General features: G+C 37.2%; 1 protein-coding gene across 1 annotated transcript; it reads right to left on the reverse strand.

The window, feature by feature from the left end:
• Positions 1-23117: 23117 nt before the first annotated feature.
• Positions 23118-31019, reverse strand: LOC127128332 (sphingosine-1-phosphate lyase). The gene is made up of 15 exons (XM_051057588.1): positions 30586-31019; positions 30416-30461; positions 28992-29143; positions 28792-28851; positions 27095-27319; positions 26873-27014; positions 26659-26709; positions 26466-26557; positions 25906-26032; positions 24444-24459; positions 24187-24294; positions 24021-24075; positions 23779-23925; positions 23599-23677; positions 23118-23515 (listed from the first exon to the last, which is right to left on the reverse strand). The coding sequence occupies exons 1-15, from the start codon at positions 30786-30788 to the stop codon at positions 23393-23395; spliced, it is 1626 nt and encodes a 541-aa protein (XP_050913545.1). The 5' UTR covers positions 30789-31019; the 3' UTR covers positions 23118-23392.
• Between the last annotated feature and the right edge of the window lie 41070 nt (positions 31020-72089).

The following is a 72089-nucleotide window of genomic DNA, read 5'->3' on the forward strand; positions in this document are numbered from 1 at the left end:
ATGTCTCACGCAGAACTGTACCCATCATTGGTCCTCAAAAATCTGATTCAACCAAGAAATCCTCCACAAATTCCTAAGCCACTTCCATGGTGGTTCAAACCTGATTTACACTGTGTTTTCACCAGGGAGCCCCTGGCCATCACATAGAGAACTGTTATCCATTGAAATATGAAGTTAAAAAGCATCTGAAGAGTGGAATGGTGTCCTTTGAGGACAGAGTGCCAAATGTGAAAGCCAATCCTCTGTCTACTCATGGTAATGCTACTGTCAACATGGTGGACGACTGTCTAGGGAATTTCCGAGTTTTTGATGTACGACGTATCCGTAGGTCGTTGGTGAAAATGCATAGAACCTTGTGTTTAATCAGTGACTATGAACATGACCATGACGGTTGTGTGATTTGCAGTGTGAACCCCCGTGGGTGTATGGTTGTCAAAAGAGATATCCAGAAGTTGATGGATGAGAATGTAATCCATATTCAACATTCGAGGGATATAGATGATGTGAATATTATTTTGTCTATATTCAAGACCCCTGAGCGGGTAGTTATCCAGTGTGATAGCAGCAGCAGTAATAATGTCAATAGATTGGTATCGTCGTTGGTTATACGGTTGGAGAGCTTTGTTCCATATGCATCCGATAAAGTTGTGTCATATCAATACAATGCCACTATGATTGAGAATGGTTAAGAGGTTCCTCTACCCGTTGCAGATTCAGTGGTGAATATTGCAGGTATAACAAAGGTGACCTATAGCGGTCGTATGTTTGGTCCAATTTTTCCAAAAGAAATAGAAGATGTTCTCGCAAGTAAGAAGGCAGAGATTCCAGTAGTGAATCTGGTTAGTGCTTCAATGTGTCAGTCTGGTGAATCCAGCAAACTGGAGGCTAACGATGATGATGAAGTTTTAAAGCTGATTAAAAGAAGTGAGTTCAATGTTGTGGAGCATCTGCTCGAAACTCCGTCAAAGATCTTTGTACTATCATTGTTGATGAATTCTGAAGCGCACAGAAAAGCATTGTAGAAAGTGCTAGACCAGGCTTATGTTGAGCATGATGTGACCGTGGATCAGTTTGACCCTATAGTTGCCAACATTACTTCTTGCAATAATCTAAGTTTTTATAATGAAGAGCTTCCCGGGGAAGGCAGGAATTACAATTTGGCATTACATATTTCAATGAACTGTAAGGAGGACATTGTGTCCAATGTGTTGGTTGACACTAGGTCATCTCTGAATGTGCTGCCAAAATCAACTTTATCAAGACTCTCTTACCAAGGCGTCTTAATGAGGTACATCAAAGTGATTGTCAAAGCATTCGATGATTCTCGTAAAATTATCATTGGTGAAGTAGAGCTTCCGGTGAAGATAGGTCCGAGTGATTTCCAAATTACTTTCCAGGTAATGGATATCCACCCGGCCTACAGTTGTCTATTGGGAAGGCCATGGATTCATGAAGCAGAAGTTGTGACGTCTACTCTACACCAAAAGCTGAAATTTGTGAAGAACGGCAAGCTTGTCGTTGTTGGTGGAAAGAAGGAATTGTTGGTGAGCCATCTGTCATCTTTTACATATGTTGATGTTGAGGAGGAGGTTGGGATGTTGTTCCAATCCTTGTCCATTTCTGATGAAATAAAGAAAACTGGGGCACCCATGTCTTCTTTAAAAGATGTACAAGAAGCCATTCAGACTAGCAGCACTGACAAATGGGGTCGTATGGTAGAGATTGTTGAGAACAAGAATAGGGCCGGATTGGGTTTTCAACCAGGGCAGTTTAACATCAGAACTGAAGTTATGCAACCAAGTTTTTGTAGTGGAGGGTTCATTCATGGGAATGATCAACACTCAGCTCCCGTGATTGAAGACGATGGTGATAAAGACGAAGCTTGCGCCAACTTTGTGACGCATGGCCAGACTTGCAACAATTGGGTTGTTATTGATGTTCCTACTGTTATTCATCACTCTAAGTAATTTTTTTTCATGTTTTTCTTAAGAAAATCCTTCTCCGATGCCTAAGGGAGAAATGAACATTGTTGGGCCTTTTTATTATTATCACCAATAAAAGACAATTTTATTCATCTACATCTATGATGTTTTATTTTTACTTTCTGCTTTTCTAAAAATGGTAATCACAAAAAAACATGAATAAATAATAATCTTCCATTTGCATAATATTTGGTCGTACTCCACTTCTCTAAAATCAAAATATCAAATCATTATGCAGGTTGTTTCTCAAACCCATTGAATACAATGATCATACTCCCTCTCCAAACTTTGATTTCCCTGTGTTTGAAGCTGAGGAAGAGAATGATAATGAATACGTATCTGATGAATTACATCGTTTACTTGAGCACGAGGAAAAAACCATTCAGCCATTTGAAGAGCAGATTGAACTAGTCAACTTGGGTTCCGAGGATGATGTGAAGGAAGTCAAGATTGGGTCTCAACTATGTCCAGAGGCTAAGAAGGGGTTGATTGGTCTTCTTCGAGAGTATTCTGATGTGTTTGCTTCGTCCTATCAAGACATGCTTGGTTTGGATTCTGAGATTGTGGAGCATAGATTTTCGTTGAAGCTAGAGTGCCCGCCAGTCAAGCAGAAGTTGAGGAGAACTCTTCCTGATATGGCAGTTAAGATCAAAGAGGAAGTGCATAAGCAGATTGATGTTGGTTTTCTTGTTACCTCTGAGTATCCGCAGTGGGTGGCCAATATTGTGTCTGTTCCTAAGAAAGGTGGAAAAGTCTGCATGTGTGTTGATTATAAAGATTTGAATAAAGCTAGTCCAAAAGATGATTTTCCTCTGCCACACATTTACATGTTGGTAGGCAATACATCCAAATTAAAAGTCTTTTCATTTATGGATGGATTTTCCGGTTACAATCAGATCTAGCTGGCACCTGAAGATATGGATAAGACCACATTCATTACACCCTGAGGAACATTCTGTTAAAGAGTTATGCATTTCGATTTAAAGAATGTTGGTGCAACGTACTAGAGAGCTATGACTAGTTTTTTTCATGATATGATGCATAAAGAGATTAAAGTCTATGTTGAAGATATGATTGCCAAATCAAGTGATGAAGAAGAACATGTTGAGTGTCTATGGAAGTTATTCCAATGTTTGAGGAAGTATAAACTCATCTTGAATCCCAATAAGTGTACTTTTGGTGTTCGTTCTGGTAAGTTGTTGGGCTCTATTTTCAGTGAGAAGGGTATTGAAGTTGATCCTGTCAAGGTCAAAGCAATACAAGAGATGCTTGCGCCTAAAACTGAGAAGCAAGTCAGAGGTTTTCTCGACCGCTTGAACTATATCTCGAGGTTTATATCGCATATGATTGCCACATGTACGCCTATATTCAAGCTTCTTCGGAAAGATCGGTCTTGTGATTGGACCAAAGATTTCCAGAAAGCTTTTGATAGTATCAAAGAATATCTGCTTGAGCCCCCAATTCTGTCTCCACCTATTAAAGGAAGACCCTTGATCATGTATTTGGTTGTGCTTGATGAGAGTATGGGTTGTGTTATGGGTCAGCAAGATGAATTTGGAAAGAAAGAGTATGCAATTTACTACCTTAGTAATAAGTTCACCGACTGTGAGACTCGGTATTTTGTGCTTGAAAAGACATGTTGTGCATTGGCTTAGGTTGCTAAGCGCCTGTGCCAGTATATGTTGAATCATACTACTTGGTTGATATCCAAAATGGATCCAATCAAGTAAGAAGCCTGTTTTAACTAGGAGAATTGGCTGTTGGCAGATGTTGTTATCTTAGTATGATATTGAATACCGGTCTTAAAAAGTTATTAAAGTTAGTATCTTGGCTGACCATTTGGCTCACCAACTAATTGAAGACTATCAGTCAGTGCAGTATGATTTTCCTGACGAAGAGATTTTGTACTTGAAGATGAAATATTGTGATGAACCATTGCTTGAAGAAGGGCCAGAACCTGGTTCCCGTTGGGGAATGTTATTTGATGGAGCTATTAATTCATATGGTAATGGCATTGGGGGAAGTGATTATTACTCCTCAAGGCACTCATTTTCCGTTTATAACTAGATTGACCTTCGAGTGTACAAACAGTATGGCTGAGTATGAAGCTTTCATTATGGGTCTTGAAGAGGTCGTTGATCTCAGAATCAAATATCTTGACGTCTATGGAGATTCGGCTTTGGTTGTGAATCAGATTAAATGTGAATGGGAGACGAATCAACCCGGTTTGATACCATATAGAGACTATGCGAGGAGGATTTCAACTTTCTTTATAAAGGTTGAGTTTCATCATATCCCTCGAGATGAAAATTGGATGGCAGATGCTCTTGCAACGTTGGCATCAATGATTATGGTGAAACTTTGGAATGAAGTTCCCAATTTGATGGTGATGTGTCTTGATAGGCCAGCTCATGTGTTTCTTGTTGAAGAAATCAAAGATGAAAAGCCATGGTATTTTGATATCAAGTGTTTCCTCCAAAGTCGGATTTACCCGCTTGGGGCATCTTTGAAAGATAAGAAGACTTTGAGAAGACTAGCTGGCAACTTCTACCTAAATGGTTATATGCTTTATAAAAGAAACTTCGATATGGTTTTGATCAGATGCGTGGATAGACACGAAACAGGCCTATTGATGACTGAAGTTCATGAAGTACTCATTCCAATGGACATGTTATGGCAAAGAAGATGTTGAGAGCAGGTTACTATTGGCTGACAATGGAATCTGACTGTTGCAAGTTTGTGAAGAAATGCCACAAGTGTCAAATTTATGCAGATAAGATTCATGTTCCTCCAACGCTGTTGAATGACATTTCCTCTCCATGACCCTTCTCCATGTGGGGAATTGATATGATTGGTATGGTTGAGCCCAAAGCTTCGAACGAACATCATTTCATTCTGGTGGCTATTGATTACTTCACAAAGTGGGTTAAAGTGGCATCGTATGCAAATGTAACCAAGCAAGTTGTTGTGAGGTTTATCAAGAAACAGATTATATGTTGTTATGGTATGCTAAGTAAGATCATTACTGATAATGGATCAAACTTGAATAATAATATGGTGGAAGCTTTTTACAAAGACTTTAAGATTGCACATCATAATTCTTCTCCCTACAGACCCAAGATGAATGGGGTTGTTGAAGTTGCGAACAAGAATATCAAGAAGATCATTCAGAAGATGGTTGTGACATTAAAGATTGGCATGAGATGATATCATTTGCTTTGCATGGGTACCGTGCATCCGTTCGCACTTCAACAGGGGCAACCCGTTTCTCTCTTGTTTATGGCATGGAAGTTGTGCTCCCAATAGAGGTTGAGATCCCGTCACTGCGTGTGCTAATGGAAGCCAAATTGACTGAAGTTGAATGGTGTCATACCAGATATGATCAGTTGAATTTAATTGAAGAGAAGAGATTGACTGCCATGTGTCATGGTCAGTTATATCAGCAAAGGATGAAGAAAGCTTTCGATAAGAAGGTCGGACCTCGTGTGTTTAGAGAAGGTGATCCCATGCTCAAGAAAACTCTATCTTTCAAACCTAATGCTAGGGGAAAATGGACTCCTAATTATGAGGTTCCGTGAATGCCGATGCAGTCATGAAATATTTCGCCTAAAAAGAAAAAGAACAACTCGCTAAGTTGAAAACCTGAAAGGGCGACTTAGGAAAAAATGAGCGTCTTGATGGATTAAAAATCCGAAAGGGCGGTCCAGGCAAAAATTAGAGACATAAAACAAAAATTATCTCGGTAGATTGGGTACCCCACCTTGGGGAAATCTAGGTAAAAATTAGGGATTATGGAAAGTAACTGCATTCGGTTGGTCCTAATCATGGGAGTAGTTTTGAGCAAGTCATTTGGTTCTAATTCATTACTTTCAACCAAAGCCAATAGCACAATGGATATCGAAGTTTGTAGAGAGTGTAATGATCATTGTATTCAATGTAGCCCTTTTCCATGTAAATTATCATTTTCAATTTTGTAGAGATCCATGGAGTCCTGTCATTTACAGACTACCATTCTATTAAATAAAGTTGAACTTTTATCCAATTGTTTCTACTCTTATTTACTTCTGCTAAATAAAATTGAATTTTTGTGATGATAATATTGAAATAAATTAATGAATAAAAAAGTTATTTTTCTTAAAAATAATAAAAACAATCACTTTAAGAATAATCTATTTTAGCAAGGAATGTCAACAGCAATCTGAGAATAGTTAAGTCTTGAAGTGCGAAGCCTTGTTGGTCTTCCCCAAGCAGTTGGTTTGGTAACTATTTTCCTCCCCAACAGTTCGTCAGTTATCCCCAGCCAAGTTGGAGGGTTACATCCCCAGTGGAATCAAGTTGATCATTGATCTTTTTGCAAATCCATATTCCACAACTGCGGTACTCCTGTTGATATCCTCCAGTTTATGACTCTGGAAATCTGGAACCTTTATTCGATTTCCATTAGTATATTTATGTTGCATAACTTCAGCAGTTTACCAGATCCGGTTATCCTTTCCATGGAATTGGTTTATTTTGCAATTTCCAAGAAGAATTTGTTGATTATTGAGGAATGTGATGATCTTGGTTTAAGCATCCTCATCAGTTGGCTCAGATCCCCATGCAGAGTGTTACCTCTTGTATTCCTTAGCATAGTTCATCTTCAGATACGAAGAGCCCTTGTTCCCGGCAGTATTGGATTCTGGGCAGTATTTGGTTTTGTCCCTTGCAGGGTTATCTCCCATTTGATATGGCGTTGACCTAAAATTCCCCTCAAAGTTGACAATTGAGATCCTCAACAGATCCTGTCTCTATCCCAGGCACGTCCGATTGAGATTCTTTCAGCAATGATCTCTTCTCCCCACAAAGTTTTCCATTATTGGTTGGAAACATGTTCTCCATGATTCCCCAGCCATGATGGGTTTGTTCAGAGCCAGATGATTTATTTTCATCCCTAACATTTTCTCCAGTTGGTGTTCCCATCTTGTTGAGATTAGCCGAGTGTTGCAGCAGTGATTCAAATCTTTGTTATTTATATCATTCGTGTTATTTTGTCAACATAATCATAAATCATATACATGCATATTCATGCATAAAACACAGCATCATATATTTCATTATGCATTTGATTTCGTTATTCTGATCCCCTGTTTTGGTGATATTATTACCTATACAGATTTGGTGTGTTTGTCCTCCTTCAATTGTAGAGTGTCAGCCCCTTTAGCAGAAAGTGTTTAACCTTTCTAGTTTGTCCACTGAGTTATCTCCTCGTGGATGATTATTATTTCAGTTTCCTCCCCAGTTAATTATCTGGATGGAACCACTCCCCTTGAGTTATATCATCATTGGGTCGAGTCTTTGTTTGACCGTTTCTTTCTAGTTATTACCTAGATAGATATTTTGGTCCCTTTAGAGTCTATTATCCATTAACTGGTAATATTCTTCTCTTTTTTTTAGTACTTTACTTTTGCCCAATACCCGGTAAATGTAATTTACTTCCTTAGTTTTCCCCAGTGGATTCGTTTTCACGTTTCCCTAGGCAGTATATCCTTGATATGTTCATCTTAACTGGTGACGGATACTCTTCCTTTGTGGTTTTCTACCTAGTAAAAAGATAGTTGTAATCCCTACTTTTATTCCCCAGAGAGTTAATCCTTGATATGTTCACTTTAACCAGTGACGGATTTTCTCTCCCTTTTCGGTATTCTACCCAGTAACCGGTAGTTGTAAATCATGCTTTCCCCTATGAGTTTATCCTTGATATGTTCATCCTAACTGATGACGGATATTCTTCCTTTAATTTTATCCTTGTTATGTTCATCCTAACCGGTGACGGATATTCTCTCTTTGGTATTATATCCAGTAACTAATAGATATAATTCATATTTTCTTCCCGGCAGTATATCCTTGATATGTTTATCCTAACTGATGACGGATATTCTTCCTTTGAGTTTATCTTTGATATGTTCACTTTAATCAGTGACGGATATTCTCTCCTCTTGGTCTTCTACCCAGTAACCGGTAGTTGTAAATCCTATTTGGGATTTTCCCCAGCATGCTATTCTTACCCAGTAACCGGTAATGAATACACCTCTTTTTCCTCAGCAAATCATCCTTGATATGTTTACCTTAACTGGTAACGGATGTCCCTCAGTCAGAGTATATTATCTTCCTACCTAGTAACCGGTAATAGATAATCTTTGGTACTCTTGTGTTGAAGATCATTTTCCCCAGTAGAGTTTGAGTGTGTATTTCCTCAGTGGAATCGTCTTTTTCTTGTTTGGTCAGAGTATTTCAGCTTCGCTCTGATTTACCGATTTCCCCTGCAGAGTTTCCCTTATCCCTAACCGGGTTCTTCCATTGAATCATTTCCATGGAAATTCCCCTTGTGTCTCCAGCAGCTTTAAGGTGTAGCCTGGCCTACGCACAACTTCTTATCCCCTCAGAGTCTTTATCTCCCCAATGAGTTTTCCTTATAAAATGCATTATTCTCCTGTGGACTTTCAGTCTCTCTAGATCCTTTTCTTTTGTGGCAACATATTCCCCACAAATATTATTTTAACATTTATATCATATGCATCATGAGGTCTCTTAGGGACCAAAATTTGTTTATATGTGTTGTTATTTAAGTCCATTCTACTGAGTTGATACAAATATTTTAACCTTCATATCCTCAGTTAGAATGTCCTTAAATAGGGGCAGTTGTAAGACCCCAATATTGACCATAAGATCGCTCATGATATCTTATCATATGCATTAGTTTTGGGATCACACCTTGGCATCCTCCTTACCCCTCATTCATTAGGTTTGCATTGGAAGAGATCACCAAGCACATTTGATTGTATCATACTTTATTTTTCATTATTTACTAACCAAAATACCAAAATATGTCTATGTACAGCTTTACTTCTTTTGTAGGTAGTGTATGCATCCACCCATGCTCCACCAAGCTCATATCTAGGGTTTGAGACCCTCAATGCAAGGAGACTAATCAATAGGTGTTTCACATTGACTCTATACATCATATATGGATCCCCATGATCTCCAATTATCATTTTGATCAAGAATTCATCAAGAGTTTGAAGCTTGTTTGCCTTGGAAACCCTAATTCATTTGGGTATCTTATGTGACTTCCTCAACAAGTTTCCTCATAATCTGATCAAATATTTTAAGGGGTACTTCATATTACATATATATGATCCTCCATGAGTCCATGAGTTCAAGAGAACTTCAAGTTTGCAGGTTGGTTCATGGTGGTTGACCAGAGAAAGTCAACTGGTCAAAACTGGGGTTCACTAGACCCTATCTCCTACAATATTTGTCATATGAAAATAATTCTAAATTCAAATTTACTCCTTATGACATTCCAAACAACTTTCATGTTGAACTCAAGATCTAGTTTTGCTTGGAAAGTCATATTTTATGGTGAAAGATTCTAGGTCATTTTGTATGAACCCTAGTTAGGAGGTCAACTTCCAAAGATCATAACTTGCTCACTTTTTATGAGATGAAGCCCGTCCAAGTTTCATGATCAAATTCAAGATGTCCTCTCAAACTTTTATTATTGTAATAAATTCAAATTCAACTTGCAAGGGCATGTGCCAAGAGGAAACATTATATGTCACTTTAGGCCATTACCATTGAACAAGAGATTTTCCTCAACTTCTAAAATGCACAACTCCTTCATGACAAATCTAAATGAGGTCAAATATGTGACCAAATTGGATATGTTTGAAATATCTACAACTTTGATGAAGTAACTTTTTCCACTTGAAGCCCATAGAAAAAGCTATTCAAGGTGGAAGAAGTGAACATTTGGCTTGGTACTTAGAAAATTTTCATTTATGTTTGATTTTCCAAAATTCCACCTCAAAGTTCATCATGATCCAAGCTTCAAATGTAAAGGTGTTCAACATGAAAGTTGTTCCCCTTGATCTCACCTTTCTAAAAAGTCTAAGATCATCTTATTTGGCCAAGAATTGGATAACTTGCACATGGTTTCTCTTCAAGGCTCCATTGGGATGAATCTCATATTCACTTTCCAATTTGCATTGCATTATCACATGACACACTTTCAGCATTGCACATGATGAAATTTGGACCTGATTACATCATTTCATGGGCCTATCACACACCCATGCAACCATGCAAGTGGAGTTTGCTATTTTTGGCATTTTGATGGAAGGGTGTGAAAACCAATTGCATTTCCTATAAATAAGACCTTTCATGCTCAGAATTATAGAGATCTTGCCCAAGCTTTGAACCTGCAATCCAAACCCTCACCATTAGAGGATAAACTTGAAGGTTTTCATTTGAAAATCGAGTTTCAATTTCACTTCAGTTTTGAAGTTGAAATTCAAAAAATCCAAGCCTTTCCTTGATCCAATTCAACTTCTGCAAGCTTCTGAAGTCAAGCCAAGGCCAATTGGAAGCAAGATCAAGCAAGATTGAAGCTCCCTCGAAGGTGAATTTTCAGAAACTTCATCTCTTCGATTCTCTCTCAATTCTTCACTATTCTCTTTGATTTTTGGTTGACTGAAGTCCTACCAATGTAGGTAACAAGATTGAGTTGCTTTGAGGTCAAATCGAAGCAACTCAGTTCATGATCCTCAAAATTCAAATCCCTCTGTCTTTTTATATACTTGGAATTGGAGAAAATTGAGGTCAGATTCGAGATCCTGAGCATTTTCTCTTTTAAATAGTGTCTTTGTTTTTCATTTTCCATTGAGATGAAGTTGGACCAGTCCGGTGGAGGTCATCGGAGAAGATGACCGAAGCCCTAGCTCCGGTGGTGTGTTTGCGCACTTCCTGGCCATCTGATCATGTTTTGATGTTATAATCTGAGTCGTTGCTTTTGAATACCACGCGTATATTGTATTGACTGAAGACTATCATTGAAAGCGTGTGTGTGGCCATCAGATCTGCCACCTCAGTTAATGAGGGAGGTCTGATGGCCCTTGTTTTTTCTATAAAAAAATTCTGAATCTTCATATAATCCTTTTATTTTGTTTAATTCATATCAATTTCATTTTTAATCCAAAATATATGGAACTTTCACCAAAAATCTTTAAATATTTTTCTTTTTCATATTCTGAATTAAAAAGAAATTTGGATTAATTTTGATATTTTTCCTGAATTAAATGTTTTTGTGTATATTTTTAATTATTTAAAAATACTTCTGACTTTCAAAAAATAGTTAATTTTTTTGTCTAAGGTCCTTTGACCTTGTTTGACCTAAGATAAATCTTGTGGCCGTTTATTTGGTGTTTTGAAGGGATTTTAGGTTTTGACCAAATTAAAATACACTTTTATTCTTTAATGTGATTTTTAATTGATTAAATATTTAAAAACTATGTTGAGTCATTTTTATGGATTTGAGATGTTTGACTTTCTGGTTGGGCCTTGGTCAAGGTTGATTTTACTTTTGTTGGATCAAAACCATTGGATTTAGGGGATTGATGAAATGTACATTTCATCTCCCAAAATGAATGAATGGTTTTGATTTGATTAAATTCTCCCCTGGTCAATTTGTGTTTCTATCTTCCCCTCCCTCTTCATCCCCTCCCACTTCTTAAATTTCAAAATCTCTCCCTCTTTTCAAAAACTTTCTTTGCTTGTGATTTTAAACCTAGACTTTGTTTTTTTAATGATTAGAAACTTTGGCCGTATGCCATTGAATTTTCAAACTCTTTTTTCTTAAACAAAGTTGTAAATAAACTTAACCATATTCATTTAAAATTTCAAAAGACAAAAAGAACTAACAACTCCATTCATGTCTTTGGCCTTTTGTGCCCTTTTCATTTAAACTTTTGCTAAAAGCAATTCACCAACTTATTTGAAATTTTTACCACGAACTACGAGATTTTGATCCCTCATTTTTATGTTGGTACGTAGGCACAAGTTTGTAGGTCTTGTCAAACACAAAAATATAATTAATGAATTTTTTTCTCATCCCCACACTCTATTTTTCTCAAACATCTTTTATACGAAAAACATATGCGCACAAAAAAGGCTCCCTAGGAGTACCTAGGACACTTTGGGCGCTAACAACTTCCCTTTGTGTAACCAACCCCCTTACCTATAATCTCTGGCATTGTATTAGTTTTGATTTGAAAACTTCTTATCTTTGGGTTTTGTTCGTACTTTTCCCTTTTCCTTTGGAAATGATCGCTCGACTGTGTGAGTCGAGAATGGGATACAAACTGCAAGTGCACAGTTCTATCGCGTAGTTTTAAAAGATATCGATCCCACAGGGACTTATGAATCGATATACCGTTATCTAAGGTTACTGCGTAAATCTAAGGTGAAAATGTTTGATTGTTTGGGGAAAAACTAAGAGCTAAACTAAGATCTAGATTAAATATTAATAAAACGGATATCGGTATGTAGTTCGTCAAAACTAGGGAATCAAGTCTTTGTCGGTTTCTTGGTTTTAAAATGAATCGTTTCGGTTAACTTTATTGGTTAAAGGTTTTATCTCAAACTCTCGCTCTGTTGAATAAACCATGATTTTATATTAATGTAGCTGTCACTTATAATTAAGTCAAAAATCATATTTTGAAAACAATAAAGTTGCAGAAACTCCTTTTAAGAAAATACTGACCGTTTTAAACACCCTTATCTCAAACTCTCGCTCTGTTGACTTAGGTTATATAATCAAATCCAAATGCTTAACTCTCGTCCTCACATTCAATCTTTAAAAATACTTTTTGGAAAAGGTCAGAATTTAATTAACTCTAAAACTTGCTCTCGCCCTGATCTAGAATTAATGCCTAACTTACACTGTCCAGTTAAAATCTCAAACTCTCGCTCTATTGGTTTTAACTTCTTTATGTCTTTTACTTTTGTAAAAAATCTTGTTATTAAACCTGTAAGTTGAGACCGTAAAAAGATTGATTTTGATTTTAAGTTTAGATAGACCGACTCAGTCTTGATCCCTTATTCTGCTTACTTTACATACCGATACCTGGGCAAATTAGCCAGACATGCTAAATAAATAAGAATTTATATCATGCATAAACAGACTCATTCCAGGCAGATAATATAGATAAATAATAAAACAAAATATTAAATAATGATTAAAGAACCTGAATGCGTAATACAATAGTCTTGAACACTCCACCACAAGCCGGTAGGATTTGTTCTTGGATTCTTCAATTAAACAGTAAATTAAATCAAGGAAATAAAACTGGAATATAACGTAAGGTTAAATCCGGTATAAAGTTGCACAATAGTTTCCGGTGTAGAAACTATTATGCGAAAAATATCTAAAAGCTAAAATGGGAAAGGTAAATTTGCAAGGGAAGAAGAATGTAAAGCTTGCAAAAGAAATAAATAAAATAAACAATGCTGGAAAAGAAAAATAAGCAAAAGCGTGAAAAGAAATTTGGCAGAGCTTCCGCAATATGAGCGTGGAAAAACCGAGCCAGCTTTAGGTTTTTGAGATGGCTATTTATAATAGTGTTGGCAACTGCTTTCCGTTTCTCCCATTCTTCAACGTGGCTACATGCACGGCGTGGATATAGGAGACCAACTTCTCAACGTTCTTCTTCCAGTCTTTTTGAGGGCGTTACTTGCGCCAAAAAGGTAGTGGAATTGTGTGACGCCCGTCACACTATGTGTGACGTCCGTCACAAGGCTGTTTTGCGTGACGCTCGTCACGCACCCTGTGACGTCCGTCACAGGCACAGCGTTGGTGACTTGTGCGCTTTGGGCTGGGCTTTGGCATTTGGTCCCTTTTCTCTCCTTTTTGCACCTCCTTTTCTTCCCTTTTTCACTTTTGCTTCAAAATGGATACCTGACATAAATAGCAAGGAAATACTGCATAATATCCGATAAAATGAGATAAACTAAAGTGAATGATAATATAATCTAATTGAATTAAGTCTTAAAATGTGATATAATTTCGTGTTATCAGGAAACAACAAAAGCGCGGTGGCAACTCTAGTTTTATTGACGTTAAGCTTACCCGTAGCTTGATGGTCATGAATTTACCGCTACACAGCTCCCATATATGTCATCATCATCTTTAGTGCCTCATCTTTGATAATTTTTTTGTGGTCTAATAATATTCCCATTATCGGAAGATTGAGCATGCATGAGACATCATCCAGTGTGATAGACATCTCATCATGTGGAAGATGAAAATATGACCTCTTAGAATGTCATCTCTCAACGAACGCGGAGAGCATACTGTGGTTAATTATAATATACTCAGTCTTGCATAGGTCTCGCATCCCAGATAGCTACATCGCATCCTGAAACCATTAATCTTGAGGTTGTGGCAGACTCACAATCTCTGACCATGGTTGATCAATTTTAAAGTATCACAGTCCTGTAGAAAAATAAATCATCGTCAAAAACATTGAATATTATAACAAATGTGTTTCAAAAATTAATACAATTGAACTTTACCTTTTCATCTCATACATGTCTCACAACATGGTCCGGAATAGAGGCAGTGGCGATAAGTCGAACAGGCCTCCTCCAAACCCCTAGGGTGCCTGGGGTGCCTCCTCTGGGAAGACAGATGCATGATTACTATAAGTTGACGTCTCTGCATCAACCGAACTAAAATCGATTGGTGCTTGTGATGCTTGGACTATTTCCTTTTGAACCGATGCCATATGCTCTCAATGTGTATAGTCTATGTTGCATAACCTTTCCATCATCACTAGTGGCCTACCTTGGTACTATTAGCTGTTATGCATACAACCTCTCTAGAAATCGAAACCTAACATGACACCATCGGTGTCTTCCATCTCCTTCAGGGAAATCCCTGGGTTAGCTCCCATATATGTCATCATCATCTCTAGTGCCTCATCTTGGAAAAAAAATTGTGGTCTAATAATATTCCCCTTATCGGAAGATCGAGCATGCATGAGACATCATTCAGTGTAATAGACATCTCACCATGTGAAAGATGAAAATATGACCTCTTAGAATGTCATCTGTCAACGAACGCGGAGAGCATACCATGGTTAATTATAATATACTCAGTCTTGCATAGGTCTCGCATCCCAGATAGCTACAACGCATCTTAAAACCATTAATCTTAAGGTTGCGGCAGACTCGCAATCTCCGACCATGGTTGATCAATTTTAAAGCATCACGGTCCTGTAGAAAAATAAATCATCTTCAAAAACATTGAATATTATAACAGATGTGTTTCAAAGATTAATACAATTGAACTTTACCTCTTCATCTCATACATGTCTCACAACGTGGTCCGGATAGAGGCAGTGGTGATAAGTCGAACATGCCTCCTCTAAACCCCTAGGGTTCCTGGGGTGCCTTCTCTAGGAAGACAGATGCATGATCGCTAGAAGTTGATGTCTCTGCATCAACCAAACTAAAATCGATTGGTGCATGTGACGCTTGGACTCTTTCCTTCTGAACTGATGTCATATGCTCTCAATGTGTATACTCTATGTTGCATAACCTTCTCATCATCGCTAGTGGCCTACTCTGCTACTATCAGATGTTGTGCATACAACCTCTCTAGAAATTGAAACCTAACATGACACCATCGAGTGTCTTCCATCTCCTTCAGGGAAATCCCTAGGTCAGCTCCCATATATGGCATCATCATCTCTAGTGACTCATCTTTGATGATTTTGTTGTGGTCTAATAGTCTTCCCCTTATCGGAAGGTCGAGCATGCATGAGACATCATTTAGTGTAATAGACATCTCACCATATGGAAGATGAAAATATGACCTCTTAGAATGTCATCTCTCAACGAAAACGGAGAGCATACCATAGTTAATTGTAATATACTCAGTCTTGCATAGTTCTCGCATCTCAGATAGCTACAGCGCATCCTGAAACCATTAATCTTAAGGTTGCAGAAGACTCGCAATCTCTGACCATGGTTGATCAATTTTAAAGCATCACAGTCCTGTAGAAAAATAAATCATCGTCAAAAACATTGAATATTATAACAAACGTGTTTCAAAGATTAATACAATTGAACTTTAACTCTTCATCTCATACATGTCTCACAACATGGTCCGGAATAGAGGCAGTGGCGATAAGTCGAACAGGCCTCCTTCAGACCCCTAGGGTGCCTGGGGTGCCTCCTCTGGGAAGACAGATGCATGATCGCTAGAATTGACGTCTTCGCATTGACCGAACTAAAATCGATTGGTGCTTGTGAAGCTTGGACTCTTTCCCTATGAACTGATGCATGATGTGTAACTCTATTGTGCCTCAATGTAGCTTGGTTATTAGTCATAATGCATATAATTAAACCACACAATTAATATGCATATGAAACACAGTGAAAATAAAGTCAAACAATGCAGACAGGCTAAATACAGAAATGCATTTCTGGATTATAAAAATCAAAACGTTGAACAAATTTGGAAGTGTATTTCCATAATATTTTGCAACTCAGAGAAGAACGTAAATGGCATAAATGCATTTGACTACAACATCCAAAAACATGCATTGATCATTTAAACTACTTATCAAACACATTGCTCAGTTAAATACCATATCTAAACTATCTATTACATAACCTAATGCTCAACTTTTACAAGTGTATAGAGAAATAAAAAATTTATAGGCAAATCAAAAACTTACCAAATGTGAGTTTGATTGTGAGCTCTTTGATCGATTGAATGTTGATGGCAGAAACTTGGACATGCGTTGAGAGAGTTTGAGAGTTCGTGAGTTGAGAACTTGTGAGTTAAGAGAATTTGTGAGTTGAGAGATTAAAAGAGAAATGAGAAAAGAGAAGAGTCTGATGTATTTTTGATTAAAAACGTGTCCGAAGATACATCCGTAAAGTATACAAAAATGTATTTCCGTATTATTTTTTGACATAACCTTAGGGTCTGACTCAAAAATGAATGAGTTCTGTGTGACTAGAATGCGTTTAGAGATGCATATCTGAATTCTAAAAGTAACTTTAGTTTTTCATAGAATGAAGGAGCAATGCTTATAATGAAAAAAGCAAACCTCTTATACGGCGTAGTTTAGATAACAAGACACTCATTCATAATAGATCAAACTTTCTATATGATATATATCAAGGCTTAGCCCAATAAATCAGAATATCTACATAGAAGTTGCATAACAAGTAGACTTTATTTTTGAGATCTTTTCCCATCCTTATGTATTACTTATACCTACCAGAATGAAATTTTAATAACGTCTCTAAAATCCATTTTATTCTCCGGGCACATCCAAAATGCAAAAAAAAAATACTTTAAATAGATATAGGCTAAAAATATCTGGAGATTGAAATTCAAATCTGCCCCTCACCACACCTATTATAGGTGTGCCGCAAGGGCCCAAAGTCCAAGAGAAACTAAATGTGACAAATATGCATTAAACGACTCTTCACGACTTCTAGAGGGAGGCCAAAACAATCAGAGCGAACAAACTCATCCTAGGGTCATCTGCATATTTTGAAGTCCCTTCACATTTCGATTACAAACAAACCCATCTATATAAGAAAGAAAAACATGCAATTTTGAGGTAATGTCACTCTCATTTGAAATTCTCCTTTTCACTTAGACACTAACTTGTGCGTTAAAATGTCAACCTTACAGGTTAGCTCCACGAATCACATATCCGCCGCAACATCAAACTCAAATTAGATTTTCTAATCATCGTGTTCTCGTACAGAACATTGATACCAAATGTGGGAACCGACACCGGAATCCTACGATCACCATGATTTTCTAATCTCATATCTATATCCATTTCAATCTGGAAGCGAACCTACGCTCTTGATCAATTCTCCTAAATTTACAACCAAATTCGGTGTACCAAAGCTATCTAATAGAGTAGTTTACTAATATGCCCTTCATTTTATTTTTCTATTCTGTTTTGCTGAGCTGTCAGCTTTGTTAGTGGTGTGCTGTTAGCTTGTTATGCGCCTCACACCTTTTCTGTTTTGGATTACATGGCTATATATAGTAGCCTCTTGTATTACTGTTCATCATATAATACAATGAGAGTTTCTTTTCATTCTCTCTCTTTACCTAATTCTATCATGGTATACAGAGCTTAAATTTTTTTTTTTTCCGATCCATGGAATCTTTATTCCCTTCCTCTCAGGTGAAACTTTCTCACCTAATTTCTGTTAAGCTTGACGACAAGAACTTCAAACAGTGGAAGCAGCAGATTGATGGCGTCGTCCGTGGTCATCGTCTTCAACGCTTTGTCACTGTTCCGGTGATTCCGTCACCGTCTCCCTCAGATCCTGCATCTCACAGTGCGTTTCTTGAGTGGGAACAGCAGGATGCTCTCATCTGCACCTGGCTTCTCTCTACTATCTCCGATGCTCTCCTTCCTAAGCTCGTTGACTGCAAGCATGCGTGGCAGGTGTGGACAGAAGTTCATCGCTACTTTGATGTTCTTCTCTCCACCAAGGCTCGTCAACTTCGTTCAGAACTCCGGCGTCTTACGGAGGGTTCACTAACGATTACTGAGCTTATGACGCGTTCTCGTGACATCAGTGAGTCGCTAACCTCCATCGGTGATCCCGTTCCTCTTCGTAACCTAATTGAGATTGTTCTCGATTCGTTACCTGAGGATTATGATTCTATTGTCGCCGCCGTCAACAGCAAAGATGACGTTAGCTCCTTGGAAGAGTTGGAGTCTTCCTTGCTTGCTCATGAGTCGCGATTGGAGAAGCATCGCAAAGCTGCGATTACAGAACCTGCGACGGCGACGGTCAATCTCACTCAAGCAACACCTTCTCCTACTCCAGGCGCTTCTGATCAAGTCGTCTCCGAGGCGTTTCCTCAAGGAACGAGTCACGTCACCGCTAATGCTGAAAACCATTCCTATGGTGCACGTGGTGGTCGTTCTGGTCGCGGTGGTGGTCGTTTTGGTCATGGAGGAGGTCGTTTTGGGAAATCACCGTGTCAGATTTGTCACAAACCTGGTCATGATGCTTCTGTATGCTACTATCGTTATGCCAATTCCAGTGGTGCTAGTTATCCACATCATCGAGCTCCCTTCAATCCTTTTCACGTGGCTCCTCGTGCTGTTTATCCTGTGCCGCTTGCTTATGCTTCTCCCAGAGCTGCACCTCCCAGATCTTCTGCACCACAAGCCTTTTATGCAGGTACTGAAGCTAGCAGTGCAAACCAGTGGTGGTATCCTGACTCAGGAGCTTCTCATCATGTTACTCCTGATGCCTCTAATGTGTCTGACTCTGCCTCCGTGCCTGGAACTGAACAAGTTTTCATAGGTAACGGCCAAGGTTTGTCCATCAACTCTGTAGGTTCTATGTCTTTTCCCTTACCTCACAAACCTCATCTATCTCTCACTCTTAACAATCTCTTACATGTCCCTCACATCACCAAAAACCTTATGAGTGTGAGCAAATTTGCTCAAGATAATTCTGTATTTTTTGAATTTCATCCTAAGTTTTGTGTTGTCAAATCTCAGGCTACTTCTGAAGTCTTACTCAGTGGTCTTGTTGGTGCTGATGGCCTCTATAAATTCTCCAATCCAGCTGCTCCTCCGTTGTCCAAGTCTTCTTCCTCTTATAGTTCTAGTCATAGTTATCCTGCAGCATACAATTGTAATGGTTCCTATAGGACAGATGTTACAGATTCTATATCTCAGTGTACTGAATCGGTTGCAAATCATACTATAAATCCTTTGTCTTCTTGTAATGAATCTTGCAATTATAATGTTACAAGTACCTTTTTCAATCCTTCTCTAAACTCTGTCAGTACTGTTTTACCTTCCTCACACTTTAATGCTGCAAATTCTATTGCATCCAATAAATATGTGCTTTGGCATACTAGGCTGGGACACCCCAATCATCATGCCCTCACTGAAATCTTCAAACTGTATAATCAGTCCTTTCCATCTAAACCCCCTGCTGAGTTATGTCATGCTTGCTGCATTGGCAAGTCTCATAGACTTCCTTCTTCTTTATCTACCACAGTTTACTCTCATCCTTTTGAGCTGGTTGTATGTGATCTCTGGGGTCCTACCCCTATGCAATCTTCCAGTGGTTATACCTATTTCCTAACCTGTATTGATGCCTTCTCTAGGTTTGTTTGGGTTTTTCCTCTCAAACTTAAGTCTGACACCATGGTTCAGTTTCTTCAGTTTAAAAAAATGGTTGAACTTCAGTTCAATTGTCCCATTAAATGTGTCCAAACTGATGGGGGAGGTGAGTTTAGGCCTCTTACCAAATATCTCACAGATTTAGGGATTGTTCACAGATTCACTTGTCCCCATACACATCACCAAAATGGCCTTGTTGAACGTAAGCACAGGCACATTGTTGAGACTGGCCTCACACTCCTTGCTCAGTCCACCCTTCCCTTAAAATTCTGGGATCATGCATTTGTCACAGCTGCATATCTCATTAACAGACTTCCTACACCTATACTTGACAATGTCTCACCTTATTTTAAATTACTTCACAAAAACCCTGACTATACTACCCTTAAAGTCTTTGGCTGTGCTTGTTATCCTTTCCTTCGTCCCTATAATTCTCATAAACTTGATTTTAGATCTCAACTGTGCATTTTCCTTGGATACTCTACCTCTCACAAAGGCTATAAATGCCTTGCTTCAGATGGTCGCATTTTTATTTCCAAGGATGTTGTTTTTAATGAAGCAAATTTTCTTTATTCCACCTTGGTTTCTTCTTCAAAATCTGTCTCTCTTCCTAACACTCCATCCTCTTCCTCTCCCTCTCTCAGTTTTCCTCCTGTTCCCTCTACTCCCTCTACTTCTAATCTGTCTTCTATGCCTTCTTCTTCCTCAAATTCTGCTTTTCCTCAACTTAGCAGTCCCACTATTCCTAATATTTCTCCAATCTCTTCTTCCTCTTCCTTTGCTGCTCCTCTAACTACTCTTATTCTTCTGGTCAGCAACCTATCCCTCAACCTCTCACTGCCATTCCCATTACCTCTTCTCCTTCTTCCTCTCCTGCCCTCATTCTCTCTGATCCAGCTGAAGCTAGCACTCTTTCTCCCTCCTCTTCATATTCCTCTCCTTCAGTTGGTCCCTCCCCTGGCCCTAATCCTATTTCCCACCCTGCTGCCACAGCTTTACCTTCCATTCACCCTCAAAACATTCACCCTATGCAAACTAGAGCCAAAAGAGGAATCACCCTTCCTAGACTTCACCCTACTCTATTAACAGCCCACCTTGAACCTACATCTGTTGAACAAGCCTTGGCTGCTCCTAACTGGTTTCAGGCCATGAAGGAAGAACATCAGGCACTGCTGAGAAATCAGACCTGGACTTTGGTGAAAGCTCCTGCTGGAAGGAAGCCTATTGGATGTAAGTGGGTGTTCAGGACTAAGGAGAATCCTGATGGTTCCATAAACAGGTATAAAGCCAGATTAGTGGCTAAAGGGTTCCATCAAAAGGCTGGTAATGATTTTCAAGAGACTTTCTCTCTTGTCATTAAACCTGTCACTGTGAGAATTGTTCTTTCTATTGCTGTTACAAACAGGTGGCCATTGCAGCAGATTGATGTTAACAATGCCTTCCTCAATGGCACTCTTGAAGAAGAAGTCTTTATGCAACAGCCCCCTGGCTTTGAAGTTGCTGACAGCACTCTTGTTTGCAAGTTAAATAAGGCTATTTATGGTTTAAAACAGGCTCCTAGGGCCTGGTTTGATAAGCTAAAGTGTGCCTTGGTTCAACTCGGGTTTAAGGCTAGTAGATGTGATCCTAGCTTGTTTTTGTTGCATCAAGGTAAACTTCAGATTCTAATTCTGGTCTATGTAGATGATATAATCATCACGGGTAGTTCTGCTCCTTTTATAGCTTCCTTGATCAAGCATCTCAATAATTCTTTCTCTCTCAAACAGCTGGGACACCTTGATTATTTTCTAGGGATTCAAGTGACTCATCTCCCTAATGGTTCTCTTCTCTTATCTCAGACTAAGTACATCACAGATTTGCTTTCAAGGCTTAATATGTTGAATGCCAATGGCATGCCTACTCCCATGATCTCTAGCAGCAAATTGTCCAAGGTTGGGTCTGCTGCGGTTGATGACCCTACTCAGTTTCGGTCTGTGGTTGGTGCCCTTCAATATGCTACCTTAACTAGGCCAGAGATCTCTTTTTCAGTCAACAAAGTCTGTCAGTTTTTGTCCAATCCTTTAGAGGATCATTGGAAGGCTGTTAAAAGAATCTTAAGGTACCTAAGTGGTACTCTGCACCATGGTCTTCTCCTTCAGCCTGCTCCTATTCAGCAACCAATGCAGTTGCTAGGGTTCTGTGATGCAGACTGGGCATCAGACCCTGATGACCGGAGATCTACTTCAGGGGCCTGCATATATCTTGGGCCTAATGTTGTTTCCTGGTGGTCCAAAAAGCAACAGCTTGTTGCAAGGTCCAGTGCTGAGGCGGAATATCGCAGTATGGCTCAGCTAGCTGCTGAACTCATTTGGATTCAGTCCTTGCTTAAGGAACTCCATTATTCCTCTCAAGTTCCCAAGATCTTGTGTGATAACTTGAGCACTGTTACTTTGGCTCACAATCCTATTCTTCACAACAGGACTAAGCATATGGAGCTTGATATTTTCTTTCTGCGAGAGAAAGTACTCAGCAAAAGTCTGACTGTTGTTCATGTACCAGCTCAAGATCAATGGGCTGACATTCTCACTAAGCCCCTCTCTGCTGCCAAGTTTGTTCCTCTTCGTTCCAAGTTGCGTGTGTATGATAAGGCTACTTTGACCAGTCTGCCATCAGCTTCTAAGGGGGACTAATAGAGTAGTTTACTAATATGCCCTTCATTTTATTTTTCTATTCTGTTTTGCTGAGCTGTCAGCTTTGTTAGTGGTGTGCTGTTAGCTTGTTATGCGCCTCACACCTTTTCTGTTTTGGATTACATGGCTATATATAGTAGCCTCTTGTATTACTGTTCATCATATAATACAATGAGAGTTTCTTTTCATTCTCTCTCTTTACCTAATTCTATCACTATCAAGCAATGGCACCGCCAAATATTACTCGACCCACCACTCAACTTTTGACTAAGAAATTCGTCCTCCGCATACTCTCTTCTTTCACGACCAAATTTGGCTCAGCCAAAAACGATCCAAGGAGCTCCTAAGCCTCCTCAACTCGTAGTTAATATTCAAGAATTCCTCGTAAAATTTATATTATTAAATTATCATTTATTATGTAAAAGAAAATCAAACCCATTTTATACTGTAGTTTACAATGAATATGTTAATATTCAAGAAACAGTGTCTTATTTTTCTCCCCAATACAGTACTAGTATTTAAATAATACATTTTCTTATAAGATAAAGACCCCTGCCAATGGTCTAATTCCTTCTCTTATCATATGAATGAAAGAATGTAAGGTGAAATCAAATATTATTAATTGGTAGGGGTCTGATGCAAACGTATTCCCCCAGAAATATTATTAATTGGTAGGGGTCTGGTGCAAACGTATTCCCCCAGAAATATTAGATGAACGCAGCTAGCATGTACCGTCCATATAATCTACCAGCAATTCCTGAACCGTTCCTCTATCGGGCATCTTCCCGGCCGCCCCATATATAGGCGCAAGTCCTCCACTTATTGGACCCGGATTTTGTTTCACCTGAAATTCAACACACAGAAAAGCTAAAAAAAGAAAGTACAAATCAAATTATAATTAGTAATCTATAAAGATGAGCAACTTACGGTTTCCACAGATTCTTTTAAATCCCTTATAAAGTCATCAACAATTGGTACATGTTGCAGTGTCACACAGATATGGATGCTGATTCATGCACAAAGAAGAAAATTCAGTTTATAAAGTAAGCCATAATCCTGAAATGATCAGAATCCTAAATTAGAAAGTGTGCTACTCCCGAGTCCAACCTGTTGGGTCTCTGCAATGCATTCAAATGCCAACCTTTGGATGACATGATATCGTTGACCTCAAATATATCTAGAACTTTGGATCCAAAAGCTATGATTGTCATATCGGGTCTTCCAATGATAAACAACTCAGATATCTCCTCTATGCTACATATAACATAATCGTAACCCTTACATTCAAAAAACATATACAACGGACAGCACGAGAAATAGATACAGAAAGAGACACACAGTATCTGTACCCTTTTTGTAGTCTCTTTGATCCTTCCATAATTGCTTTGGTATGTTTCAAGTAACCTGTATAATGAATTGGACCATCAATGAGTCTTACATCACACATTAGAAACGGCATTAGGGTTAACAGAAATGGAAAGAAAATTATTTAGTTTGAAATCCGTGGAGAGGTACCTTCTTTCCCTAGAGACATCATTGCTGCCCATGCACCAGCAATAAGGCTTCCAGGTCTACTTCCAGCTATGGTTGGAGATACATACAACCCACCAGACCACTCAGTAACTGACAAATGAATCACAAAGAAAACAACAACCGAATTAATCCCATAACAGACAAGTATAGAGATATACTACTAGAAATTGGATATGTCCCTCTCAACATATAAGTGCAATATAAATTTATCCAAGACATTGCATAAATTGCAGGCTTACCGGCAACAAATTGATTCTGTAGAGTCCAGAAGCCACAAATAAAACACATTAGTAATCAGCTGCAAGTAAGTCAACAACTAATTTCCAATAACAGTGGAAGATGGATGCAGAGAAGTTAATCCATAAAATAGAGTTGAAAATGGAGGGGAGGAATACATATAAAAGAGAACCTATATTTATAGTATTCGTCGTTTTTAACGGAAAAATATATTTTATTGGATAGAAAAGATGAAAAATGGAACTAGTGAAAGAATAAGTTCCAGATACAACAAAGAAGTAGAAAATGAAAGTCTAGATTCTCCACTTGTTAGAAATATCACCTACAGCAGAAAACAATTTAAATCAATACATCATGGAGAAGGCATAAGCACAATCTTATCCCACAAGTCAAAGATAGATATTACAACTGCATTATTTTGCATTTGAAACATACAATTCCCTGTCATGAATATGAATTGCAATACATGCGGATATTGGTGCAATTCCATATCAACGATGTGAAATGTATGATGAAACAGTATGCTATTTTTTCTCCTTTTTCTTTCCTTTCAGACTTCTGTCAAATGAATTGAAAACTCAAGTAAACTTAAATTGTTAAGTGAAAAAGAACTCAAGGACTAAATGCGCCCTATTTGACTATAAGCACAGGAGCTTCACAGTCCCTCGCCCACTCAATGCATCCTATTTTGACTGCTCTGTTTTTATTCTTCCAATGCACCTCTTGTTTGGATATGTAATTCCTAAGTTTTTGTTCTTACAAACATAGGATTCATACATCATTTTATTTGGCTGTAATACAGTTTTCTAGTGGTACTATCGGTCTATATATCTGAGAATTACCAATATGATTTTGTTTACTTAATAAGTTTCCTAACACAATATACTATTTAAATTGTGATTTGGCAGCCATTTACTTGCCACGTTATATAGTTCCTCTTCTATCTCCTGTCTCTATAATTGTATTCAGAAAATAAAAGCTCTCATCTTCAATGATGATGTCCTAATGCAATGTAATTTCTTTTAACAACTCTCTCGTGATTTCCTATATTAGAGTAAGAGACAGAGAGCTTTTGAACTATGTCCATTTGTTTATGTGGCTTAGGACTTTTATCTTGCTCTGTCCAAAAAGCCTAGAGAAATGACAATTCATATTCAAGGAATGAAGCACATATCTGTCCAAAAACACAATTGCTTCGGAAAACATCAACTTCAAGTTATGAAATAAAAAGTAGATATAATGGTAATGGAATATAAGAAGTTTCAATCGTTATTTTTAAAAGCACTGATGCACATGAACCAAAGGAAAGGGGATAATGGATATGAAAGAAAGGAAGTATACTTTTTGAAGAATAAGTGCATCATATTCAGTTAGAGGTTAAAAAATGTAGCTAAAAGAACTATATAACCAAATGTGAATTTCAGATATAAGTTAAAAGACTTTTTGGACAAACCAATTATTTACCTTTCTGATTTCATGGTTCCTATATAGAACGGTACTTGTTCCTTTGGGAGCTAACCCATATTTATGCACATCTACTGATATTGAAGTAACACCTTTAACAGAAAAATCATAAGGTGGAATATGGTACCTAGGAAGAAAAGGTAACGATGAGTTATTTAAACTGGAAACCACATTCATTGAAAAGTTAAAAGACTAAAGATATAGAGAACTATTTTATTTGATAAAGGGTATGTATTTGTGAAATATTTGTAGTTCCTCTAATGGTTGGAAAGATGTTCAGTCTAGATAGTTGAAAAATAAGTTGGAATATGTTGTCAGATGGAGAAGGAAAATCCACACATTGACAGATTTAACTACACAGGTTAAAATGAAAAATCCACACATTGACAGATTTAACTCCACGGGTTAAATGAAAAATCCACACATTCACAAATTTAACTCCATGGGTTAAATTTTAGTATGAAAGTATAGAACCTAAAATGATGACAGGGAAAAAATAGAAGGTAAAAGTATAACAAAACTGACAACAATATAACAGTCCGCTAATATAAAATAAATACCCAAGCTCGCGAGCAAAAGGTAATACGAAGCCACCGAGGCAAAGGTCCACATGGAAACAAATGCCAAAGCTTGATGCTAGTTGACCAAGTTCCTACAGGAGAAATTGTCAAATTATCTATGTTATAGTAGTCCAGCAAGCCAGTTGAATTCGGATAATTTTTTTAACAGTAGATATGGGGGGAAGAAACTTACTTCAATGGGGTCTATTATCCCATGAGGAAACCCGGGAGAAGATCCAACAATCTGAATATTCACATGATAGTCAATTTCACTTGATAATAAGAATTAGAGCTATTAGGAGTTTGCATACCTTATAAAATCCAATACAAAGAACTTTTGATCTTTAAAAATACAATTTATTAAGCAGAAAAAATCAGAGTAAAATCACGATTGAGTAACTTCGTACCAAAATGGTATTTTTGTTAATATAACGACGAATTGCTTTCACGTCTGCTTGAAAATCTTTGTTAACTGGAACACGCCATAGTTTTATGTTAAAATACTGTGCAGCTTTGTCATATGCTGAGTGACCAGACTCAGGAATTATCCTATAATCAAAAAATTAATTTTGAAATAAATCAAAAAGATGATATATCAACGATATAAAACTGAATTATTAGTGCCATACATTTCTGGTCTTGTAATTCCTTTTTTGGATTTCATATAGTCGCGAGATGATTTAACAGCTAATAATATACTTTCAGTCCCTCCCGATGTCATGTTTCCACATATTTGTCCTCCGGATGCCTTTTCTTTACTACCAAGAAGTGCCGCTGTCATTGCAACCACTTCTGCCTCAAAGCGTACAACACTCTGGAATACATCCAAATGCAAGGGGTTGGTATGTGCAAACCTGAAATTTTATTGACATTAATTGCTGGATGCAAATGCATAAACATGGAATGACCTTAGGCTATGTTTGGGCATCATGAAATGAACGGAGCAGAATGGAGCGGACCGGAACAAAGATACATTCCATTGTTTGGAAATTTTATGACGGAACAAGGCAAATTGTTCCGTCATAATGGAGTGGAGCGGAGTAGAATGGAGCAGAGTGGAACGAAGATACCATTCCATTGTTTGGAAAGTTTATGACAGAATAAGGCAAATTGTTCATTCCGCCCAACGGAATCCATACCACTCTATTCCGCTCCGCTCCATCCGATTTTAAATGATCCAAACAAATGAATATCATCCCATTACGCTCCGCTCCGCTCCATCCGATTCCATCAATCCAAATAAAGCCTTAAGAGATCAAATTCACTAAACTGTTGATCATTCGGATGCTTCGACATTATTAACAAATTTGATGTCAAAGCCTACTTTTGAAATAGTTCCAAAAGGCAGACATTAGAACTAACCAGGTTATGATTATTAACAGTTATCAATTCCTGTACTGTTTGATAAACAAGTTAGTACAAGACAGAAACATAACATGAGTTTTATTCTATGATTGGTGCATATTGTACGCAGAACAATATGGAATAAGGTGGAAAAAATTGCATCTTTTGGTTTCACTGAAAAGGCAAACTAAAAGAGTACAATATAGAACAGATTGTCTTGTTTCGTTTTGTTCATGTTCCGAACACTATCTCAGTAGCAACAAGATGCTGACTTAATTTCTAATTAGATAGAAGTCATAACCACAGGTTTGCATTAAACATTTTCAAATTCAAACAATAAGGAAGGACTTCCCAAGTTCCTCTAACTCCTGGGGCAGACTATGTCAGAACCCAGATTAGTGTTGAGACAAAATGCATAATCTAATGATTCTACTTTACAGTGAAATAACTCCAGCGCCAAAAGCAAACAAGCTTGAGTAGGTACTATGAATTAGGTATAATGAAAATAAATCCAGTTTCAAAACCACTGAGCTAATAAAATTCAATTATGTGTATATTACAAACTTACAGAACATAATCTGTTAGGAACATAGGATATGAGGTTGGGCCAAAGTCTAATAAAGAGACTGAGCAGGGAAGTTTGCAGTGTATTACTTATGTCGCAGGTAGTGGGAGACCTAACAGAATATAGTGGAGAGAAAACAGAAAGGAAGGATCATTGAATATTATTCAGTTAAAAACCTTGGGGATTGGGCAGAGAGAGATTTGCCTCTTCTCTGCGATGATGTTGCTCTGGGGTTACAGGGGTTCATCTTTTGTAATAGTTGCTTTTTTCAATTAATAATACAAAAAAAAAATATTTATGCCAAGAAAAAAACACAATTTCTTCTCTTAAATTTGAGTTCTATCATAATGGTATGTAAAAGAAAACTAATGAAAGAAACATAAAAATTCAACTGAAAACTCTTAAGGTCTTACTAACATTGAGCAGGCCTCATTTATGACAGAAAAATGTTCACTAGACTCACTTCCTCCAATGTAGCTGCAAGAAATAAATAATTCAAAAGAAAAAAAAGTATCAGTCCTACGTACAACCAAATGGACCCCTCCAAATAAATAAAAGCATCCCAAACAGAAATGATCAGAATTTAGCATTTAATGCTATGCAAATTACTAACATACACTGTACCAGAGCATTTGCCTTGCCAAACTGCATCATTTTTTTTCTCTTCTTTCATCTTCTCAAGGACAGATGTGCCCAACCCCGCGCTTGGTAACTCTGTCTTCCAACCATCTCTTTTAGATTTACCATCAGACTGCAACTTATCCACAACCTATATTCACAATGACCAGATTAAAAACAAAATTAATCACCATCCACAATCTATGGCCTAAAGAAACCAATAAACTGTTAAAGCAACAAGCCCGCCCAGCTATTAACAAATAATAGTGTAACTGTAACCCTGTTAAAAAAAATTGACATTTCTAATATCCAAGTATCCACCTGCCACGTAAGGAACAGCAACAATACCACAAAATGAGCCCTACAATCTTAACAGGACAAACCCAACTCTTCTTCACCTCCTGGACCCTAAGTTTAGCACTCATTAATCACTTACATCACATTTTAACCCCATACTAAAATGATCAACCAACGGTTTTAAAGGTACAAGTGCAATTTAAACATATAGACTAAAGAAAAAGTACAAAAACTAAGATTGAAATGTCTAAAAGGTGATATTGACCTAGAGGAACTGCCATTAATTACACGTAGCGTTCAAAAGCTCCAAGTCCACAATATGCAGTTCAAAACTACCTCGTCTTCCATCTAAACATTTTAATACTCAATAATTTCAGATAGGATAATACGATCTCGTTGTCAAACACTTGTAGCGTATGTTTGGTTCTGCGGTGAAAAGAAATTGATTTTGAATGATTTGATTCTGGTTAAAAGTGAGTTGAATGTAAAGTGATTTATGTTTGAATAACTTTATGCAAAGTTGAGTTGAAGAGTAAATTTTAATGTAAATCTCACATTTAAACTCAAAAGAAACAAATTATAGCTTCAAGTAAAAGAGGCAGAATCAATTCTACTTTAGAATAACCAAACACCTCAATATCATTTCAAAATCAATTTTACACCTAGACCTCTAGAATTGCTTTTGCCTTTTGCCTATTCCAAAAGCCGGTACATACACTAACCAAGAGTTGCATGCACCATACACTAACCAAAAGTTGCATACACCATATACTAACCAAATGTTGCATACACAGTTATAAAAGTAAATTTAAAAATTTATACTATCTCTGACCCTATTTATAAAAGAAAGTTGATTTTTTATATTCATTTTGCATATTCAATGTATCTGATCTATTACAATAAGACCAGAAGAGTATTAATTATACACAACTTCAAAAACACAAAAAACTGAACTAGCCACTAGTTTGCTAAATAAACATATGCATATTAGTATATCTTCAAGAATCAAATTCAATTCCAATAATCAAAACACAAGTTTAAAAATTCAACCATAACAACAAAGTCACGTGAAGTTAAATCAATCCAATCCAATCCAATACAACAGAATTTCTACACTATCCCTAACCTTCTGTTTTTCAGCATCTATATAACTCTTCACACCAGGTATCAATCTGTGAATCAAACAAAACAGATCTCAAATCAAATCATAACACTAAAATTTCTCATCATCATCATCAATTAATCACTTATAATCGTTAATATAAACTATATAATGCATGCGATGATATTAAGTACTTGATGAAGTTCATGAAGAACCCTAGGAGAGTAGCTTTGACTCCTTTATCACGAAAAATTTCGAAAAACGAACGAACTACGTTAGCGATAAAGAGAGTGAAAAGCGGCACGATAATCAGAACGAGAGGTTCGTATTGAGATAGAAACGAATTCGCGGTGGTTCGAAAGTGATTAAAGTGAGAGGTCAACACAGAAGAATCCATAACGCGAAAAGAACAATGAAGAAGAAGGAAGGAAATGAATTGATAGATAAAGGAAAAAGTGATTTATAAGAAAAGTTGTTTTAAAGGAGTAGTAATAATAATCGCTTTTTGGTAGCGTTTGCGTGCAAGTTTTTTTGTTAGTGGCTGCGTCGCGTGTCGTTGTCACGTGGGCTTTTTGGATTTTGCTTCTCTGTTTATGTGCAGACGTGACTTGTTTGATAAATCGGATTGTATCTAAATAAGGTGATTCGGTGTATCTCTATAAGTTCGTTTTTTCAGAAAATATAGTGAGGTAATCAAAATTGGACATATTAGGTTGGATTAGTTGAGCTTGAAAATGTAGCTTTCTTTGGTAAAAATGACTCTTAAAACTGGTCTCTCCTATATAAATAATGATGAGTTTTCATTTTTAAGGTAAATTTTTAAGCATGTTTCGAGGATATTGAAGAAAGAATTACTCAGTGTAACAAAGAAGGAATAAATCTCAAATTGAAATAGCAAGTATCTCTAATGGAATGTTTTGGGTAGAGATTAATTAACAAGGTGTAATATTTCAATCAACTTGTCATATACAATTTATTTTTTAATTTATCTAATAATCAATATAGTTGGTCTATTATTAAATCAGATATATTAATTATTTAATTAATTTAAAATATATATAGTTAATTTAAAGATTTTGAGTGTCTAGAATATTTAATAGTGATCGATCCAAATTTTATCAAAATCAAAGAAGTATATCTTATGGAGATTTGGACATAGGCCCAAAAGATTATAAATATCTCAATATAGAAAGACTAACTAACAACAATAAAAATACACAAATACAATAGTTTTTTATCACATCTCATGTGAGCTAACTCTCAATACCAAAGCAATTTTAAAAGTCTCAAACGGCCTTTATCTTCTAGGGTTGTTATGCTTTTTGTACTTTTAACGAGTACAAATGTATTCTTCATCTTCAATAATTCCTCATTTTTCTTTGTGTCACTCATTATCTTCATAAACTTGTCATTTATGTCTTTCAACAATCTAATCACTTATTTTGCGTGATTGTTCACTTCTTCATCAAATCACTCAAAATAGTTGTAGCCATAAAACAACCACAATTGTTTTGGTCCAACCATATCTCCCTTATCCAACCACCCTGAGACGGAACGTTCCGGATCCAGATCTATCTAAAGCTGGAAAAACAGACTACCTGACCCGCTTCAGGCCGGACCGTGACGGATTCGGACCTTTAGCGGGTCAGACCTAAAAGCCCATAATTTAAACAAACTATAATTTAATTGTCCAAATCCGATCTTTTACGGACTACGATTATTCGGATCGACCCGGATTATATTTAATATTAATTTTTTAATTAAAAAACTGATATTTTTTAATTAATTAATTAAGTAATAGATTATAAACTAAAAACGAAAATATATATGAATATTGAGCATTAAAAAACATAACTTAATTACATTCATAACATCTAAAATAAAATATCATAAAAATAAATTATTTTAATCAAATAACTAAGACTCATGTTGAGACAATTACTAGATTATTTTATTTGAAAATTAAATTTCAATAAACTTTATATATATATATATATATATATATATATATATATATATATATATATATATATATATATATATATATATATATATATACTAATTTATTAATTATACAACTCAACAAAGAATATTAATATTCACTTTAATGATGAAGGTGACAAAAATCACCGTTTGAATTGAGTTTTTAAAAACATTTTTTTAAAAACAAACTCATCAAAGCAACAAAACGAACAAGAAAAATAACAAGTTATTTTTATACTGGTTCGTTGATGATGAAGTTACCTTCAGTCCACCATATCAAGGTGATTTCGCATTCCCAAGAAGGACTTAATCCAGTATAATTAAAATCTGATTACAAACACCACAAAGACAAATCGCCTTTCTCTTCTTAAGTATATCTGACTAAAACATAATCACTCAAGGAAACCACTCAAACAGATTTGAGATTTACAAGTTGTGTTTACAAAGAATGCTCCTAAAAAGAAGATTGACACAAGTTAATATAATGAATATTTCTCACACGGTAATGAACAAAAACTCTTGTGTGTTTATAAAACTATACACAAAAATAATATGTTTTCAGCAAGAGTGTGTGTAGTAGCGTTATCAAAGCACTAGCAACTTCTTACAATCTTCAAGTCTCCTTAATATAGGTATATAAAAGAATTGTTGGAGGGTAAAATTTGAATACTGAACTGCAGTTGTATCTTTCATAACAGTTTGCGTATGGGAGGCAAAATGGTATAATATTACTGTCCTTAGTCCATAAAATCAGGGTAGTGGAGGAAAGGGTAATCTTGTAGTATGTACTAACATTTTGATCTTATCTTCTAATCTTGAGAGGCTTCTGATGAAATGATGTTGAAGCATGCTTAGAAGGATCAAGAGACAAGTTGTCAAAATCTTCAGAATCTTGGTCTTCAAAGTCTTGACACAGTTCCTCAGAACCTGGTCTTCAGAGTCTTCAAATCTTGTTCTTCAGAATCTTCAGAACTTGAGTACAAAATCTTAAAGGCAGACAAACCTTTAAAGGCTCTTCAATCAGATTCACAGTCAGAAGCTTTAACACGAACATTTTTTAGATTTGTTATTTAAGAGCTTTCTAGAACTTGACAGCATCTTGTAAAGCACTTGTATCTCCTCAGTGTCAAAGTATGTTGATTCCGGAATTTGATGACGTCACACGTCATTGCTTCAGAGTTAGAACCTGTTAGCAAAAGTTACACACTAGACAAAAACCATTAGTTTACAAAATTATTCTCTAAGAAACAATGCATTGTTATCATCAAAACTAAAGGACAAATGCATAACCAAATTTTGTTCTAACAATCTCCCCTTTTAATGATGACAAAATCATGTACTTTGATGAATAATATTTACTTAGTTTAATCACATAAAAATATCAGAGTGATGTTTGTAAGCTCCCCTTGAAATTTATACTGTTAAAAATTATTTTCAACTTAGAATGTCAGAGTTAGGTTTGCAAGCTCCTCCTGAATTCAAGACTTAAGATAATCTTAGCACATATAAAAGTTTCAATTGGCATGAAAGAAATAACTTCCCATAAGGCAAAAGCCTGGTTGTTACTCTCTTTCAGAAAGGTAGATGTCTGGTTACTATTTGATTGTTATCTTCCCATAAGGCAGAAGTCTGGTTGTAATGGATAAAGTATCTTCCCATAAAGCATCGGCTTGAGTTCAGAAATATCTCATTCAGAGTCGTGCTTGAGTGTCAAAAGTTATCAGCATCATCATAGAGCATGATTTGTTAGAACTTTCACAGTCTGGTTATATATCAGAATTTCCATAGCCTTGATGAATTATTCATGAGAACTGATGTCAGGATCTGAACTTGTATACATCTGGTTCAACTTAAGCACTTGGTTCAATAAGCACCTAAAACACTTGGTTAACATGATGAACTTATTCAAAGTTCTCAAAAGAGTTACCAAAGTCAAAAACATTTAAAACATGTTTGGGTTTCAGAATTGGAAATTAGATATATCAAAATCAGTTATTTTTTATTCACCTTTGTCATCATTCAAAAAAAATATAAAGACAAAGTATACACAATCATTCCAGCAAAAAAACATTCATTTCATTCAAAGAGAATTCAGAGTACATAAGTAAAAAAAAACCAAAGACAGCAACAAAGTTTTTAAAACTAAGGTTTATGAAGGGTGGTGGTCTTGATAAGATCTCTTCAAGCATCCCTTATAGCTTTGATATCTTTTCCTTCACTTCAGAATTCTCAATAGAAAGGCGCTCAAGAGCCTTCAGAATGAATTCCTCATAATTCGAAGTCTTTTTCTCACTGGAGACACTTCCAACTTCTATAGTAGGCTCAGAAATGACTAGAGGAGCCTGAACTGGAGAAGGAGATAGATTCACAACAAGAGCAGGAAGCAGAAGCGTTGGAGGGACCTTCTGAAGTAAGGGTTCAACAATACCAGAGAGTCTGGTATGGAAGTTCCTTTTTGCTTCCTCCGGGCAAGCAATCTCCAGTACTTCAGAACTGCCTTCAATTCAGCTTCTAAAGTCGTTAGTTAGAGCACACACCTCATAAAGGTTTGTGTTAGAAGCACAAGCCTTCGAGAGAGTGTGGAGTCTTCCAGCAAATTCGTGTTCAAACTGAGTCAACAAATCATCTAAGGGAATAGGACGAATGTTGGTTTGAATTGAAGTTAGATCATAGTAGAAACAAGAATTCCTATTAGGAACTACTATGAATTTAACTTCTGATTCATTTTGTCTTACTGAATCATTATATTCCTCAAGGTTCGGATTAGGTTTAGATTCAATTTATTTGTTAGAGGAAATGTTAATGGTCAGGTCAAAAGAATCAGGGGTAGAGGGTTCATTATTTCTAAGTCTTCCAATGAATGTATCAAAGACACGTACATCAATGGGTTGGTGAGGTGGAGTTGGTGATGTGGATGTGTTTTTTGGAAATGCACGGGCTTCGGGAATGGTTAAGGGGAAAGAAGTGGGTTTCGAAAAATCAGAACTAGAGGGGTGGATATATGTATCATAAGGTTTGGTAATAGGAATGGTTATAGAGGTGGTATGGGAATTTAAGATTATTTTTGCAATGGTGGTTATGGTGGTTGATTCAACAACGGTTGGAATGGGTATAGGAATTGTGACAAAAATATATGGCATGAAGGTGGTGATTGTTTCAGATGCACTAGTGTATTTTGGAGGAGGGTGGTTGTGGTTCCAAAAGGAATGTATGATGGTGGAGAAGGTTGAGGAGGAACAAATGAAATAGTCATAACAGAACTTACAGAATGAAACAGAGTCTCAGTCATAGGTGTCTTTACATGATTCCCAGAAGGAGTCACTTCAAAAAACCTAGCAGTCTCAGAACAGACAGGTTCTACTTCTAGTCTCATTGTGTCCTACAAAATGTTGAGTCCATAAGTCCTAGCCACTTTGGTAAGAGTTCTGATAGATTTGGGAGGTCCTTCTCTAGAAGGTATAATCTTCCTTTTCCTTTTAAGAGAGTGTACATATTCATGGGTTTCTGGAAGTTCCTTATAGACTAACACCTCCTGAGGACGACCATTCGCCAAACATTCAGAATTGTAATGTTCCAGAACCTCCTTAGTTTATTTTTTAGAGAAAATAGGATAATCATCCACTGACATACTTCTAGAACCAACGAATGTCATGTCTAGAAGTGTAGAGGGATTAACAACATGTTTAAGTAGGGACATATTCTTTATAGTGTGTCCACTAAAATGCTTCCCAATAACAAATCAACTTCATTTGTCATTCCAGCATCAATAAGTCTCTTTACCAGCTTACTCTCGAATAAGATGTCAGAGATTAACCTATCCATAGATATCCAATCTCTCATCTTGGAACCTCCACTTCTAGGTTCCTTGATTATTTCTCTCGGATACTTAAAAAGAATTGAGGACAAATTCATCATGTCACCAATTGTCAGATAGTATGGCAAGTACTTCTGATCAGTGTTGACGTAATCTTGTGAATTTGAATAAGGTTGGGGATGAATACATCCAAGAATGATTCTCAATCATATTCTAATCTCATCATGAAGATCCTTAACATTAGAATAGGGCTTTCCATTCTTAAAGATGACTTTTGCAACTACTAAAATCTTATCCTTCTTCGTGATCATACCAAAACATCTCCTCTTAGAACCATCATGTTTCAGAAGAGTAGCTAATGACTTTTCAGAAATATATATCTTGTGACCCAAGACATATGACGTCACTTGAAGATTTGAAGCTTAAGCAAAAACCCAGAATTGCTTGACTAACTGTTCATATATTGGTCCTTTGAGATGTTCAAAGAAACCTTCCCATCCTTAAAATCTCAGAGTTCCAAAAAGATCAAATCCATTTGCTTTTAGATTGTCGAAATCCACCATTAATTCACACAGAACTCTTAAATCTTCAACTGGAGTATACAGGGTGAGTTCTTGAATTCCTTCGAGAACTTGCTCTTGTTGTTGTTCTTGAGTTTGTCAAACAGATTGTTGAGTAGAAGCCATTGTTGAAGAAAATGGTTTTTAGGGTTTGGAGAGAAAAATGGCTCAAAGAGTAAAAGTGTAGGATGTGAGAGTGGCGAAAGTGTGTGAAGTGAGTGGAGTGAGTTTAAATATAAATTTTTGCAATCATGACAAATATAAAGAAAACAACAAAAATTATGACAAGGGGGTAAAGCGTGAGAGACTTTACATAATCCCAGTGTTTATTCACCAAACGTGTCACATCATCTGTTAAAAAACGGTTCAGTTTTCTAAGGCAGTTGTCTTAAAACTGTTCCATTTATCGAGATTGATTGATAGCTATTAATGAAATAAAATGTTCAGTATCCATAAAGCATATTTGTTTAACTAAACAAACTCTGACTGGATACATTTAAGCTTATGAATTCTTCTCACTTCAAAAGTCTCACACGTTCAGAACTACCAACAAATCTCAGAGTCTCGTTTTGTCATTCTGAGAGATAAACCTTATGAGAAAAACATCTTTTTCATTATGGACATAAGTCCATTTAAAAAAAATTCAGAATGAAAACAAACATATCTTCGGCAAGGGGTTTTATAAAGATATCAGCCCATTGATGGTATGTATCAATGAATTTAAGATTTAAAATACCCTTATGAACATAGTCGTGAATAAAGTGATGTTTTATCTTTATATTTTTTTCTCTAGAATGCAAAATGGGATTCTTAGATAAACCAATAACATAAGTATATCACAAAATTTATCTTGGTTAATCCAATGGAAGGTCATGCTTGACTAGTTTATTCAAACGCTCCATGTGAATATATACTATTTTTGTATGCCAAAGTCATGCATCATTATTGTTATTTACCAAAAGACACTTAAGTTTCAAGGATAAGTCATCCAATGATATCATGAATATATTGTTGATTATTTTTCCTACAAACTTAATTTCATGTGAAATTTCATGCTCTATAATGCATTCGTATTTATTGAAGTTGATCTTTAGTCCTTTGTCGTGTAGTTTGCTTATACTTATAAGATTATGCTTCAATCCTTCAACATATAGAACATCATTAATTGTAGTGAATTGATGAGTACCAACTTTTCCAATACCAAAGATTTTTTCCTTTGTTGTTGTCTCCATATGTCACAATTCCTTTATATTTTAGAGTAAGAGATGCAAATTTTGACTTGTTTATGGTCATATGCTTGGAGAAACTACTATATAGATACCACATGTTGGTAGTGATATTTAAGAATACCTACAAAACAAGTTAAACTTTGTTGGGTTCCTAATATGCTTTAAGTCCTTGTTGGTTAATTCCTTTATTGACCCGTACATACTCACCATTATGAACACCATAGTTTCTTACATAGCAAGTATTAGGGGTATGGCCTTTTATATTATAATAAAATTATGTAGGCTTAAGGACATGATTATTTTATAGACATAAGAATTATTTTTAACATGAGCCTTCTTAGGATGAGTTACAACATGCATTTTCTTTGGTTATATATTATTTAATTTATTGCTAGTAGCCGTAATAGAGATAGTTTTACTTGTACTTGGTTTATCAAATTTAGAGAAACCCAATCCACAATTATCATTTGAGTATCTTTGTCTACTTATCATATTTTCCAAACTAATTTGACTTTTCTCATATTTATTTATCACTTGGTTTAATTCAACAGTTTTAGACTCATGTGATTGACATGTATTGCATGCTCAATTTTTGACTTTGTCTAATTCCATTTTAGTGTCATTAACTTGCCTTCTAGAGACAAAATTATTTTATTTTGTTTCGAACATGTTCTAGAAAGTTTCAAATTCCTCATGTAATTTTTTAAAGGCATTTTGTAATTCCTCATATGATGGTTTATCATTAATTTCAAAATCATTAACCTTTTATTCAGCATCTGAATTGTGTGAGGTCATCAATGTAAGTAGGCTCTGCTGTTTATAGAGTAGTCCATAAATATTCCTTCATCACTCTTGAGATCCATCTTTCTTATTTGTTCATGATAAGCCAAAATGTAACATTTACTTCCAAACTGATGAAAGTATTTGACAATAGGCTTTCTTCCTTTCTATAATTCATAAAGAGTAGTTGAAGTACCAGTTCTCAGAGTGACCCTATTATGAATATAGCAAGCATTATTCATTTCTTCAGTCCAAAAATGGTAAGATAGATGCTTAGCATGAAGCATGACTCTAGCTGATTCTTGTAGAGTCATATTCTTGCGCTCAATAACTCTATTTTACTGAGGAGTGATGGGAGAAGAAAACTCATGGCCAATACCTTTAGAGGAGAAAAATTCAGTAAAATTTCTATTTTCAAATTCCTTGCCATGGTCACTTCTAGTCCTGACAATTCCACTTTCCTTCTCTCTTTGAAGCCTTTGACACAAATCTTTGAAAACCTCAAAGACATCTGATTTTTCCTTGATGAAACTCACCCAAGTGAATCTTAAAAAATAATCAACAACAACATAGGCATACATTTTCCCACCAAGGCTCTCAACTTGCATGGCCCCATTAAATCCATATGAAGAAGCTACAAAACCTTTGAAGTAGTAGTCAGATGTTGGATCTTCTGGTGTGACATCTTAGTCTGCTTTTCAATTTGACACTCACCACAAATTTTTCCTTCCTCTACCTTGAGCTTAGGAATACCTCTAATTGCTTCTTTAGACACAATTTTCTTCATGCCTTTCAGATGCAAATGTCTAAGTTCTTAGTGCCACTGTTTGACTTCATCTTCCTTGGATAAAAAGCATGTGGAATAACAATTAATTTCTTGAGGTGTCCACAAGTAACAATTGTCCTTAGACCTGACTCCCATCATCAGAACTTCATTCCTCTCATTAGTGACCAAACATTCAAACTTAGTGAAATTAACTTTAAGACCTTGATCATATAACTGACTGATACTTGTCAGATTAGTAGTCAGACCTTTTACAAGTAGAACATCATCAAGACTAAGGAGTCATGTACAAGCTAGTGTTCCAAATCCTTTAATTTTACCTTTAGCCCCATCACCAAAAGTGACATAACTGGTGGAGTAAGAATTTATGTCTACCAAGAACATCTTGACCCCTGTCATATGTCTAGAACATCCACTACCTTCTTTTGTTGAAGCTCTAAGGGAGGTGTGAGCTATAAGACTAGTGATGACAGGCTTAGGTATCCACTCCATTCTAGTTTTAATCACCACTTGATTATCCCTAGGTTGTGCTGGACGCCTTGGATAGCCATGCAGTTTGAAACAAAAGGGCTTCATGTGATCAAAATTTTCACAGTAATGACATCTCCAGCACAATAACTTACCTCCAGTTTGAGTATTCTGATGACTGGCATGATATTAAGACAGATGATTAAACATCATAGGCTCAGGCACCCTTTTTGGAAGGACAAAGTTTGTCACAAGGCTTTCTCCTTGTTTGTTTAAAGATTGATAATTAAAGCATATCCATCTCAAGTCTCCAACCACTTTCCCAACTTGAAGAACTTCATCTAACACATAAGAACCATTGTTCAACATTCTTACAAACTTTGTCATGTTCTCAAGTTTAGAATTCAACAGAGTCACCTCATCTTGAAGACCGAATATAGTAAACATATATTTTTCTTTTTCAGTCTGCAGCTGAGATATAATTTTCTTTTATTTTTCTCCCAACTGAAAAACTTTGTCACTTATGATGCACAATTCTTTGTAAGAGGCAACCAGTTCATCATACGGAACTTCTTCATTACAGGAATCTTCATGAGAATCATATCTTCCAGTTAAAGCAGTTACATGTTTAGCAGATTCATCATCAGGTTCACTTTCAAAGTTATCATCATTAGACCAAGAGACATATATCCCCCTTTTTTGTTTCTTGAGATATATAGGGCATTCTGCTACAATGTGTCCAAATCCTGCACACCCATGACACTAAATGCCTTTAACTTGATCAGATTTCTCTTATGTTCTTGTTCTTCTCAGAAAGTCACAGTTATTGCTGATGTCAGATGAGTTATTCTTGACATTTGGTCTTGACTTCCTGTCCATTCTCTTCAGCACCTTATTGAATTGTCTCCCAAGCAGTACAAAAACATTAGTCATTCCTTCATCAGTATCCAAGTCACATTGATCATATTCATCTTCAGTGTTGGATACAAAAGTTATGCTCTTGTTCTTCTTTTCAGATCTGTCACTAATACTCAATGCAAAAGTTTGGAGTGACCTAACAAGTTCATATACTCTCATGTTGTTGATGTCTTGGGCTTCTTCAATGGTTGTGACCTTCATGTCAAATTTCTTAGGTAGGGACCTGAGAATTTTTCTAACCAACTTTTCTTCTAACATCTTCTCTCCCAAGGCACTAGATGAATTTGCTATTTCAAGAATATTCATGTGAAAATCATGAATACTGCCATCATTTTTCATCTTTAGATTATCAAATCTGGTAGTGAGAAGCTTAAGTCTAGACATCTTCACTTTAGATGTGCCTTCATGAGTGGTTCTGAGAATTTTCCATGCATCTTTGGCCATAGTACAAATGTTTATTAACCTGAATATGTTTTTGTCAACTCTATTGAATAGAGCATTCAAAGCTTTGGAGTTTCCAAGAGCCCGTTCATCTTCTTCCTTAGACCAGTCCTCTCCAAGCTTCAAGTCAGTAGTAGCCTTCCCATCTTCGTCCTTCACGACAGGATGTTTCCAACCCTTGATGACAACTTTCCAAGTCTTGTTATCCATAGATTTTAGGAATGCCACCATACGTGTCTTCCAATAGTCATAGTTGGTGTCATCTAAGATGGGTGGTATGTTAACAAATCCTCCTTCCTTGTCCATGGTACCAGAAAGTATATTCCATGTATCTCACCCAGAAATAGAGCATGATTCATATTCTGATACTAATTGAAATTATAGTATTCATATATTAGATGTCGTATACGATGTCACGACACTAATATGAAAACTTCACACAACAATAATAGGATGTAAAAATGCACTACTAAAAGTAAATAACACAAATGATTGTTAACCCAGTTTGGTGCAACTTCACATACATATGGGGGAATCCAAGCCAGGAAGAAAATCCATTGTAATAGTATTAGTTTGAAGACCTCAATAAACAACCTCATGTTACAATTTTCGCACCTAATCATTGCCCGTGTTATTTCTATCTAAGACTCTCCTAGATATGAGACACCTCTCACTTTCCTTCAATCACACACGGTGATAATGAATTTAATCAAATAATGGAAGACACTCTTCAAAAACAGATAATTCAGTCTTGCTTAAAAGCTTATTAGTGATTTAACAATTACAACTCAAACATGATCTAACTCTAATATCAAAGAGATATAAGTGTGGCTCACAAGAAATAACAAAGAACAACTAAAACCCTAATTCCAATAATCTCAAGCGCAACTCTCACTTTTGTGTTTTAGGTTTAGTAACATCCTCTTTAAATAGCCTTTGGTAAGCATGAGCTTAGGCTTAAAAACCGCAACAAATCCAATATGGATTACTGCACTAATCCTGTAGGATCTTCAGCATAAAATCAGGAACAAGATCATACATTTCCTAAAATGTCTCAACATTCCTTTTTAAGAAACGTGCACATAGCTGGAACATGACCAGGTGTTCCTAAAATAAACCTTCTTGGATAATTAGATAAGATAGCTGAATATTCAAAGAATCTTCAGAGATCTCATAATTAAATAAATCTTCCAAGAAGCAAAATTGATCCTGCGTGGATGTTTGATCAACATGTCAGTACATCTTACTCAACATCTTGATGTGATACATATCTTAACAAAATTGCTGCCAAACATAAAATCATAGACCTAACAAAAACAATCAAGTGGCATGGTGTCCTCAAACAATACAAGACAAATGAATGATTAAAGGATAGTATCTTGGATCCAAACTTGAAGTCACAATGGTCATGTAATCATACAAGCAAGTGGGGTTAGTATGAAATCAAGGTAAATGAGAATGCATCAAATGTAAACATGTTCAAAGATTTTTATCAATTTAAATGAAAATGAATTATGAACCACTAAAGGAGGGTTAATCATATGATCGTGACAAATGAAATGGCATACACAAGGCATACATCATACAAATTAAAATGGAATTTTCAATTTCCATAAGATGATCATAAACCAAATGAATCGATTAAACGACAATTAAAATGAGTATTAAATCCAATATACACAAATTTATCCTAAACATAAATTAAGGATCAAATTAATCAACGAAAAATTGACAATCTAAATCACAATTGAATCTCATGAACATGGTAATCACAAATTAAATGAGGAATTAACCTAGTAGAGAATCATGATAAAGATCAACAATTAAACATATTAATCGTTCATGAATAAAATGAAAAAGAATTAACCAAGACCTAATGACAAAGTATACTACTTAAAGAATGGTTGAACTATTGTTGAATTAATTTCTGGAAAAAACAAAATCAAATCCACATGATAATTAAACCTAAATCAAGATTTAATTACCTAATCAATTCTAATGATGAATTAACCTAATTAAAAAACTATGTTAAATCCTAATTATAGCTAATTAATCAAGAATCAAAATCTAAAAAAAAACAGTTTTACCAAGATTAAAGAAGTATAAGTAGCATTAGTTAACACAAAAGATTAATTTTAATAAGTATAAATTAAACATAATTAAATAAGGATTAATGGGAGAGTCATGATCATGGGCCAGGGGTAAGATCGAATTGGGGGTGTAGAAGGAAACACCTAGAACGCTTGGGCCATTAGATTCTTGGGCAAAAGGCATAACTTCAAAGGACCCCAAATGGGTCACACATCCATGAATTTCCTCTCATGTTCAAAACAAGGAAGAAAAAAGGAGAAAGTGTTCATGTCAAAATAGAATGCTCTCACTGTCGGCGTCGAAATCCCCCTCACGAGCAACTTGAGCTCCTTTGTGTAAGAATTACGTGTCATTGACGATGAAGCTTCGCATTTCCGTTTCGAAGAATGAAGATGATTGTTGTTGAATCTGATGACGAGTGTTGTGTCGTTGTTGTTCAATTCGTTCATGTATTCACTGTTGATTCGAGATGAAGAGAGTTGAATTGTTGTTAGCAGGGTGGTTATCTGTTGTGAGTTGGAAATCAGTTGTGAAGAGAGAAGTTGTTATCGGTTGGTTATGAAGTTGTTTGAGAGTGAGGTTCAGTTGAGGTAGTTTTCAGTTTTGTTGTTTTTTCAGCGAGAATGAAGGTGCAGTAGTGAGAATTATTAATGAGATGGATGGAAGTTAGAAGTTGTTAAAACAGTTAACAGTTTGTTGAGTTATGTTGAGAAGTATTATAGGTTGTTGCAAAGTTGTAAGAGAAATAGTTGAAGTTGGTTCAACTCTGTTATGTTCTCTTTTCAGGTTGGGAGTTTGTTTGAAAGGTGGTTTAGGAAGAGGGTTGAGAATTTTGTTTGCAGGTTATGGCTCTTTATGATGGAATTAGTTTTGAATTGGATTGTTGAAGGTTGCTTGAATGCATTGCTTGGAATTACTTGGATACTTGTTGGACTATGGCTTGCTTGGATGTTTGGAAATTGATTGGAATTATGCATTGGATTTGCTTGGCTTTGAATGGGCATTAGCTTAGCTTTGAAATGTATGATTTATTGTTGTAAATTTTGTAAGATGAAATAGAATGTAAAGTTTGGTTTATGGTTATAATTAGATGTAGTTGGAAATTGGAATTGGAATTGGAATTGTATGAAATGATGGAATTTGAAATTGGAATTGTAATGGTTTATGTTTGTATTAAAATGTAATTTGGAAATTGAAGTTGTAATGGTAATGATGCTTAATGAACATGGCTTGTGTGTAATGAAATAATGGTTCATGTAATTGGAAATGAATGGTTGAACATGATTTTGAATATATGACATTTGTGGTTATGGATTGATGGAAAAAACTTAATGAACAAAGGCTTGAAATTTGAAAAAAGTATAGGTCCAAATGTTGGTTCGTTTGCTTGTACGACTAGGTTTTGGACTTGGTCACGGACCTGGTCTCTTGGTCCAAAAGGCGGTCCATTTGTTGGTCTGACCTAGAAATGGACCTAGCCTTTTACGTATGAAAAAACACAGGACCATGTATTTTAATGATGAAACATGATGAAATGAGCTGAAAATGGACTCAGGGGGTCACGAAGGTCAATTGACTTTGGTCAACTAGTTGACCAAAAAGTCAACAGTTGACTAAATGTTAATTGTAACAAAAATTGGCCAAAAGATGGAATCTTTACAATGAACATGGATACTTGTGAGGAAAAGAACGTACTATGAATGAAATGAAGTATTTGAATTGACTTTGAATGACAATGCAATGACCAAATGAACTAGAATGATTGTGAACTAATTATCCAATGAACTAAGCACAAACCAAGATCTTGACTAACTATGAACGTGAATGCATAATGTGACTGAATATGGACTTGGGTATCCATATTCCAAGACTTGCCATGTCTTAAACCAGATGAAACATGTCATGTTCCAAGACTTGAAATCCAATCAGGCAAAACCAACCAAATAAATACTTAACCAAGCCACAAATTGCAACACCTTGAATGAATACCCCTTGATCACAGCATATGGATCATGAACAAGTAAACCTATGATTAATTGTTGCATCAACCAATGAAGCTCCATGAATGACCAAATGAATCTAAATTTTGAATGCATACATGAGGAAATAATAGGGCCAAAATTGGAAATTAGGGTTTCATGGACTGAATCCAATACCAATGAATTAGGGTTTCTCATATGATCCATGATGAATATCTACAAGATGAAGAGTTCCAATACAAGTATGGTCATCACAATGAACCCAAGCTTGGGGACTCAACCTTCCTTCCATGCTTTGTGTGATAAAGGCCTTTGAATTTATGATCTTAAGTTTTTCAATGTAAATGAATATACTATGATGTCATGGATATGCAGATAGAACCCTAAACCAAAGGTTAGGTAGAAATGAAAAGGGGAGGGCAAATTTTGGGGTATGACACATCTGAGATAACCACTTCTAAAGGCACAAAAGTAGCCAAAGAACAAGAACATCTTATTGTAGAGGATGAACAATAGTTTCTTAGGCTGATTAAGAAGAGTGATTCAAGATTGTTGACCAGTTGGGTCAAACTCCTTCCAGGATTTCAATCTTATCGTTGTTACTCAGTTTAGAGGCTTACCGCAAGCCTCTGTTGGAAGTTCTTAACGTTGCTCATGTGATGCAAGACATTATAGTTGATCAATTTTATGACGTAGTGCCCAACAACACCGCAAGATAGTACTTGGGTTTCAATGAAGCATAATTTACAGCTGAGGAGCACAACCACAACAAGGCTTTGCACATCTCTGTTACTTGTGTAAATACCTTGGTCTTCAAGGACCTGGTTGATATAGGTTCTTCACTCAATTTGTTGCCAAAGAGCACATTGAGGCAATTGCAGTTTGAAGGACCAAAGATGCGGGCTAATGCACTGATTCTACAAGCTTTTGATGGATCAAGGAGGGTGTAAGACCCTAATTTTGACCCTAAGATCCCCCATGGCATCATATCATTGCTCATTGCATTGCCTTAAGGATCATAGCATGTGTGGCTCCTTACCCTAGGGTTAGGACTGGTGTGAGTTGGTTTGAGACCACCAAGCATGCTTGAATTGTATATTATTGCTTTTCTTACTAACCAAAAGCACACAAATATGTCACTAACTTGTTTTGTTTTGAAGCTCAAGCAATCATGTGTGCCCTTGCTCCTAGGAGGCTCTTATGCTCAATGAAATGGCCAGATGAAGATGAAAGAAAGCATGACAATGGTTCCCAAAGCTCTCAATCATCATATATGTCTCCCAAATATCTCAATTTTCCAATTTGATCAAGATAAACCAAAGGGCTTGAGGATTGTTTCCCAAGGAAGCCCTAATTCAACTGTGCATTGATTGTGCCTTGCTCATGAAGCAACCTCAACCTATGATCAAATTCAATCAAGGGAAGTTCTTTAATTCATTATTTTATGCATATATGAGCTTATGTGAGTATCCTCAATCATTCATTCATCAAGGTTTGAAGTTTGGACTTGAGAAGTTGACCAGTCAAGTCATCTGACCAAATTGAAATCCACTAAGACCTAACTTTTGACGTGTTTGTCAAATGAAGATGACCCCAAGAGAAAGAATGTTCTTAATAACCACATGAACAACTTTATTGTTCATTAAAAATCCATTTGAAACTTGGAAGGTCATAATTCATTTCAAAACATTATAGGTCATTTTGACTGAAACCCTAATTTTAGGTCAACTTCCCAAGGACCTAACTCCTTCATTTTTTATGATTTTGAGGTGAGACTAATTGCATTAGAAATATTACGGTGTCTACTTAAAATGTTATGTTGGATAAAATTTCATAATCCTAAAAGAAACACATGTGATAATACAAAACATTATAGGTCACTTTGGACCAAAGCCATTGAATCTTGAAAAAGTCCAACTTCAAGTGCCCATAACTTTCTCATAAAAAATCCAAATGATGCAAAATTTAAGTTCAAATTTATCACCTTGAAAAGATATAAAACTTTGATGTTGTAGGATTTTCCATTTGAGGCATGCATCATTGAAACAGAAGGGCTTGAAGTTGGTCATTTGTGGCAAATTTTTCAAAGGCATGTTTTGTACCTCAAACTTCATGACCAGTTTTCATAATGTTCCAAACTCCAAATGGATTTTTGTCCAACATAGCTTTTGTTCCTTATGTCAAGACCTTTCCAACCGTTACTCACATGCCTATGTTTGGATTTTCCATGATTGACTTTTGAAGAGGGGAACATTTGTGATCAATTATGCATTTCACATTAAATTTCCATGCACAAGCCTTTGCAATTCAAATTGCACGTCCATTTCCACTTGGTATGAGCTCAACATTCATTTCCATCAGCTTTTGGGCCTCACATGCGCATGTATAGGCCCATGCGTGGAGGACCCAAAGCTTCATGCACACGAGTTTGGCACATCTTTGCTTGCAGCTGTAGCTATAAATACATGCCTTGCCTCATTCAAATATCATCCTTGATTCAACCTGAAGCTCTGCAGAAATCTAAACCCAACCACACTAGAGGAATTCTGATTTTATTTTCTCAAATTCAAACTTGAATTTCAACTTCCTTGGTTGATCTTCAGTTTCTAATTCCTAAGCCTATCATCATCATCATCTCCTGATCAAGTTGGAAGCAAGAACTGGAGCAAATCGTGTTGTTTAAAGCTGCACTTCAAAGGTTTATGCTCAAACTATTTTGATCCATATCTCTTCATATAATATGATTTCATTGTGTTTATTTGGTTCTTTGAAGTCCTCGTGTGAGAGGCAAGCCAATGGTGGCTTTGATTTTGTGAATTGATGCATTTCAAATTGAACACCTGGATTTTCCATCTCAGATTTCTCATTCCATAGAGATCTTGAGAGAAATCCAAGGTTACAGGGGTGATGTACATCACCCAGCTTCATTTTGGTATAAGGATTGTGTATTTTAGTTGAGGTTAAAAAACCTGCAACTGGTGGCCGGATTTAGTTGGCTCACCGGAGAAGACGCTGGTTTCCACCACCGTCCCCACGTGGATGAGTTTGGGCCTTTGAATCTCATGTGCGCGTTATAATCTCAGCCATCCATCCTCTTGACTTTTTTTAATTCAGCATGTGTTGCTTTTGACTCATGAACACAATGCGCGCGCACCTCAGAGCCATTGGATTTATCCACGTCAATTAATGAAGTGGATCCAAGTGCTGTGGATTTTCCAGATTTTTTAATTTCTGTTTTATTTTTCTTTTATTCCATTTATTTTCAAAAATTCATAACTCTTTTATTTGGAATCACAAAAATATGAGACCAACTGCAAAAAAATTCTTTTAAAATCTAGTTTCATAATCTGATTTTTAATTATTTTTGTGATTCCATTTAATATTTTTTGTGAATTATTTTATTTTTGATAGTTTTTAATTCATCTTAAATAATTTTTTATATTCAAAAATTCCAAAAATATTTTCTTAACACATATGGATTATGATAAGTCTATGAAAAATATTCTCATCAATTTCTTAATTGATTTGAGATTTATTTGAGATTTTAGTTCATTTGTGTTATTTTTCTTGATTTTTAATTGTTTTAAAATAGTTTCTGTTTTCAAAAAATGTTGAGAAAATTTGTCAAACCTTGTTTGACCATATTAGACTTATGATGATTCAATGGACCTATTCAAGTTGATTTGAATTGAGTTTGAAGATTGACCATACTTTGTTCATTTTATTTTATGTATTATTTTAATTCTAAAAAATACCAAAAATATGCTTGACCTTTATTGACTTCTAATCTTCATTTCACTTCTGTTTACCATTGATTGATGATTGATCTCATTCACATTTGATCATTGTGTTTTGATTATGTCATGTGGATTCTCACTTTGTCCATTTCCTCTTCATCTCTTTTCTTTTTCTTTTTCTTTTGGCCAATGAGTTAATGATTTGTGGTTAGTCTAGACATATGAGAGGCTTAACCTTCTTTGATTCAAATCAAACTCAACTTGATCAAAGATCAAGTGAGTTGCTTTGTGTCCAAGATAGGTTGCTTCTTGGTCAAGCAAAAAACCTGAAATCCATACAAGGCCTTTCCTCTTTTCTTTTGGCATGGCAAGTTGTAGGAGCTTGGATTACTAGTCATGATCTCTAACTTGTGTTTATTTGCCTATAGTTTTATTGACCGACCTCATATAGGTGCGACTACTACATTAGTCCACTTACGATTGCTTAACATAGCGTTAAATTGCCTTATGGCACACTAACACTAACTATTAACACTAACTTTAATTCAAGCATTTAATTTCTTGCAATTTACTTTAATGCAATTTAATTTCTTGCTCATTTATTCATGTTGCATTTTCCCTTTGCTTACTTGAGCTCATATTTTATGTTTATGCTATTTTCCTTTTGCTCACTTGAGCTCATTATTGTGAATAAATATATTATGGCTTTGTGCTTGTTTTGTGATTGTTTGTGTGAACCCAATGCAAAAAGGAGAAAGGACTTAGAATTAGGACCTTACCTATGCTTAAAGGAGTTCAAGAGCAACTAGGCTTCATGCCTTTAGAATGCTAAATCTTGAAAGTTGACTTAAAATGACCTCTAATCTAAACTCTTTCTTTGTCCATTCCTCTTATTGCATTGTGAACTTTTTGATTGTTTGTTCTTGTGTGATAGGGATTCCAAACTTGAGATAGTAAGAAGGATCATTGTCATGAATAGCCAAGTTAAGAAAGACAAGCCAAATGGAGATCCTAGGAGCTTGAATCCACATATTGTTTGATTGCTTGATTGTGTGTGCTAAGTCCAAAGGAAAGGAGCATCTTGAATCATCTTTATGATCTCAAGAAAGGAACTCCAAGGGTTTTATCTCTTCTCTCATCTTTGCATGTTTAGGACTAGTCCTTCTCTTCTTCTCTCCACTATAACCCAAGCCAAACTCATCTTTGTGCAAACATTGACATTGTTTTCAAATTAGAAACCTAGGCCTTATGCCTTTGATTTTTCAAACTCTTTTCATTAATACTTATGTTAAATGAACCTTAAGTCAACTTTGACTTCATTTTGTGAATACTCCTAACTTGTAACTACAACTCACTTCAAGTTGTTTTTGTGGTTCCAATGGCCACCTTTGTTAAAACTTTTCATAAACATTAGTCATTAAGTTTGAGTTATCATAGTGGTTGATGTAAACCTCACCTTATCCTTAGTGATTGGACTATAAGTCTTCCATACTTATTATAGGGTGGATCCCTCACTACTATGTTGAAGCTCTCCTTACATGGTGGATTGTTGGTTTAGGTTGAGTTTTCTCCCTTTGATAACAAAATACCTTAAGGCTTTTGATCAAATCAATTAACCAATCTTTTGAGATTTTTACCCCGAACTACGAGGTTTTGATCCTACCTTTGTGATGGTACGTAGGCAACGGGTTTATCCATTCAAACAATAACATTGTAAATAATGTATATTCTTTTCTCATCTCCCCAATCTTGTTTGCACAAATCTTTTCACAAATACCAACCTACAATACACTTTGCAAAAAGGGCTCCCTTAGAGTACTAAGGATGTTTTGGATGCTTAAAACCTTCCCATTTCATAACCAACCCCTTACCCAAATCTCTGACATTTTTAATAGTTTTTGATTTGATAAAACTTCTTACTTAGTTTTTGTTCGCTTTCTAACCTTTCCTTTGGATAAATAGAAGTGTGGTGGCGACTCGAGTTGTATGATTTACTTTTGATTTAGTCAATAAATCTAAAGGTAACTGTTAATACCTTAGGATTGACATTAATTTTGTAAAACAAATAATGTAATCACTTCTGTTGTTTTAATATGTTGGGTTGAAGAAGTTCAACATCTGGACCAACATGTCATGTACGATGTCACGACATCGTGACTGTGACATCACACATGTGTAGAAAACTGAATTAGTTAATTCAGGCATATATTCTGGGATTAGTGAGGATATTTGGTGAATATCCTAACTTCTTTGTGGAGGTCTTAAAGACTCAATCAGAATATACAGTTTCTAAATATGGAGATATATATGGAGATATTTTAGGAACTAAAAGATTAAAGACCTTGATTGTAGCAGAAGTTTTCTGCTGACTTTGTAACAGCAAAGGAGAAGCTTGTTGCGATTTCTAAGGCCCAAATCCAGTTGGGTGTTTAGGTTATAAATAACATATTGTAACCTAGGTTAAGTAAGCCTCAAAGAATGTAAAATTAGGGGTGTGTGTGAGGTAAACCTCCCAACCTGTGGGAAGGTTACCATGTGTTTCTCAGTGCTCAAAGCTGAGATTATTTGTAACTTAAAGCCTGTAGGTAAGAGTTGTTATGGTCTTGAACGAAGCTGTGAAGCAAGTTCAATTTGTTTAGCATTACTTTGAAATTGTAGTGATAGGAATGGAAACTGGTGGTTTCTATCTAGGAGTTCCTAGGTATAGATTGCATTGGGTAGGGATTAAGTGAAGAGTTGTAAACGGGGGAGTTTAACTCTGAATTAATACTACTGATAGTGGATCTTCTTCCTGGCTTGGTATGCCCCCAGAGTAGGTGATGTTGCACCGAACTGGGTTAACAATTTCCTGTGTTTGTTTTTCCTTCTGCACGTTATAATTCTGTCTGTTATAACTCAGCATGTATTTCAGTCTGTTTATCAAGAGAATAACAGACCTGGTACATAGCATAATGTTTGAATGTCAATCATAATGTTTTGATATTCATCATTGGCTGCATATACTGAATAATAGGCAGGTTGGTTTTTCTGCTTCAGTTCAGTATTCATTTCAGTCTGTTCTTCAGGAGGATAACCGACCTGGCATAAGGCTCATTGTGAAAATGTCAAACTGGATGTCTTGACATTTATTACTGTAAGCTGATACTGAAGTATAGACTGGTTGGTCTTTTACAGTACAACATTTGGCACAGTATGTTTTCAGAACATAACAGACTTAGCATGTGGTATATGTTTTGGTCGTCAAACTGAATGTTGTGACATTCATTCTTGTCAGCATATGCTAAATTGTAGGATGGTTAGTTTTTCTGTTTCAGTATTTTTCTCAGGCTATTCTTCAGGAATCCAACAGCTGAGCTAAAATCCAGGAAACTAACAACTGAGCTAAAATTAATGAACCTAACAAATAGCCTATTTGTTAGCACCCCTAATATGTGGAAATTAGGTTAACGTGTTTAACCTTTATTTTAGGAAATACAAGTACAAGGCCAACAAACTGTAATACTGTAACAAGTGATGTTCAAATCACTATTGAGACATCATGCTGATAACTGTGCAGGCTCAACAGAAGTTAGTGGTATGTTTGCTCTCTGCTGAGTCTTTGTACCAGATGGACAGAATTGGGTGTTCTTCCATTCTATGGTAATACTGTAGCAGATGTCATGACATCTGTGAATGTGTGCACATTAGTATTGGGTATTAATTGTATAGCTATCTTGCTGTATTAGTAACAATGTTGGATCAGATGTCATGACTTGGAGTAGAACATCTGAACTCTGACTACACCAGAATTTCAATTGGTATCAGAGCAGGCATCCTGTTCTGTTTCTGGATGAGATCCATGGGTGATACTTTCTGGTATCTTGCAAGGAGTTATGTTATTATGGATGTTGGAACCTGTGTAAGGTTCTGTGATTTCCCTGAATGGTCCCTTGAAGTAGGTGGATGGACTATTCATGACAGGAACTGTGGGCACCTGTATCTGAAGATTGGCAATTGGCCTTTGTGTGGGACAACTGTGCTAGTATTGAATCATATTCAAACTTAGTGTGTTCTTGGAGGCTGATCTGGTGAAATGTGTGTTCATAGGTTGAGTTGTATTATGATTTCCGCTGCATAATACCTGGCAAAACTCAAACTCTGATGTAGTTTCCCCTCATGTGGATGAAAGGCTGCTGTATTCAAGATTTCATCATAATCTACTGAAGATGTCAAAGATGCTTGAGTCTCCTCAAGTCCACTCATCATGGAAAGAATCTCCTGATCACTGATTCATGTACTATCTTGGGTAGTGCATATGAAGACCTTGAAGAATTTCAAGGAGGGTTTGTTCCAAGGAGGTGGAACTAATGTTCTATGTGATGTTAGAACATGCTGTTCAACAAGTATGCACCTACTGGTTGAAGAGCAGATGTTTTTTCTGGTGTCAAACAAAGGGATACTTTTGTTTGGAACCTACTCCTGACCTGGAAGAGGAGACATCTGTGTGTGCTAAGTTGACAAGGGTAGGTTCAACTGTGTGTATGCTCAAGAAGGTCACTTTTAGAAGTCTGATCTCTAGAAGTGGAGCTGGTTGAGATGTGACACTGCGCAATTCCTGCTGTTTGTCTTATTCTTGTAGATTGATCAGGGTTGATCAGGGTTGGATAGTTATTCCCTGAAGTACTATGTTGTGTTGGAAGACAAGTCCCCTGGATGCTAGAAGTCAATAATGGGGTAACCTGACTGATATTTCATTTAAGAGGATTGGAACCATGAATCTTGTTATTTAAACACCACGCTCAGAAGTGGCAGTTCTTTCAAGGAGTGAGAATATGAAGATTCAGAGGTTGGTTGAGGTAGTATGCTCTGGCAATGCATATCTACTATTGACTGATGGTTCTGTAGCACTTATGGTCAGCTGGAGTCTGATTGGTGTGATTGGTGTAACTCATAGAGTTAGTTGCCACTGGTAGGGATGGTGTATGTCAGGTTGAGACATCTGTGTACAATGCATGGTTATTGGTGTGGAGTTCCATGATTGTTAATTTGAGGGGGAGTTTTGGTTAACCTCCTCACGTTTGGTCAGCCTAGGGTCCGGTTGGTTGTTGATCTGTGTCACATGGGTTCTGGTTGTTGTGTGACACATGTGCAAGGAAGGATTCATCTCTCTCAGTCCTAAGGGTGAACCTAATCTGGAAAGATTCTCAAGAAGGAGGTGCTCGCAAGCAGAAGATGTTGACAAAAGAAGAGTATTTTCAAAGTATTCTTATGGTGGAAGTATCTGAAAGGATAATTGGGAAAGGATTCAAGATCAATGTCTACTTGTGCCAAGTACAAGTATTTAATTGATTATCATTGGAGCTCAAGATAACTGATGTTCTTAAAGATGTTGGAACATCTCTTCTTCAAGACCCTGTGCAGAATCACAGGAAGTATAGTACATTGGTTTATGATCTATCTCTTTGGTGGCAGCAAAAGCATATGATCTCTGAAAAGGTTTCCTGGCAAGAAACATGTTCAGCCTTGGTGTGTACAAGAAGAAGAAGACATCATAGTCTTGATGGTGGTTACTTGGATAAGTTTATTTCTGATCTAGGTAAGCAAGTGCATTGGCTAATGCACACTGTGGAGTTAAGAACAAGTGGCAGCATTCTTGACATCATGGAAACAGCCTTGCTTTAGGAAGTGGAATCCTTGGTATAGCTGAAGGGTTAGTTTCTAACTGGTCCTTCTGAAGACTCATGCATCAGAGTGTCTGATGTCTTTGGAGAAGAAGCATGGATTCATCAAGGTGTGATCTTGGATGACTTAACTGCAAACCTGCAAGATGGAGGTTGTTTACTCAAACTTGGTTCCTCAATCAAGTCTATGAGAGCGTTGAACTCTTGTTCTGTGTAGGGAGGAAGTTCTTTCAAGTGGCAGAAGAAGGAGCTGAATTCAACAGCCAGATGTTAAAACACAATGTTGTGACATTTGGTTCAACGTCAGAATCTTAGTTGGTGAAGTGGCACATCAACTTAAGATAGAAGGGTTTACATAGTTGTAGATTGGGTACTTCAAAAAGATCGTTCTCATTGCAGTTTTTTGGAGTTGCTGGATGGAGAAGATGTTACATGTTCATGTCTTAGAGAATCTAAGTCTTGTTTAACATGTAGCTTGAAGTTCAAGTCTCACTTGGAAGGTCAGAATATCTTTGGGAGAAGTCTGATAAACGTGGAGAGGTCAATAAGTGGCATTTGACTTTTTCATGTGAGGATTCATGAAGGAGGTAATCAACCCGTGGCATTTGGTCTATCTTAGAAGTGAGTTCAAGGATCAAGATAATCAACATATGGCAGCTGATTATACTTGAGGAAAGTCTGAGACAAAGTACTTTTGAGCAGAAAAGTAGCAAGTTGAAGACAAAAGGAGGTGTTTTCTATTCATCTCGTGGAGCTTGTGGTAGGAGTTCTGAGCTATCTATGAAAGATTATATCTTGTAATGGGATGAGAATGTATATGTCCCAATTTGTGTCTGGTTTCCTTTGGATCAAGCGGGTGACTTAGTGATTTCTGTAGATTATCATATGGTGTTCCTTGTCATGTTGTGAAGGATGTACTAACTAATGTTAGAACATTTTGTGAAGTGACTTTCTGTTCTGGTTAGAAGAGAGATTGACACAGCGTGTGGATGTGTTCAGCCAGGAGGGTTGAACAGAGGGAGTGCTCTTGAAGACATGAAGATGCGTCTTATGTTTTCCATTCATCAAGTGGTCTAGGTTCTCTTTGAATCAGGAAGTATGTGAAGGTCCAACTTTGAGGTGTTGGATATGTTCATGTGTGATCTCCAAGTTTCAAGGGGAGAGTTGGTTGTTCACGACAGGGGGAGTTCTGTCTTTGCGCTGCAAGTAATCATCAAGCTTGTGGTCTATGTGTTCTCAGATAACAAGGTATGTGGTGTGTGTCAAGGCTGAGTGAGCATAAGAATGTATGACCAGATGTCATGACATTGCCTTGGACAATATGGGTGTTAGTTCCTTCTGAAACGTACAATCATTAGGAAATATGGGTGTGGTGTAGTAGAATAAGCTGGAGTGCTATAGTTGTGTGGTACAGGGGAAGTAACCACCTACTGGTGTTTGTAATTTTGGCTGTAGTGGTGCCAGATGTCAAGCTACCACTGGAGGTAGAAAAGTGGTCTTAGGAAATGATGATAGGAAGAGTACATGAAGAATGCAGGCAAAAGCCGCGTTGAATGTTAAGACATCGCGTGCAACGTGTCTGACTGCATATATGGAATAGTCTTCATGCATTGGAATTGATGGTTCTGAAAAGAAACAGTCAAGAGCTATAATAGGTATTCAAAGATAGTCTGAGATATTGTTGGTGATTCTCTGACGGTTTCTCAGCAAATATTTATGGATCTTGGCCAAGCATTTATTCCTACCGTTAATTCTTAAGCATGGTCTGGCCTATTTAAAGGATGCATCAGCACTCATCTTCTCACAAGAGCGATATTCCATTCCCTCTAAACCATGGGGTTTGTTAAGATTTGGGCATACTGCGCCTGGATCTGGTTTTGTGAAGGTTTCATTTATAAATGTTTAGCTAAAAAGGGGGAGAGAAACACTGTATTGAGGATGTACCAGAAGCAAGCAAAATGTGGTAGCGAGCAGAAGTTGGTTTCAGGCGTAAAAGTCACTAACTGGGTATACCAGTTGTGTCTTGTGATCTGAGTTAAGAGGACAGTTGTGTCTTGTGATTTGAGTTACATTATCTATGTATTCAGCATTACATATTCTTCAGGAAGCTCTACTGTTAAGGGGAAGGGTTTTGATGCAACTGATTCTTGTACATCTACTTCCTCATGTACACCAACTTTGGTGTTCGTGGTGGTGCAGATAATGATAGAGAGGAAGTGCATACCCATATTGGGATGTAGTGTCTAGTGTAATGTTTATTTGTTTTAGCTAAAATTTGCCAAAGGGGGAGATTGTTAATACCTTAGGATTGGCATTAATTTTGTAAAACAAATAATGTAATCACCTCTGTTGTTTTAATATGTTGGGTTGAAGAAGTTCAACATCTGGACTAACATGTCATGTACGATGTCACGAAATCGTGACTGTGACATCACACATGTGTAGAAAACTGAATTAGTTAATTCAGGCATATATTCTGGGATTAGTGAGGATATTTGGTGAATATCATAACTTCTTTGTGGAGGTCTTAAAGACTCAATCAAAATATACAATTTCTAAATATGGAGATATTTTAGGAACTAAAAGATTGAAGACCTTGATTGTAGCAGAAGTTTTCTGCTGACTTTGTAACAACAAAGGAGAAGCTTGCTGCGATTTCTAAGGCCCAAATCCAGTTGGGTGTTTAGGTTATAAATAGCAGATTGTAACCTAGGTTAAGTAAGCCTCAAAGAATGTAAAATTAGGGTTGTGTGTGAGGTAAACCTCCCAACCTGTGGGAAGGTTACCATGTGTTTCTCAGTGCTCAAAGCTGAGATTATTTGTAACTTAAAGCCTGTAGGTAAGAGTTGTTATGGTCTTGAACGAAGCTGTGAAGCAAGTTCAATTTGTTTAGCATTACTTTAAAATTGTAGTGATAGGAATGGAAACTGGTGGTTTCTATCTAGGAGTTCCTAGGTATAGATTGCATTGGGTAGGGATTAAGTGAAGAGTTGTAAACGGGGGAGTTTAACTCTGAATTAATACTACTGATAGTGGATCTTCTTCCTGGCTTGGTATGCCCCCAGAGTAGGTGATGTTGCACCGAACTGGGTTAACAATTTCCTGTGTTTGTTTTTCCTTCTGCATGTTATAATTCTGTCTGTTATAACTCAGCATGTATTTCAGTCTGTTTATCAAGAGAATAACAGACCTGGTACATAGCATAATGTTTGAATGTCAATCAGAATGTTTTGACATTCATCATTGGCTGCATATACTTAATAATAGGCAGGTTGGTTTTTCTGCTTCAGTTCAGTATTCATTTCAGTCTGTTCTTCAGGAGGATAACCGACCTGGCATAAGGCTCATTGTGAAAATGTCAAACTGGATGTCTTGACATTTATTACTGTAAGCTGATACTGAAGTATAGACTGGTTGGTCTTTTACAGTACAGCATTTGGCACAGTATGTTTTCAGAACATAACAGACTTAGCATGTGGTATATGTTCTGGTCGTCAAACTGAATGTTGTGACATTCATTCCTGTCAGCATATGCTAAATTGTAGGATGGTTAGTTTTTCTATTTTAGTATTTTTCTCAGGCTATTCTTCAGGAATCCAACAGCTGAGCTAAAATCCAGGAAACTAACAACTGAGCTAAAATTAATGAACCTAACAAATAGCCTATTTGTTAGCACCCCTAATATGTGGAAATTAGGTTAACATGTTTAACCTTTATTTTAGGAAATAGAAGTACAAGGCCAACACACTGTAATACTGTAACAAGTGATGTTCAAATCACTATTGAGACATCATGCTGATAATTGTGCAGGCTCAACAAAAGTTAGTGGTATGTTTGCTCTCTGCTGAGTCTTTGTACCAGATGGACAGAACTGGGTGTTCTTCCATTCTATGGTAATACTGTAGCAGATGTCGTGACATCTGTGAATGCGTGCACATTAGTATTGGGTATTAATTGTATAGTTATCTTGTTGTATTAGTAACAATGTTGGATCAGATGTCATGACTTGGAGTAGAACATCTGAACTCTGACTACACCAGAATTTCAGTAACGAATACCCCGCTACAGAAAAGTGGCGACTCTGCTGGGGATGACTTCCTAGTGGGTTTAGCCTACTTTTTGCCTTTGTTGTATTGTATGTTTATATTTATTTGTGACATATTTTTGTGCAAATTTGGGATGACTGTATTGTTTGTAATGTATGAATGGCTTGATATATCAATTGCTTATGTGCTTGGTGGTCTCTTGTGAGATGAGTTCTATACCCGAACTCGAGTGCACTTATGATAGGAGAATGACATAGCCTTGTTGACTTGTGTGGAGTTATTCCTTAGCAAGTTGACTTGCAAGCCCATTCACTTGGTGGAGGTCTTGTTGGGATCAATAATGTCACACGAGTAGTCGTGGTTAGGCATTACTCTTTCCAATATATACCTTAGAAGCCAAGGACCTTAGATTACCTAGCCCATCTTGGCCTATTTTAGGACGTAGTGCGAAGATCGTTCAAGTTTAAGATTTGATACGATTGTTACGCGATACTACACTCATAAGAGTCTCTCTTGAGAATATTTTTGGAATACGAGTAGTCGTTTTATCCAATAATATCCGAAAGATGAGATGATGACTATGGGAACCTCTTTTAGAACATGATTGTCAGGTTTAACCATAATATAGTCCCTTTGGGTGGTTCTTAACCGAGACTCCATGCTCGTGACTTGCAACAAACCTCTGATTCGCGGTTGATCCGTTCTCGTATATCCTTAATATCAATGGAACTTGGGTGTTGATAAGGTGTAAACCATAATCCACCAAAATGGATGATTGATATCGAGGATGACTTTATCCATCCCGTGACCTTTGTGTGGCGTGACTTGCTTGATCCTTGAGTGTGATTGTTGCATCCATGCATTCATGCATTCATTTGCATATATATCATCAACAATGAGAAAATTTCAAGGAACTTAAGAGGTCTATTTGCAAATTTTCAGACATGGATAAGCAAAGAAGGAATACGAAGAAGTACAGTTTTAAACAACCCGACCTGAAAGAGTTAAGGAGTTTGACATCTTATGTATTAGATCCCTTGGAGGTCAAAGCTCGTCATGGGAAGCTTCTGTCTATTCTTTCTACTCAGGTGGATGAAGGTCTGATGAGTGTGTTGGTGCAGTTCTATGATCCTCTGTATTGTTGCTTCACTTTCCCGGATTTCCAGCTTTTGCCTACGCTTGAGGAGTATGCTTATCTTGTGGGTATACCTATTCTGGATCAGTTGTCGTTCAGTGGCCTGGAGAGAGTTCCTTCTTCTCAAGAGATTGCTGATCTATTGCACATAGATGTATCTGATATTGGTGCTCATAAAACTACCAAAGTTGGAATTCAAGGTCTCCCATCTGATTTCCTCATTTCCCAAGCTACTTTGTTTGGGAAGGCCATGAGTAAGGATGCCTTTGAAGCCATATTTGTATTTCTCATCTATGGGCTAGTGTTATTCCCCAACATCGACAATTTTGTGGATGTGAACGCCATTAGGATTCTCTCTACTCTTAATCCCGTCCCGACTCTATTGGGTGACACTTATTTCTCTTTGCATATGAGGAATGCAAAGGGCGGTGGTACCATTGTGTGTTGTTTGCCTCTATTGTACAAGTGGTTTATTTCGCACTTGCCTCAGACGCTTGCCTTCAAGGAGAACAAAGGATGTCTACGGTGGTCTATGAGACTTATGTCTCTCACTAATGATGATATCTTTTGGTATAACCGTGTATATGATGGTGTGCAGATTATTGACTCTTATGGTGAATTCTCCAATGTGCCTCTTCTTGGTACATGTGGTGGGATTAACTACAACCCTGTTTTGGCTCGCCGTTAGCTTGGGTTCCCCTTAAAGGATAAACCTAACAACATTCTGTTTGAAGGTGTGTTCTTTTAAGAGGGTAAAGATCCCCAGAAATTGAAGGGCATAATGGTCCGCGCTTGGCGCAAGATTCATAGGAAGGGAAGGAAAGAGCTTGGTCTGAAGAATTGTATTGCTTTGGGACCCTACACCACTTGGGTGAGGAAGAGACCTTATGAGTACCGCATGCCCTATGACTATCCAAGACCTACCCCTATGGTTATGGTTGGGCCTTCAACCCTCCATAATCAAGGAGTAGAGAAGTTGAGAGATGAAGACCGTTCACGTGCTTAGGTCCGTGAGCGAGAGGAACTACTTCAGCAGCTTAGAGATAAGGATGCTGTGATAGAATTTTGGAGCACCAGATTATTGATAAGCCTGATGATATGGTTACTTCTCTTCTTCCTCAGTCGTCCAGGTTTTGGAAGAGGAAGTGTGATCGACTTGCCAAGGAGAAGGCAGATATGGAGGCAGCCTATGAGAGAGAGGTGAAAAGGCTTCGTGCAGCCTATCTTCCGGTCTCGAGAGCTTTGGACGATTGTTTATAGGGTTCCATAGGATGTTCATTTTCCTTCTCTCTTGTATTGTATTTGGTTACCAAGATTGTACTTCTTCATTGGTGTACAAATTTTCCAAATATTATGAGTATTTCCTATATGTCAAAAAGATCAATATTTTCAAATATTTGTAAATAGATCTCTATAAAGTTCCTCTAATAAAAATTAAATCATATGCATAAACATTACATGCATCATATGCATAAGCAGGTTTTGTTCAGAGCTTCTTGATCAGTGGTCTAACTCTTTGTTCTTCATTTATTTTGAAGACAAGCTGACACACCGGTATAACACCAGGGCAAATCTTCCAAAGCTGATGGACCATCTTGAACAAGAGAACAGAGAACTGAAAGAGGAAGTAGCCAGGCTGACTGCCATGATGGAGTCAGTGCTGGCTGCTCAAAGCCAGTCATCTCCAACTCCTGCAACTCCTCCCCAGAGGACAGTCATCTCAGAGGTAGCTTCCTCAACTGTGTTTACCGCCACTGCTCACTTTGCGCCTAATATGCCAGTCGGGTTCCCTTGGGGGATGCCCGCGAACTTTGTGCCTGAAGGTATTGCTTCAACCTTTGCTTCTCTGTCGGCATCTAGCCCGGTCCTTGTTGTGCCACCTGCCGTTGTGCATACTTTACCTAGAGTCGAAGACACCATCTATCATTCAGAGCCATCTGAGGGCCCAGATATTTATGAGAAGATGGACGCTATGAATGACCAATTCCTTGAGTTGCACAAGGAACTGAAGACTCAAAGAGGGAAAGACCTCTTTGGTAAATCTGTTGCTGAGTTGTGCCTTGTGCCCAATGTCAAGATCCCTGTCAAGTTCAAAGTGCATGACTTTGAAAAGTACAAGGGAAACACTTGCCCTCTCATCCATCTTGTGATGTACGCATGCAAGATGTCAACACAGATAGAGAATGATCAACTTTTTATCCACTATTTCTAAGACAGCCTGTCCGGTGCCGCTCTCAGATGGTACATGGGTCTGGACAGCGCGAACATCCGCTCCTTCAATGGTCTTGGCGAAGTTTTCGTCAAGCAATACAAATACAATGTTGATATGGCTCCCGACAGGGACCAGCTGAGGGCTATGTCTCAGAAAGAGAAGGAGACTTTTAAGGAGTACGCCCAGAGATGGCATGAGTTGGCCGCTCAGATCGTGCCACCCCTCGAGGAGAAGGAAATGACCAAGATCTTTTTAAAGACCTTGAGTTTATTTTATTACGAGAGGATGATAGCTAGTTCTCCCTCGGACTTCACCGAAATGGTGAATATGGGAATGAGGCTAGAGGAAGGAGTCTAGGAAGGACGTCTATCTAGGGATGAAGGCTCTTCTACAAAGCGATATGGGGGCTTTGCAAAGAAGAAAGAGGGAGAGGCACATGTTGTGTCTTCCCATATCAAGAGAAGACCCTCTGTGAAGAGGAAGACTGTTCGCCCTGCCAGTAACCAGCACCAGGTGGCTCATATAGCACATACCTTCAGGGAGGCTCAACATTATCAACATCAACAACAACAACATCGACAATATCAACAACAACATCATCCACAACAACAGGCCTACCAGCCTCGAAACAACAACAATACCAACACCAGCTACGATAGGAAGAGGGTCACTTTTGATCCAATTCTAATGACCTATGCTGAACTCTATCCGTCTTTGATTGATAGAAAACTGATTACTCCACGTGACCCACCTGCTGTACCTACCAACCCTCAGTGGTGGTACAAGCTTGAGCTACATTGTGTATATCATTCTGGTGCTCCCGGACATGATGTGGAGAACTGATATCCCTTGAAGACCAAGGTTCAAGACCTTGTTAGAAGTGGGATTTCTTTTTTCGAGGACGTAGGTCCCAATGTCAAGAAGAACCCATTGCCCGAGCATGGGAAAGCTGTTGTGAACATGGTCCAGGGTTGCTCGGGCAGGTATGAAGTCTTGTATGTCAATTATATCAGGCAATCTTTGGTCGAGATGCATAAACTGTTGTTTGGATACAATCACTATGAGCATGACCACGACAGGTTCCAGGTGTGCACTGTTAACGAGAGAGGATGTCGCCAAGTCAGGAAGGACATCCAAGAGATGCTGGATCAGGGTATGATCAAGATACGTCAAAATCGCAATAAGGATGAAGTTGATGTTATATCCCCTGTTTTCAGAATACCAGAACCTGTTGTCGTCAAGGATGATGGCAGCAAGAAGAAGGTTTCTCCATCTCTTGTAATCAAGCCAGCGGGCCATGTCCCGTATTCTTCTGATATAGATGTTCCCTACAGGTATAACGTAGTCGTGTTAGAAGATGGGAAGGAGGTAGCGTTGCCCTCCAACTCTGTTGTGAGTATTTCCGATGTCAGTGGTGTGACCCGCAATGGTCGTGTTTTCTCGGCGCCGCCGAAACCCCAAGATGACATGAGAAGAGCTACTATTGTTAATCCTGCCGGTCCTGTGGGGACTTCTTTGAATCCGGCACTTGTTGTGAAGGGTGTTGACCCTGCTGTTATTGTTAAAACTCCTGTCCCTGTTGGCCAGCATGACATTCTGAAAGAGGACTGTGATGAGATGCTGAGGCTCATCAAGAGGAGCGAATATAATGTTGCTGATCGGCTGCTTCAAACTCCATCAAAGATATCTATCCTATCTTTCCTGATGAATTATGAGCCACACCGTGAAGCTTTGCAGAAGGTGTTGGACGTGGCATACGTAGATCACGATGTCACAATTGAACAGTTTGATAGCATTGTTGCAAACATAATTGCTTGTAACAATTTGAGCTTTTGCGACGTTGATCTTCCCGAGGAGGGAAAAGACCACAATTTGGCTCTACACATTTTTATGAACTGCAAGGATGATGCCTTGTCCAATGTGTTGGTAGACATAGGAACATCGCTTAATGTGTTGCCAAAATCCATTATGGCCAAACTTTCATACCATGGGCCTCCCATGAGGCAGAGTGGAGTGGTAGTCAAGGCTTTTGATGGATCAAGAAAAACTGTGATTGGCGAAGTTGGGCTCCCAATCAAGATTGGACCTAGTGATTTACATATCACTTTTCAGGTCATGGATATCCATCCATCATATAGCTGTTTTCTTGGCAGACCATGGATTCACGAGGCAGGCGCCGTGACATCCACCCTACACCAGAAGTTAAAATTCGTCAAGAATAAGAAGTTGGAGGTGATAGGGGGAGAGAAGGCTCTCTTGGTTAGCCATTTATATTCCTTTTCCTATATAGATGTTGAGGATGAGGTTGGGACTCAGTTCCAAGCCTTGTCTATTGCAGAACCTTAAAGGGAAGGGCCTTCTTCATTTGCTTCCTACAATGATGCGAAGTTGGCCATTGAGCATGGCGTAACTACTGGTTTAGGACAAATGATTAAGCTGGAAGATAATAAATCTCGGGCTGGCATAAGGTATTCTCCAGGCACCTCCAACCAGCGTGGGTTGTTCCAGAGTGGAGGTTTCATCCACACTATTGAAGATCAAGAGGCTGCCGCCATAGTGGAAGATGATGCAGAGGAAGATTCTGGCAACTTTGTCATCCATGGAGGAATCTGCAATAATTGGGTCGCTATTGATGTTCCAACAGTTATCCACAAGTCCACGTAATGTGTTCACTATTGTTTGAAAACCCTTCTCCCATGCCAAAAGGAGAAGTGATGACATTGTTGGCAAATTAATACAATGATATTCATTCAAAAATTACATGTTAAATGTTTGTTTTTCCAAATTATTTTCCCTTTTTTCTTTTTGCATGAAATTGGTGATAACTAAAAAACCCTAAAAAAGAGAGAATAAAATCAATCTTTTCATTTGCATAATGATTTGCTTTGCTTGAAGTCTGAAATCTCTTTTATATCCAAAATCATTATACAGGTTGATCAAACCCATTGAACATAATGATCCAACGCCATCTCCCAACTTTGAGTTCCCTGTATTTGAGGCCGAAGAAGATGATATTTGTAGATATTTTTGATTGGCTGCATTTTATGTTAAAACACTTACTGTACTTAGATGTCTTGACCGATGTCATGACATGCTTAAGTAGTATGCTGCAGGATTACCTAATACAGGATTTACTGGATGTCAAACTGAATGTTATGACATTCATTCATGACAACATTCTCTGGATGTCAAACTGAATGTTATGACATTCATTCATGACAACATTCTCTGGATGTCAAACTGAATGTTATGACATTCATCCCTGACAGCAGATGCTAAAGTATAGGCTAGTTAGTCTTTCTGGTATGTTTTAGTATTTATCTCAGGCTGATTTTCAGGAAACTAACAGCTGTGCTAAAATTAAGAGACCTAGCATATAGCCTATTTTCTGGATGTCACACTGAATGTTATGACATTCATCCCTGACAGCAGATGCTAAAGTATAGGGTAGTTAGTTTTTCTGTTATGTTTCAGTATTTATCTCAGGCTGTTTTTCAGGATACTAACAGCTGAGCTAAAATCAAGAGACCTAACATATAGCCTATTTGTTAGCACCCTAATGTGTGGAAATTAGGTTAACTTGCTTAACCTTAATTTTAGGACATTCAAGTACAAGGCCCAAGTACTGCATTCTAAAAGGATGGCAATCCTGCTTTCAGCAGCTCAAGGGTTCGAAGCGTGAAGAATTAAATATATCATTATAGATCCTTGCTGTATTTTCATTGTGTCTTGTATTAGGTTCTACTTATGAGCCAAGCAATTATCACCTAGATGATTGTCTTGGACTAGGGTGTTTATTGAGTTGTAATTGTTGTGTCACTCTAAGCTTTTAAGCGTGAGTGCTGTGTTTCTTGATTAAAGCTTTTAAGCACAATCAAGAGTTGTTTGAAGTTTATCTTCACCACTGACTTTAAAATTATTAAAGGTTGTAATCACTGCTGTGATTGAGGGGGAATGAGTAGGTACTCAGGTCTCAATTTAGATTGAAATTGCATTGGGTAGGTCTTAAGTGATAGGATTAAACTGGTGGCTTAAGTCCTGAATTAATACCTCTTATAGTGGATTTCCTCCCTGGCTTGGTAGCCCCCAGACGTAGGTGCGTTTGTCACCGAACTGGGTAAACAATTCTCTGTGTCATTTACTGCCTTTTATATTTACTTTCTGCATACATTACCTGTTTGCGCAAAATTGGATGTCATAGTATCCAGTGTGACATCGATAGTCTGTTACTAGAATTTCAATTGGCATCAGAGCAGGCACCCTGCCTGTTAATTTCTGGGTGAGATCTAGGGATGTTACTTTCTAGTACCATGGACAAGGATGTAGGATTCTTAAATAGACCACCCATGTTGGATGGTTCTAACTATGATGACTGGAAACCTCGTATGATAGCCTTCTTGAGGTCTCTGGATAGCAAGGTCTGGAGAGCTGTCAACAAAGGATGGGAACATCCAACGAAGACAGGTAAAGATGGAATCATTATGCAAATTCCTGAAGAAGAGTGGGACAAAAGAGCAAGAAGCATCATCCCTTGGAAACTCTAAGGCTTTGAATGCACTGTTCAATGGGATAAATAAGAACATTTTCAGACTGGTGCATCACTGTGAACTGGCTAAAGAAGTTTGGGATACTCTCAAAACAACTCATGAAGGTACCTCCAAGGTAAAAATGTCTAAACTCCAGATGCTGACTACTAAGTTTGAAAATCTGAGGATGAAAGAGGATGAGACTATTCATGACTTCCACATGAATATTCTTGAAATTGCCAACACTTCTGGAGTCTTAAGAGAGAAAATGTCTGAAGAAAAACTTGTAAGAAAGATTCTCAGATCATTGCCCAAGAGATTTGTCATGAAGGTTACTACTATAAAAGAGCCTCAAGATATCTGCAATATGAAGGTTGATGAGCTTATTGGGTCTCTCCAACCTTTTGAAATGGGCTCGTGTGAGAATGTTGAAAAGAAAAACAAAAGCATAGCTTTTGTATTAAATACTGAAGAGGATTCAGAAGAAGGAAATATTGGAGGTGATGAAAGCATATCAGAAGCTATAGCCATGCTTGGAAGACAGTTCAACAAGTTCATAAAGAAGGTTGATAAAAAAGGTAGACCAAATGTCAAGAACACTTCATCTGACATTAGTAGAAGATTAAAATCTGAAGAAAAGTCCAACCAAGGCAAGGGAATCCAGTGTCATGGATGTGAAGGTTTTGGACACATTAGAGCTGAATGTCCTACCTTCCTTAAGATGCAAAAGAAGGGACTATTAGTCACCTGGTCTGAGGGAGACTCTGAGAGTGAATCAGAAGGAGAATCTGCAAAACATGTCATTGCACTAACTAGTGTCTGTGCCTCTGATGATGACTCAAGTGGAGATGAACTTACATTTGATGAACTTGCTGCTTCATATAAAGAGTTATGTGTCAAAAGTGCAGAAGTGTGTATCCAAGGAGAAAAGCAGAAGAAAGTCATCAAGGAGTTAGAAGCTGAGAAGAAGAAGCATCTCACAGTCATAGATGGTCTAAATGGTGAGATAACCTTGCTAACCTCTAAGCTAGATCAAATGACAAAATCCATCAAAATATTGAATAAAGGAACTGACACTTTGGAAGAGATTCTAAAGGTGGGACAGAAATCAGGAACCATGTCTGGTTTAGGCTTTGTTAAGGAATCCTCATCTGAATTCAAAAGCTCAAAGGCTGAAGTTCAAAAAATCAAGCAGAAGTCACAACCAATGTCACAACATCATGGAAACAGGAGGATTAACCATCAAAAGAAGAAATTTCAAAGATGGAGATGCCACTACTGTGGTAGATTTGGTCACATAAAACCCTTTTGTTACAAGTTGCATGGTTATCCTAACCAGACCCCTCAAGTCAGACCTGAGCAGAAGGCATCTAAGCATAATGCCCCCATCAAGAAACAACAATGGGTTGCTAGATTAGCTCACACATCTCTAAGGGCATCTACCAGAGAAGACTGGTATTTTGATAGTGGTTGCTCAAGACATATGACTGGGATGAATAAGTTATTGGTAGATATACAACCTCATACTACCAGTTATGTGACCTTTGGCGATGGAGCTAAAGGAAAAATCAAAGGTGTTGGTAAGCTAGACAGTCCTAGAGTTCCAGAACTGAATAATGTGTTGTTAGTAAAAGGACTAACTGCTAATCTCATCAGCATAAGCCAGTTATGTGATCAAGGCTTCAATGTACAGTTCACTAAGGAAGAATGTGTTGTGAAAAATGGAGAAAATAAGGAAGTTATGAGAGGATCCATATCCAAAGATAACGGCTATCTATGGGAACCTAAAGTCTCAAACTACTCCTCAATGTGCTTCTTAGCCAAGGAAGAACAGGAAGTGAAGTTGTGGCATAGAAGACCTGGACATCTTCATTTAAGAGGAATGAAGAAGATCATATCCAAGGAAGCAGTTAGAGGAATCCCAAAGCTGCTTATTGATGAAGGAAAAGTATGTGGAGAATGTCAGGTTGGCAAGCAAACCAAGATGTCACATCCTAAGCTTGGACATCCTACAACATCCAAAACTCTGGAACTTTTGCACATGGACTTAATGGGACCTATGCAGGTTGATAGTCTTGGTGGGAAGAGATATGCTTATGTGGTTATTGATGACCATTCCAGATACACATGGATAAGCTTCATCAGAGAAAAATCAGATGCATTTGATGTCTTCAAAGATCTATGCATAAGACTCCAAAGAGAAAAGGATAATAGTGTTATAAGAATAAGAAGTGACCATGGAAGGGAGTTTAAAAATTCCAAGTTTGAGGATTTCTGCTCATCTGAAGGAATAAGTCATGAGTTTTCCTCACCTATTACTCCTCAGCAAAATGGAGTAGTTGAAAGGAAGAACAGAAATATTCAAGAGTCTGCTAGAGCTATGATTCATGCATGAAGCTTCCTATGCACTTTTGGGCTGAAGCTATGAATACAACTTGCTATGTTCACAACAGAGTTACCTTGAGAAAGGGAACCTCTTCCACTCTATATGAAATATGGAAAGGCCAAAAACCTACTATGAAGTACTTTCATATCTTTGGAAGCAAATGTTACATTCTTACAGATCGTGAACAGAGAAGAAAAATGGACCCCAAAAGTGATGAGGGTATATTCCTGGGATACTCTACTAACAACAGAGCATACAGAGTTTTCAACTCCAAAACTAATGTCCTGATGGAATCCATAAATGTTATTGTTGATGATAAAGATGAAGAATCCAATGTCATAGGGGATGTTGGAACATTCCTTAAGACTTCAACAGAAATACCAGTCAAGACTGAAGATGTACAGGATACTCCTCCTGGACTTGAGTTAGAAGCATCCAACAAGGTGCCTTCTATCAGGATTCAGAAAGACTACCCTAAGGATCTTATCATAGGAGATCCCAATAGTGGTGTGATTACTAGATCACGGGAGAATAGCTCAAATTCCTGCTTTGTATCCAAGGTTGAACCTAAAAATGTGAAAGAAGCTCTGACTGATGAATATTGGATCAATGCTATGCAAGATGAACTGGAGCAGTTTAAAAGGAGTGAAGTATGGGAGCTAGTTCCAAGACCTGAAGGGACTAACATCATTGGTACCAAGTGGATTTATAAGAACAAGTCTAATGAGAAAGGAGTAATCACTAGGAATAAAGCAAGACTAGTGGTACAAGGGTATACTCAAGTTGAAGGGGTTGATTTTGATGAGACTTTTGCACCTATTGCAAGACTTGAGTCAATAAGGTTGCTGTTAGGTGTTTCCTGCATTCTGAAGTTCAAATTGTTCCAAATGGATGTGAAGAGTGCCTTTTTAAATGGCTACTTGAATGAAGAAGTCTATGTGGAACAACCTAAAGGGTTCAGTGATCCTAATCTACCAAAACATGTGTACAAGTTAAGGAAAGCTCTGTATGGGTTGAAGCAAGCTCCTAGAGCTTGGTATGAGAGGCTGACTGAATTTTTGACTACTAATGGTTACAGAAAAGGAGGGATAGATAAGACTTTGTTTGCGAAGGATGAAGATGGCAAAATCATGATTGCCCAAATATATGTGGATGATATTGTCTTTGGTGGAATGTCAGATAGAATGGTGAAACATTTTGTTAACCAGATGTAATCTGAATTTGAAATGAGTTTGGTTGGGGAATTGACTTATTTTCTTGGACTGCAAGTTAAACAGATGGAAGATTCTATGTTTCTCTCCCAAAGCAAATATGCCAAGAACATAGTTAAGAAGTTTGGTATGGATAATGCTAGTCACAAAAGAACTCCTGCACCTACTCATTTAAAGTTAACTAAAGATGAAGGAGGTTCTAGTGTGGATCAATGCTTGTACAGAAGCATGATAGGTAGCCTACTATATATAATTGCTAGTAGACCTGATATTGCCTATGTAGTTGGTGTGTGTGCTAGATACCAAGCAGAACCCAAAGTGAGTCACTTAAATCAAGTCAAGAGGATTCTCAAGTATATTAATGGGACTTGTGATTATGGTATGCTATACTCTCATGGCTCTGAGCCTATCTTATCTGGGTATTGTGATGCTGATTGGGCTGGGAGTGCTGATGACAGAAAAAGCACATCAGGAGGATGTTTCTTCTTGGGAAACAATCTCATATCTTGGTTCAGCAAGAAACAGAACTGTGTATCATTATCCACTGCAGAAGCTGAGTACATAGCAGCCGGAAGCAGTTGTTCTCAACTGGTATGGATGAAACAGGTGCTGACTGAGTACAATGTCACTCAGAATGTCATGACATTGTTCTGTGACAATCTCAGTGCCATCAACATTTCAAAGAATCCTATCCAACATAACAGGACCAAACATATTGACATTAGACATCACTTCATAAGAGATCTGGTAGAAGACAAAGTGATTACCTTGGAACATGTGGCAACTGAACTACAACTTGCTGACATATTTACAAAGGCTTTGGATGCTACTCAGTTTGAAAATTTAAGGGGAAAGTTGGGCATATGTCTTTCTGAGGAATTATAGCAACTAAGGATGTTAGGAATGTACTGTTTAATACTTCAAATTATTAAACAATTGAAAGTGTGCTCTGATTGGTCAACAGATAATAGTTATTTCACTTGCAACAAGTGTGGTCACAAGATGTTTTGGGGGATATCTTAACATGAGATATCCTACGTACCTGCTGGAGTTCAAGAACATGTTCATGCATGAGTGTTTCAAGATGTCATACACAAAGTCATGGCATCTGATATGGTTGTACCTGCTGGAAGTTATAAAAGGAATTATGGAATTATGCAGGATTCTTCCAGGATGTCAGACCCGATGTCATGACATCCTGTACACAGAACATTCAGTGTGAATGTCTGGTGTGTTGTGATTACACAATTAATGGCAATCTATGTATGATTGAAGATCTGATTTACAGGTGCATTCAATCATGGATTACAACCTAATTTACTTATTTTCCAAAGAGATTTAACCAGCTATTATAAAAAGATTTAATTGGAAAATAGATTTAGGGTTTTCAAGATATCCAAGCCCAGCTGAAAGCTTCTATAAAAAGGGACTTAGAAAACCTGTTTTACAACACAACCAATACTGAGCGACATATAGAGAGAGAGCTAGGGTTTGTGTCTGTTTAGTCGTAAGACTTGTAAGTCATTCAAGTCATCTTTTGATGATTGATTTGGACTGATTTGTGGTTGTAATTTGTCACTCTAAAGCTGTTAAGCAAGAGCGTGTCTACTTGATCAAAGTTGTGAAGCAAGATCAAGTGTGTGTCTACTTGATCAAAGTTGTAAAGAAAGATCAAGAGTGTGTCTTCTTGATTGAAACTGTGAAGTAAAATCAAGAGTGTGTTTCTAATAATTGCTTG

The sequence above is a fragment of the Lathyrus oleraceus genome, chromosome 3 (assembly GCF_024323335.1).
Source record: "Lathyrus oleraceus cultivar Zhongwan6 chromosome 3, CAAS_Psat_ZW6_1.0, whole genome shotgun sequence".
Taxonomy (NCBI): Eukaryota; Viridiplantae; Streptophyta; class Magnoliopsida; order Fabales; family Fabaceae; genus Lathyrus; species Lathyrus oleraceus.

Coding starts and splice junctions, on each gene's coding strand:
- LOC127128332 (XM_051057588.1), bottom strand. CDS start 30,788: ATGGATTCTTCTGTGTTGACCTCTCACTTTAATCACTTTCGAACCACC. Junction 27,015..27,094: donor GGAATTACAAGACCAGAAAT/GTATGGCACTAA, acceptor TTTTGATTATAG/GATAATTCCTGAGTCTGGTC. Junction 24,076..24,186: donor GATGTCTCTAGGGAAAGAAG/GTACCTCTCCAC, acceptor TTCATTATACAG/GTTACTTGAAACATACCAAA.